This window comes from Pezoporus wallicus, unplaced genomic scaffold (genome assembly GCF_028554395.1).
Source record: "Pezoporus wallicus isolate ANWC-B61680 ecotype Strahan unplaced genomic scaffold, APGP_CSIRO_Pwel_v1 contig_5767, whole genome shotgun sequence".
Taxonomy (NCBI): Eukaryota; Metazoa; Chordata; class Aves; order Psittaciformes; family Psittacidae; genus Pezoporus; species Pezoporus wallicus.
The window spans coordinates 6,535,352-6,607,440 of NW_026640599.1; the positions used below are offsets into that span (position 1 = coordinate 6,535,352).

General features: G+C 41.7%; 1 protein-coding gene across 1 annotated transcript; it reads left to right on the forward strand.

The window, feature by feature from the left end:
• Positions 1 to 4,142: 4,142 nt before the first annotated feature.
• GRPR (gastrin releasing peptide receptor) lies at positions 4,143 to 29,202 on the forward strand. Its single transcript, XM_057419643.1, has 3 exons — positions 4,143 to 5,094; positions 22,295 to 22,649; positions 28,097 to 29,202. Exons 1-3 carry the CDS (start codon positions 4,676 to 4,678, stop codon positions 28,487 to 28,489), a joined length of 1,167 nt encoding a protein of 388 aa, XP_057275626.1. The 5' UTR covers positions 4,143 to 4,675; the 3' UTR covers positions 28,490 to 29,202.
• The last annotated feature ends 42,887 nt before the right edge of the window (positions 29,203 to 72,089 follow it).

Consider the following 72,089-nt stretch of genomic DNA (forward strand, 5'->3'; position numbering starts at 1 on the left):
TTTTACCTTTTACACTGTGAGTTATATTCAGCTCCCTCCACAGCCCCTCTGACCTCCAGTCATGCAGGTATGAGCCCACATCACTGATTAAAAAAAAAAAATAATGTAATCAACCATCTGTAAAGATCTGATGCAAATCAAATCCCTAAAATGGACTGGTTTAGAAAATCATCCTGTTGTGAACAGTTACTGTGAACTTTGGTGACTGAAACAGAGTAGTGAACTGAGACATGGAGTGGGATATAAGAAGGCAGGGGGGAAAGCAGTAAAAATGAAGAATTTGCTTGAAGTGATTATAGGTGGGATGTTTTCCACCACTTTGTTTCCTCTGGGACATGAGCAGTTTGCAGGAGGATATTTGGTAAGCCAGCAGGGCCAGGATATTTCATATACCAGTGGATGTTACACTTTGCAAGCTCATCAAGGAGTAATCCCTGGCTCCTAACCCCAGTAATCCAATTATCAGGAAAGAGCAGCACCCTGAGCAGAGGGACTCCTCTCCTCATACTTGGCTGTGGAAGGGAGTTTATCCATCTTGTCTGAGGACATATACAAGAGGCAAACAAAATTCTCATTGTGTCAAGATAATAAACAGAACACCCTTGTCAAAGAGCCATACTATCTGGGAGATTATTGCCATAAATCCCCCTGTCCCCTTGGTGTTGAGGGTGCCTAGTGTGGAGGATGCTGCATGGGCTGCCTGCCCTGGTACAGCTGGAGTGCTCCTGTCCTCCAAGGCAGTGGCTGTGCCAGCCTCAGACAGCCTCAGAGTCTGCAGGTGGCCACAGCAGTGTGCTCTGGCACCCATCACAAGAGAATCTCCCATGGGACCTCACAGGGGCTCAGAACCCCTCTGTTGCACTAGATTTTCAAAAGAAGTCCATTTAGATATGTAGAATAAATGACCAGTGCCTTTCAAAAGACCTCAGAACACTGAGTGTTTGGTCCCTTTGGAAATCCGCCTGTGGCAGCTGCATCTCTCCAAGTGCCTTTGTAAAATGGGTCCTCATGTATTTTTCTCAGTGCAGACAGCATTTGTTTGAAACTCTGTCACCATTTCTGGGTGGTGAGCTCATGAGCTTAAATTTCATTACCTTTCAAATTGGTTTAGCTGCTTTTGAAAATGTTACCCACTGACCTCTTTTCCAAATCTACTCCATTGTGCACAATTAAAGAGTAAGAAGATTGTCTCTTTGTAGCTGTCATTTGGATGCTGGATAAAGGTTGAGAGCTGTAAAAAGAGCATCTATTGAAAGTATCTGTGGAATCTCTCATCATCCAGTGGAAAACCATTATAATGCAGGACCAGGCTCAGAAGACCTGCACTATTCTATTCACGACTCTGCCAACAGCCTGTTAAGTAACCTTATGCCAGTCACTTGTTTTTTGTGTGTGTGCATGAAGGTTACTCCGCTGGTGAAATACGAGTATCGACGCTCTACCTTCCTTTGGAGAGAGGCCTGGGAGCTTGAAATGAACACTACAGCAGAGGTGGCCATGCTCATAAAAATGCCCAGACATTTTGCTTTCTCAAGGAAGATAAATGCTAGAGTGACATAATGAAAAAGGTACACCATTTATAATAAACAGAACATCTCATATGCAATTTATGACAAGACAAAAACACCTCTGGGAAACAACCTTAACTTTTCTAAGTTTGGTCTGGGGAACATCTGCAGCCTAGGCAATTGCAAATAAAACCTGAAACAGTCCATTATGTCTGACATAAAAAATGGATGTTTTTATAATGTAAACTAAGTTTCAAGCTTCAAGGATCTGTTAGGGGTTTTTATTGTTATTTTTATCTCCTTTTCTGCATTTGTTTTTTCAGTTTCTCATTCTCTGTGGCCAAAAGGCCCAAACACTTGAAGCCTGGATTTGTCAAAACCAAAAATTTGGGAGCTGTAGCTGGGGACTTGAAGTGCTTCCTGGAATGAAATATCAGCCTGGCAAAGGTGAAGGCAAAGTGATTTTTTTCCAGACATCATGAGAGAGCCTTCTGTCACTGATGGAGGCACTTGGGATAAGGTGATACGCCTACACTCACCTCAAAAGAAGAGTGACCAACGCCACTGTCTGCTGAAAGATAAGTGGTTCCAGCATTTCCTTTCCTTGCTCATCCCACATAGCTCACTATGTAACAGTACAAGAGATTTCAGTATAGAAGAGTTTGAACAGCGATATATGATGCTGTAGTGGTTCTATTAGAGGGGTTTTGGCAAACAGACTATTTTGTTGTCCATCTGGAAGAATAAATGCTCAGGATGAGAGCTAGAGCTATTATGTCTTTGAGTAGCAAGCTACAGAAACCCAGAATCACCAAGTCATTTGAATGGGAAGGGGCAATGGGAAGTCTCTGTTCCCAGCTCCCACTCAGAGCAGGTCACTGTCAACCACCAACCAGGCTTCTGGGCACGGGGTCCATCAGGATTACACTTCTGCTCCCACTTCTCCCTCTCTCTTCCAGCCACGTTCTTTCTGCTTTACCCCAAACCTTGGAAAGCGAAGAGGGGGAAGCGTGTTTCCTTTTGTCATGCAGCCCTTCTTAACAGACTCCCAGGCATGGAGAGGTTTCCCACAGGATGCTGTGCCTCAGCTGCTTCTGTAGCTACATGATGCCTCTCCATGCCTCTGGTACCTCCTGCTATACCAAACATGGTGCTGCCTCTGGCTGGCTTCTACCCAACCAGGCAGCCTTGCACAAGGCTGGCCCTGACCTGCAGAAGCACTTTTCCCTGTTTGCCCTGATCAGACTGTACGCAGTAGCTCTGAGTCCTCTGTTTTTAACCGTGGCAATCTCAGGGTTATTTTTAAAACTAGACTTTTATCTGAAATTAATACCGGAAAATTTTGCTTCTCCTCTGTTCCCTTGAGCTCTCAGAACAGCATTCTCTTGGGTGTTTGGCTTGAAAAAAATATCTAAGTAGCCCTACTTAAAGTTAAGGGTACACATAAGTCCTTTGTTGACTTAGAGTGAACAGCAACAAAGCAGCTGAAAACACTGACCTGGGTCACAAGAACGAGGCAGAAAAACAGCTACTGAAGCCTCCTGCTCAAAATCCCACCCTTGGACATGGCTCCCAAGCGCTTGGGGATTTTTCCAAATCATGTCCTGAAATGCCTCCTTTATCTAGAAACCAGTGATCATAGTTTAATGCCTGATTTGAATCATCTCTCCCCCTCACTTCCAAGTAGTTCTAGCAGTTGGTAAAACATTCTTTCATCTACAAGCATGAGCAGTTGCAAGGGGAGGTGTAAATTACAGCTTCATTTAATCCTGCAGGCTTGTTTACAAATTAACTGTATTTCTCTGCAAAGTCCTTGCATATAATAGTAAATAGCCTGTCATAAAGAAGTAAGGAATCAGTAATAGTTATATCTTAATTAAACTCTAAGAAAGAACATTTTCAAACTGTTAAAAGCCAAGCAAATCTCTCTCTCATGCATCTCAATATGCATTACTTATAGATGCCAGTGTGATGAGTACTTCATACGGAGAAATGATCCCATTGAATGGTAAATTTTGTCCCCTTTGTTACTCTTACCCCCAAACTAAAACATATTAAAAAGATGTGCAGGGTTCCAACTTTGCTGGTCAACTGCAGGTGCATAGTGCTAAAACTCATTTGCCTTCCTTAACTATAATGCTGATTTTATCTTAATTGGCTTTACTTACTTAATTTGCACGGGGGGGGGGGGGGGGGGGGGAATGAACTTAGCTCCATGTAATTATTCTCTTTCATTGGAACGATTGAATTCCAGAGTGCAAACCGGAGTGTAAAGTATGTGTGCTGTTATTTAAGAAGGTGCAATTGCTTTTATGATCACATTATTTGCAGTATGAACTAGTTATTTCCTTTCTTTTTTTTGGGGGGGGGGGAGGGGTGGGGGGGAGAGAAGCAGTGAACTTCACCTCAGGAGCTATAAATGAGCAGATTTTTTAATTATTATTTCCTTTTTTACCCTCTAAAGAGTTAACAGTGATTTTGGTGTGTTTTCTATCCCCCCGCTCCCCGGCAGTGATTAGACTCTCCAGTAGGTGGCTGGCATTCTCCGGCGCTCGCCTGGAATTACCGCAGTCGTTTCAGTAAGCCTGCTCTCATCCTGGGAAGCAGGGGAAGAATTGACGTCCAAAAATCCCGCCTATAGGATCCGAGCTGCCAGCGGAACCCTGCTTTTCCTCACTTTAAATCCAGCTGGCAAGCACAGGTGCTGAAAGAGGGAGAGACTGGCAATGCAGCGTGACAGCAGCTACCAAAAGTTCTTGCTTTTTGTAATTCCCTTGTTTTGGACTTGGTTCTGCTCAGCAGACCTGGCGCTGAGAATTTAGCAAGCCTCCACTGTGAAAATGCCTCCCACTTACTGGTCTTTGAATTTGACAAATGGCTTTCCAGAGCTGAGGAACACCTGACAGCGAGACAAGTCAAAAGGCAAGTTTCAGGATTCAAACTATGCTAGAAAATATTCTCCTTTCACCTTATGGAAACAGTACTCCCTGTGCAAGCTGCAGCTGCTTTCTTGGCTTGTTTATTGTCAAGATCTGTCACAAAGCGATATGACTTTTAGACTCTTCTGACTGTTTAAAGCCAGCAAGCAGAAGCAAAATTAAAGCCAAAAATTTATTCGATCATCTCCCAGGAAGAAAGTTGTCTTCAGAGAAGAGCAACGCAGGACAATGGCATCTGAAGGCTGCCTTCTGCTAGACCTAGAAACAGATAACTTCATTCTCTACAACCTTTCTGTCAACCAGAGTGCAAACCTCTCCCTTCTCGGAGATGAGTGGTTCTACCCAGCATTCCTCTATGCCATCCCCACAATCTACGGGATCATTATTTTGATAGGCCTTATTGGCAATATCACTTTGATTAAGATCTTCTGTACTGTAAAATCTATGAGAAATGTCCCTAACTTGTTCATCTCCAGTCTGGCTCTGGGAGACCTGCTGCTGTTAGTGACTTGTGTGCCCGTGGATGCCAGCAGGTACCTTGCTGATGAGTGGCTGTTCGGCAGAACTGGATGCAAACTTATCCCCTTCATACAGCTCACCTCTGTAGGGGTGTCAGTCTTTACTCTCACTGCTCTTTCAGCTGACAGGTAAGCTGGCTGCTGTAGCTTGGAAAGAAGCCTGCCTAATGACAAGTCCATAAAATACATTATTACAAATGCATATTTTCAGGTAACAATCATTTTTAACCTAATGAGGGAAAAGAACAACTTCATTTTATTTCTGATAGTTATGAGCACACAACTTGAAGAGGATGCAGGCTGAACACAGAATACTTTTTCCAGGTTAAACTAAATGTTTGTGCAGTTTAGCTAACAGTCTAGCTTAATTAAAAGAAAAACAAGAGCAAATCAAGCTAAAGACCAGAGAGAGAAAATACCATTAACGAAGCTCTGTTGAAAGCTCTCATGTTCAAATTTACCAAAATGATAATTGAACCATATTTCATGAAGTGTGAAGGTACTGCAGCAGCAGTTTAAAGCACAGTTTGAATCAGTTCTTTCTAGTGGCTTGCTTCCTTAAGGCTAATTACATGAGGCAATTTTCATGAAATATATTCCAAATATTCAAATGAGGATGCCTGAAGCCAGGAATCTCAGTTCACTATAGACAGTTTATTTCCCTTGATTAAACCATTGACCCCTTAGCCAATCAAAACTGATCTGTGCTGTTGGTTAGGAAACTTTGTCTTCCAATACTGTTTGATAAAATAACGTGTAGCTATGTTATTTTAGAATATGTGAAACTAAGTTTGACTTTAACAAATGAACTGCTTCTAATAAGCCAGCTCTATTTTAGATTTCTGTGAGGCTTTAGAAAACTCTCAAAGCATTCAGATTTAAATTCAAAAGACATTTTAATTTTAATTTGAATGCTACTTAGAAGGATGAAGTCTACCTTTCTGGAAAGGTTTTAAATATTTATTAGACTGTTTTGATTAGACTGTTGTTTTATACAGAAACTCCTATGTACATCATAGAATCTAGGATATTTTGTTTCTGATTTGGATGCTTCAGAAAGAGATTAAGGAATACATTTTAATCATGCTAAAGTTATAAAGTCTCATAGAAGTACTAGGATTTAAAAAAAGAAAACTTATTTCAGTTTTGTTTTCCCCAAAAAGGAGCTGGGGGTCATATTTCTTGATCACTAAGAAATGAAACTGGGTTTGCTTTAAGTAGTTCCTTGCATGCCACTCTGCGTCTCTCCTCCTAAGCTACTATAAAACATCAGACTATGTTGTTCAATTTCCAAGTAGTTCATGCACAGATTTCAATATCCAGTATGTGATCTTAATAACAGCAGACTCCATAATGTTTCAGAGACAGGCTAGTCAATATGTTTAGTAATTTCTCCACATCAGGATACTAATGAAAATAGCAATCTCTGTCCAATAGCAGATGATAAACAGACCTATATGTAGGCAAAAGTCTTCAAGCAATTTGCTCTAAAAATGTTGAGAAAATACGAGAACTGCACAAATGCCCTAGTAAAGGACCACCTGCACTTTTATTCCCAGGTTTCATGTGGTGGCTGATTCCCTCCCAGCTGCTCAAAGAAAATGTTGGGAAAATAGGACGTATTTCCCCAGGAAACTCATCTTTACAAAGCTGTAATATAAATTGTTTTAAGGGGTGTCAGGGAAAGAAAAATGCATCATAAAGAAGATTAAATTAGGGAGATTTGTTGCTTTCTGATCACGTGCCACATAAAGTAAACATTGCAAATGCTTTTACTGAGCAGCATATCGATAGAGTTTTTTTGCCTGAAGTGAGCGAAGAGAACAGAAAACAGCAGCTGTGGCAAGCTTCAGGTTTGGTGACTAAATTCGGAACTTCAGCTTTATCTGGATCCTGTTAACCATTGTGCTGCACTGGTGATCAAATATTACCACACTTCTCAAAGCCACTTGTCTATAAGGGAGACAGACATGCATGTGGGAGAAGACTTTATATCCCCATTTTCAAGGTATCATCTTAACCTCTTCTAATGCACCTCTTGTCCATTGCAGAAGGAGACAATAACGAAACTTTTACCTTTATTAGACCTATGAATCTTAAATGCTGTGCACCGAACCACAAATGGGCCTTATCCATTATGTTTGCTGAAGTTTCTGGTTTGGTATATTAACTGCTGTGCTGGGCTAACTTTGTTATAAAATAATGCAGTCTATATTTTGTCAGCTCACAGCCAGTTAGCCTATTTTTTTTTTTTTTTTTTTAATCTGTTGCTGTGAACTCTAGGCCCCGGTATTAATCGTGTCATTAGGGAAATGAACTTAAAATGTACAGGGAAATCTTCCAGGATGCAAGTTGACTGTGACCAGCATGGTGATGCCTGCCTGAGTCTGCGAAGGGATCAGCAGCCCTTCACATGCTGCTGTGGCCTCTGGGTTAGGGAGATGCTGAGCCCAGCACTGGCTGTTGTCTTAGACAGCCATATCCAAGGTCAGATGTGGCGTTGTACAATGGATGAGTGGCAGCTCAGTCCTGCAAGGAAACATCTGCAGAAGACAGTGGCATGGTGGTGAGAACAGGGTAACATGATGACTCAGGAGTCCAGCAGGTAACACTGCTCAGACATGGCACATCTCACTTGGCTTTTGTTGTCTGAGGTGAGGAGACACTTCAGGATAATCAGCAAAGTGTCTCCTAGAGCATGGAAAGAGGTACCTCCAGAGGAGAGAGGATAAACCACCGTATGAGGATACCTATATCCTTCCTTAGAAACAGAGGAAGCCTTGCTGTTTAGCACAGATAAGATGCCCATATTTGAGATGGCTAGTGTTCAGTGATGTGAATCCTACCTGAGATGCTCACGTAAAGCATGCGAATGTCCCTGTTCTCATGATTTGAAGCCATAGACCATGGGACAGAAAAACTCCGAAACTACCTGCTGTGAATAGCAGACATGGCACTGTCTCCAAAAAAAAGGGAGACTTGTCAGTGCACCACAGACCTTTTGCCTATGATTCATCTTCTGCAAAAAATGATAAACCCACTTCAGTTCCAGTATCCTTCCATTGCCAAAAGAGAACGTGAACAACTGTTGGCATTACTGAAGGTACCGTGATAATGCCTAGAGAGACCTTGCATCGCAGGGGTCAGAAATCTGCTGTGTAAAGAAAGCATTGGTGATACAACAGGGTCATTTCCAAAGATGGGACCACAATATTAAAGGCAGTGGGTAGGTGCAATGGACAAATACAGTATGTGAGAGAACAGAGAGGCACGTATGCTATGTGCTACTACAGTTGTACAAATCTGTTGCTTCAGATCACCTTCCGAAAACAAAAGGCCCAGTTTTAATAGATTTTTGAACAGTCCACAGTATGGTTACAGCAGTATACTTCCTAGTGTTATACTTTTATTCCTCCCATTTCCACTTTCCCACATGTTAGGCAGGACTAATAATACTGAATCCATCATCTGCTGGTGAGCGCAAATACTCAGCTAAGTGTCAGCATCCAATACAGAGCACCTAAAGCTGCTCAGTGGTTTGACTCACTAAGACCTAGTGGTTGTCCAGAGGGACTGGCTGCTCGCTTACAAGCCTTTCTCAAGGAGAAGCAGAGGGACAAACTGCTGATCTCAGCTTTCCCTGCAGTGGGAGCCTCCAACCCTGCAAGGTGCTCTGCATGCAAATAGATGCAGATGAGCATGCCTGCACAGCTTTGGCTAGGTAGGGCATAGCCAACAAATTCCCAGGTGCCTAGGTTGGCTTTGTGTTCAATCATCAGATTGCAAAATGTCAAAGTTAAATTGTTTGAAAATATGCAAGAAAGAGAAAAAAAAAAAAAAGAGTTAATATTAGAAATGTATTTTCTGTGGGACTACTCCCCTGGCTGCATGGTACTTGTATCTGTCTAGCTGCATTCACAGCAGTGGGAGCTGTCAGCCAGACCCATTTTCCTGCAAGCTTGGCAAAGTTGCAGAGCAGCCAGGAGAGGGTTAAGGCCTGTGATGTGCTTAAGGCCACCTTCCATGAGTGCTAAGGCAGGAGGACTGAGTTTACAAGAGCAAGGAAACAAGCAGTTGATGGGTGTGTGTTTGTGTGTTTTAAAAGGATTGTAAATGAGGTTGGCAGGGGAAGGACATCTGTCTGCCGTGCTGCTCTGTTCTGTCAAGGCAGTGGATTTCTTCAGCTATTGCTCAGATCATCCCAGCAAGGAAGGAGTTTGTGTTTGCCTGCTGGACTGCCCTCGTCCTCCTTGGTGTAAGGGGAAAGGGGATAAGAGTACCTGTGGGAGTGGTGACACCTCAGCTGCTAGCCTAGGCTTAAAAGCCAAAGCTGGCTCAGCAAGTGACAGGAAACACAGGAAAATCTTTGCACTGTAAGAGGAAAAGCAGACCATTTAATTGCCCTTGTCATGGGAGATGTCTTTATTTAATTACCTGTTTCTCCCTTGACTGACAGGGTTTATATATTTGCATTTGAATTACCCAAGCTGTCAAGCACTGATCATACACCCCACTGTTTTGCTGACACAGTAAAAAAATCAAAATGCCCAAGTGCTCATTCAGTGAAACATTCCTGAAGTAATTCTGTTTTTACAAGCACACAGCAGAGTAAGTGTAAAGTGTAAGTGGAGGTTACAAGCAACATCTTTGCTTTAAGCACCTTGGATTATCTGGATTTTAGTGCTGGAAAACTGCAGCAATACTTGCCAGCCGGAGCTGCCTCCTGTCCTGTGCTGAAGGAGAGACAGCGTAGAGAGATGTATGGGGTGACATTACACATGAGGTTAGGTGGCTTACTTGGTAAGACCAGCTGCAGGCAGCAGGAATTGCAGTTATGTGGGAGACTTGAAATGAGGATTTTAACTTTGGAAATGTTGACCTTAATGCTTGAGTGCTGGGATGAATGCAGGGATCCAGCTATGCTGTGTCCCTTGGAGTGGGTCACAGCCCCAACTTCTGATGTTCCTCTGGACTCATATGACTGTTTATCTAAGAAAGTAAAGCTTTAAACAACCCTCTCTCCCAAAAAACAGTGGTGGAAGGAAAGAAACAAATCCAGAATTTCTAGAAAGATATTTTTAAATATGCAAAAAAACTTTGTTTAGTGGACTCATCTCTTCAGTGATTTGGATGTCTTCAGCCCCTATTATTAATATTACATGCAATACCAGAGGAAGAGTAACATCTACTTGTCAGTTATTTTGTTTTATTTTACAATGACTAGGTTATGTTTCCACAAGAGGATTAAGGGAAGCATACCACTCTGAAATGAAGCTATGGAAGGCCAACTGGATTTCCATTGAGTTGATTTACTGAGTGACACTTTTTTTAATGTCATCAGTAAAGTGTCAGGTCCAAAGTTTATTCTGGGCAGTCTAGTCACAGAATTCATGAAATCCCTTCATGTCACTAAGGCACTATTTTGGAACAATTTACTCGTGCTGTAATTTACTGTGCAGCCTCAGGAAGGTTTTGAGAGGGTGGCTGAGAAAGCCACTCTCTGAACTAAGACAGCTTCTAGGCCAGTCAATGCGAACCAGCAGAATGGTACCCCCACATGTACATTTTGGATCCACTAACATGATCCCAGCCAGAGCACCAGTCCTTCCAAGCCAGGAAAAAAAACTGGAGGGACTTTGGACCCCAGCCCAAAGTCTTCCCTTTCTCTGAGGCACTGGGCAGCCTATCCTCATCTTCTGCTGCTGGCTGGGTGTCCATGCCACTGCTTCTCCTGTACTGATTGCACAGGGTACTTGCAGAGAGAGATACACATACCCCTTTCAGCTGATGTGTAGTCTTAGATCCTGTGCTGCTGGCCACTGTGTCAATATAAGATAAACACTCTAAACACTCATGGTTTTAGCTCTCATTTCCTCAGCCCCTGCATCATCTGTACCAGGAGAAACAGATCAAACAGCACAAACTTTCTGAATATCTTGATTAGCTAGAGCAGATGGCCAAAACATAATACATGGAGCTTCTATAACCAGGAACATTAGAGCTCCTGTTTATAGCAGTGGGACCAATGTGCAAATCTGAGGTTAGAGTCAGTGCTAATGTGCTGGAGACTGTCAATATTTAAGCAATCAAAAGGGAGAAAAGTTGGATTAACTATTGTTTACATTTCAGTAAAACCTGAAAACCCCCATCAGTTGTCATGGTCTCATGGTACAAGGTGCTGCACACACTATTAATAAGGAGAGCAACTGGCTGAAGAGAATTTGTCAGCTATGTGTCAGACTGAACATGGTGGGCTGGCACATCAGCATCTGCATGGTGGTCCCATTGGTTCATGTGTTTACTAATTAGTGCTCAGATGTGGACAACAGCCTGGCTAAGAAAGTAGAATGGAGTTGAGACGAAAAAAGGAGAAGCAAGCACAGCCTGTCCTGCATATGGTGTGAAACATACAGTAGATGCTTTGCTCATGGACAACCCTTGCAATACCTGGTTTCCTTTTATTTTGGAAAGAAACTCCACTGCTAGCCTTGCAAAGTCCTCTCACCTTCTTTCTCATCAGTTCTGTGCCCACATGCCTACCTGACCCCACACCATGTGGGACACCATGGGCCATGAGCAGACTCTTCAATTCCCCCCAACACTGCCTGCTGCATGTGACCTCACAGAGCTAAGGATGCCAAGAAGGTGTCCTAGCAGCAAGCCCATTGCTATTGAAAGAAAGAGAAAGGCAGAGAGTTGGAGTCCCTTGCAGAAAATTCCCTTCCTGATGTCAGTTGGACCAGATTAGCTTAACCAAACTGCAGAAGACTGTAGAGCATCAAAGGGAGAAGTGCTGTCAGAGCTCTGCCCATCCTTTCCTTGCCTGACCTCCAGCTATGGCCAGTCTCTGCAGCTCTGAGGGAAAGCAGGACAGAAAAGAGTACCACAACACACTCAGAGAACCTGCAGACAGCTCTGAAGCATGAGATTCAGATGTCCGATCACCTAGGAAAACCAGAGATGCAGATGCTGGACTAGCACTAACTGCTCTAGCCATCCAATTCAGCAGTGTTTCTTGCCTGTGTACAGCGGCTGCTGAATATCTCACAGGATTTGGTTTAAAACAGATCTTTTCAGTGACGCTGGGCAACTTTGCAAGTATTCACACTAAAGGTGGATAGATCACCCTCTCCCCACCATATGTCTCTGGCACCCTGTAATCATCACTGCTTAGAGCTTATATTTCAGGTTGAAAATTGTCTGACCTCTAACCACTGCATAATTAAGCATAATAATCTAACTAATAACTAAAAGGGTGAGTGGGTTGGGGTTGTTCAGCCTGAAGAAGAGAAGGCTTCAGGGAGACATTATTATGGCTTTTCAATACTTAAAGCGGATTATAAGAATGACCAAGAGGGACTTTTTACCAATGCTTGCAGTGACAGGACAAGGGGCAATGGTTTTAAAGTGAAAGAGGGTAGGCTTTAGCTGGATATAAGGAAGAAATTCTTCATTCTGAGGGTGGTGAGGCACTGGAACAGGTTGTCCAGCAAAGCTGTGGCTGCCCCATCCTTGACAGTGTTCAAGGCCAGGTTGGACGGGGCTTTAAGCAACTTGGTCTAGTGGAAGGTGTCCTTGCCTGTGGCAGGGGGTTGGAACTAGATGATTTTTAAGATCCAGTCCAACTCAAACCATTCTGTTATTCTGTGATAAGAGCAGTCGAGGATAGCACTAGATCGTTTGACCTGAACATGCATCTGAAAGTCCATGTAAAGGTGATGGTCACTTACATCACCTATGTTTACTGAAGCCGCAGAAAGGACTTAAGCATCATATAACTGACTTAGCTTTATACTAACTAGCTCAGGTACTGATTACACTAAAGCCATGACATGGTGAGAATAGCACAGGATGTCTCATTTTGTCAGGTGCAGAGGTGATGCTCCAATGTCTTCTCTTGGTCTCCTCTTTCCTTGAAAGATCACATCATCTACTCATTTGGGTCCTAGATACACTGTTTCACACCTGGCTGAGTAAAAATGGCTTCTGTCAGACTACAGCCATTTATCCCAATGACTTTACAATCTTTTTAGTCTAGTCAGCTACTGTGTCATCTGCAAACTTTCCCAGCAAAGGTTTTATAGGCTGTCCAAGGCAGCTGATATAAACAATAAATAACATCGCAGGTTCCAAAGACCAAGCTAGAAATGGCTTAACACACTGCTACATTTTACCAGTGCGTTTGAGGACCTGGAGGAGAGGCCATGGGGCTCAGGGTACCCACCAGGACCGCCCCCCCCCCCCCCCCCCTTTCCCAGTCCAGGACTGCTAATTTTAACTTCTGTTCCATGGGAGAGGCATGGGAGTGGATAGGGGAGGGAAGACCACATGTGCCCTGGCATACGTGCATACTTATATGCATAGTCACCCGTGCCAATATGCCCATGCGAGCATTGCACACCAGCATGGCCCACATCATTTTACATCAGGTACAATATTGTGATAATATATTAATTATCATCTGTTAGTAGGATTAACCTCTCCATTATTCTATCTACAACTGCCCTGGGGCAACCCAAATACTGGCAGGTTTTGTGGTCACACCTTCCAGCTTTCTGAACTTCCCAACTTTAAAGCCAGTTCTCCACTTCTGGGGAATTTCTCTACTTTTTCAAGATTTGTAAATGAAATTAACACCAGTTGTTGCTCAGCTGGCTCCTTTAATAATCCTAGGTGTAAATTATTCAGGCCTGATGGTGTGAAACTGTTTTGTGTTATTAGATGTTGGCTCACTTCGCTCACATCTTCATCAACACAGCTGATGAGTTTTCTGCTACATCTATAATACTGCATGCATGGTCTAGATACCCCCTTCACATTTGGTCTTGACAAATAAGTAGTCATTGCTTTTCACTTTGTCTCATCATTGTTCATATCTTCACCATTTAAGTGTATGCCTGACATACTGGGTTTTTTTTTTGTTTCTGATGTATTTAAAAACGCATGTTTGTCTGTTACACAGCAACCTTTGATAATTTGTTGTCCCCTCTGCCTTCCCTTATCAGTCACTGACATTTTCAAACTGATACTTGCTGTCATTTACTTTTGCTTTTTTTCCCATCTGTTATATATTGATTTTTTTTTATTACTTCTTTGAGGTTTTAGCATGATTCCTCATTTTCTCTTGTTCAGGGCAGCTTTTTGTCCTGAACAGTTTATTTAGGGAAAGGTGGGAGAGACAAGGGAGGAGGCTGGGTGTCAGCTACTAATGTATATTTAGCACTGCCCTCTTTACGTTTATGTTCCCAGTAAGTTGATCTGACGGCTGCTTTTAACTTAAGGCTGAAGCTCCATATATATATATATATATATATATATATATATATATAATATATATTGTTTTTCCACAAAATTAAGATAAGAACAATACAACTATTATAGATTAGGAAACTGCTAATTTTTAGGTCAATGATGAACTTTCTGGCAGAACAAGGTGCAGTATTGATTTATTGCACATCACAGGCAGGTTGTTTTGGGTTGAGAAATTACCATTTTTAGAAACTCCAATAAATTTCTATAACTGGCTCTGTGAGATATCCAGCAATTATGCCACATGTTTAGGATAACCAGTAATGCTGGTTTTATGCACTAAAAATGGTGTTTTCAGGAGAAATACAGATGATTCTCTAGTGAGATGAGGGATCTGTGTCTGAGACCTTAGCTTTAGATGCCCTGGTAAGAGTTCAGTCCTCCAGCCTGCAGAGGGACTGTTCCATGCCATGGACAGCCCTGAAGACTTAAATGGAGACAGCAAAGCGTTGGATGGAAAGGCTTGCTCCTTGACTTTCCTCATGGACCAGGTGCTATCACTAGCCCTCCCAGCTCCGCTCTGGGTACACCACATTTCAGTCCTAGTACCAGAAAGCTCCTCCACCGGCATGTGATCTTGTGCCCCATTTCATGAGCAGGCACATCCATTTGCAAGGACTGCAACAAACTACAGGGCTGGCCCCAGTAAAATCTTTGACTTGGGTCATAGTTTCATTCAGAGACTTGCCTTTGATCACCTACAGAGAATAAAGGGTGGAAAGCGGGTCTTTCTAATAAGGAAAGCATGGTGAGTGGGACTTCCACGACTTCCTGAAGTAACCCTTACATCCATTGCTGTCCATATGTATAATTATTTTCCAAAATATTTTGTGCTCCGGATGGTCATGATTAGGAATAGCACCTTAACTATGAAAGAGTTACTACGTAAGCTCTCCTTCCCCAGTGCATAGTGCAGTTCAATGGTCTCTAAAATATTGTCTCAATTTTGACCTTAGTCATTCTTGGACTGAAATACCCATTTGTCCAGATTCCAGAATGATTTAGTAGTATGCAGGTATACAGTCTGAAATCTGAACACATGCTTCAAAAATTAGAATTTCCATCAATGCTTCCTTTTTCTTTCCATTTAAATGTTAATTAATTAAAAGAGTGATAAAGTAGGCAGTACCTGCCAATGTATGTAAGACTAGCCCATTAGAGATGTCTTTGTGCCCATATGCAATTTACTAAAGATTTTAATAACAGATGTTCACCCAAGAATCACACATAATAATGATAATCTTAACTAAATATGCAGAAAGCAGATAGACCCAGAATAGATTGTCAGAATGTGTTGATGGGTTAGACAGTCTAGCAATTTTCTGGATTTACTGAATTATCTTCAGAGCTATAAATATTCATGACATTCATGGTGGAAACAATAAGGAAAGTTTGGGACACTGCATTTCTCATAAATGTCTTCAGATATTTAGTCAGACTTTTTCTTTTCTTTCCACGTGGAGCTACACACTCAACAAGGCTCCACATGCTTCATTGATGTAGTTTTTGCACAACATCAACTTTTTCTCTGTTGCTTGAGGCTTTTTTTGCATGGCAGTTGAGCCAGTCCAGGGCAAAACAATAATGTGATACTAGTAGAACATAATTACAAAGTTCTAATGAAAAGATTTTTGTTCAGTCTATTCATCAGCCAAGACCAGATCAATGTGTACGCATCAAGCTTACAAATGGGAACAGATGGCTGGTGACCTTTTGTCCCTCTTTTGGTTACAGGTGGGAACAGAAGAAATATGGCAACGTGCTGACTGAGAGGCAGTTCATTTGTCATTGCAGTAGGAAGTTGTGACAATTTCAGGAACTCATTTTCTAGAGCTGGGAAGAACTGAGTTTTCAATTCACAGAAATTTACATGACTGTTTTTGTAAGACATCAGTTCATTCCAACTAATCCCTGCTTTTTTTATTCTTTTTTTAATTTCAGTTTCAGGTTCACATTAGCCCAAAATTTCAAAATCGAGCTCAGTTTAAACAGATTCAAAAGTTTGTAAGTGGATTTCTCACATCAGAGAGAAAACCAGAAAGCAGCAATGTGGCAAATCTTTCCACCAGCCTCATGCAGTCTAAATAGCGGGGCTGGTAGTGAAGCAAGGGCGGGCAAGCCTTCTGAAATTTTGTTTGAGCAGGTTTTAGAGCACTTGTTTTTTCAAACCATTATACAAATTCAGGAGTGAGGCCCAGCATCTTTTTATGTAAACAGTGTAGGACATAGGAATGGATGATATTATTTGGAGGAAACATCCCTTGAAACTTAAGTTCTCCTGCAAATTCGTTTTGGAGGGGCAGTGTCCCATTTCCTTGCAAGATGGATGGGGAGGATTTTTTTTCCCTTTTTATATTTCTTGCAAGTGTGAGGTTCAGCAGCAGTAACGTAGGTGTGCTTGGAAGGACTATGATAAAAAAAGGACGTACTCTGTGGCAGAGCCTCTTTCAGCCATTTTCTCTTGCTGCACTCCTACTGCTGAAAAAGTAAGGAAGGGAGAGTCATGGAAGCAACTTAATATATCTTTTCAAGTCAGGTTCAATAGATGAGAGGGATACAGTGGCTGGCACATAGTTGCTATACAATATTTGCTGCCATATTCAGACAGGAGGAACATCAATGATAGCCACCTTCCTGTATGAGCAGCTACATTCACTGCCATGAGGGAGGGATGTTTCTTTCCTATTGCCACCAGCAGCAACTGCAGTTACTACAGAGAACACAAATTATTTTGGCTAAAATTAATATCTGCTGACCTACAACTTGTAAAGACACTGCAGAAGGTGGTATTTCCCAGCTTAAGCCTGCCTCTTTTTTTGCAACCCGGATCTACTAGATATACAATGAAGGCTGTCGTATGAGCCATTACATTAGTTTTGATTGCTGGCAAAAGGGAAGGGGGAACAGCAATCATGAAAGAGGAAAGCAAGTGAAGGCTGACTACAGCACAAGCTTTCCCAAAGAGCATAAAGTTATATCCCTAAAAAAAACCCAAATAGGCAGTAATATATATGGAGCAAAATTAATTTAAAATCCAAGGGAAATGTCTGATTTTCCTCACATGCTTTAGTTGTTTCATTTTTTGTGGCTGTTTTAGCAGGCACAAATAAGTGGCTGAAGGTGACAAAAAAAAAATGCTAGGGATGCAATGAAGCATCAACCTTAGGAATAAGGTCCTTTCTTCCCCAGTGTGAGAGCAAATTTTCAACCCTTGCTATCTCTGTGCTTAGGAACATGTAGGAAATATGTCTTTGAAGGCAAAGCCTGTTCAAACTTCATCTGGTGTGTATTTTCTTGGCTCAGCGGAGTAGCACAAAGATTGCTAAAATATTTTGCACTAGCAAAGAAGCTGCATCTAGGAAAATTTGACATCAGTTTGGGGCCTTATTTTGAACTGTGGTTTTGGAAAGTATATCTGTAACTGTCTTTTTCACGCTAAAGCTACTTCTCTGTTTATATTTGAAGCTGCAGCTTTGGGGCTAAGTGTTTGGTATTAACCAGTGTTTGCATAGTAAAGTTTTAGAGTACATTAGGTAGTGTTATCGCTACACTATTATTAACACAAGGATAATGAGAGTTTTGCAGTTTCCCTAGCATATTAACTTCAGTGGGAAAAGTATTTACCACAGGAAAACCTTAGGTGTGTGTCACATTTTAGTGGTTTATGGTCATTTCAGTAGGTTTGGTCATGAGAAAGAATTATTCAATGAACAAGATTGAGATCCTAAGAGACCTGTATAAAATATTTTCCAGGATTCAATAGAGAGCTGTGCACTCTGTGGGCTCCTACCCAACCCCAATGAATTTTGGGGATTATGCTAAGAAGTTACCATGTATTATATATTATTGAATTCTGGCATTCTGGTTTGAAGCAACCCTCTCACCAGGCTCTCTTGGAGACCTGGAGACTGATCTGGAGAAGACAGATAGCATCGGAGTCACTGAAGTTGGTATAGGGGTGGATTACCCTACAGGGCGAATCCTCCCAGTGCCTCATGAACTGCCATTATATTAACTGCACTTAAAATAACCCCATGTGTAATTTCTTTGTGTGGGCTTCTTTGAATGAGACTGTGAGACACAGATATCACTGGCATCCATCCTGGACAGAAGGTCATTGGGAGCTGCTGTGCACAAGTCAGGTTGCTGCTTCACAAGCACGGTGGGAACAGAGAATTTCAAAGACTGAACTATAGCAAAGCTCAGCGTCTCTTCTATATTTCCAATTGGATTGGCAACCCAGTCATTTTCATCTGCATTATTTAACAACTGGAGAGAAATTGGAGTTGACACAAGTTCTTGATTGTATCATTTTTTTATTCAATTAAAACTTCAGAAGGCACATTTTTCTCTCAAAGTTTTGGCCTTTGTTGTAGGACATGAATCATACCTCTGTTTTCAATCTTAAAAAAAATAAAATCTTTAAATATGGGTTGGGAAACAAATTCGACTTAAAAAAGAAGAGTGATATAAAACAATAAACAGAGATTGAATGTGAGAATAGCAGGAGGTGATAAATCCAGAGCCACATGGCTCTGCAGATAAGCTCAGCATGCAGTGTAACGCGTACCATCAGAGCCTGTGCTACTGAATGGGTTAAAAATAACACTGTTGTCAGATCTTAGCATGATGGCTCACTCAGCTGGCCCCCTAGGTCCATCGCTCCACTGAGGTTTATAGACATATTCATCAGTGTTCCCTTCAAAGTGGACTGGATATTAAATATGTGAAAGTTATGTGCCTCAGGTCAACTTACTGAAAAAGAAGTCGCAGAGGACAAAGCTTGAAATAATATTTATAATAATAAATAATTAAAATGGAAAGCTTGAAATAATATTTTACATACAAGCTGGAAATACAGATGCTGAAAAACAGGGCCAGCTGCTGCTCAAATCTAGCAGCTGAAGTTCTTAAGAAATATCAAGTAAATTATAAAATCCAGGGTTGATCCTATCAGGAAAGTGGTGTGGGAAAGTAAAGGAGTGAGAGTTTCTGAGCCCCACTCAGAAAAACCAGACAGGAGATGCAGCTTTTTCACTCTCTGACCGCTGACCACAGGCAAATCTCCCAGTGGTCTCCCAGCCCAAGCCCAGCCTGGGGGGGCAATCACTTTTGCGTGTCCCACATGCCCTCAAACGTAGCAGCCCCTGCAGTTGCTGTCCCTCGAGAGTAGAACTACTGAGCTGGGGAGAAACGCATCGAACCACCAGCAAGGTGGCTGGAAATGGAGACTCCCACCAGATCAATACTGGTCAATTAAGCATTAATAAGATAACGTAATATAACATAGGATGAGCATTAATAGGATAGCAGGATAACATAGATTACCGAAGATTTTTAAATAAGTAAGCCTATCATCAAAGAACCAATCCAAACAATCAGAAAAATAATTTGATTCAATTGTCAGACTTTTAAGAATATATCTACCTGTGTTCCTATATCTGTAAACTTACATTTTCAAAACCCATTTCCTAGCCTTTTTTTCTGTTTTACCTTTTTGTGCTTTCAACCTCAAGCTTCAGGTCTACACTGAGCCCCTTGCAAGCAAAACCTCTCTCAGATCTTTTCTATCTGCTGTAGGAGGCTTTCAAAATAAACAAAACACCTAATAATCAGTGCCAGCATTCCTAGCTATTTCTAATTACGTTCTTTCAAAATTATATTATTTGAAAATGCCATCTCTAATTAAAATATGCTAATAACTTGAAATGGATTCATTTTCTGACTCTGCCTACTCTATTAATGTTGATAAAAATAAAACAGGAGCCCTCTTTCTCTGTGTTCTTCAACTCATTTATGTTACTAGAAATTAATACTGGAAAATATTCTCTCAGGTGGCTATATTATATGAGAAAATCCCTGAAATAATTACCCTAACATACCGTGTTGATAAGCATACAAAAATAATCTGCAGAAATACCTTTGAATTAACTAAATTTATGAATACATTGATATGTGATTAATTTCTTTTTTAATTTATCTTCCTTAGGGCTTACTGAGGATGTTCAGTTAGCTATTGTTTCTGTCAATACTCCATATGTGGTGAATCAGGCTATAAATTAGCTATTTCAGTACACTGTTTTAGTAATTTGCCTGGCTCTTCCATTTTATTACTGCAGTAGTCATAACATCATATTTAAGTGCTGTGATTTTCTTCACCTGAGATTATGATCTTCACCAGAAGATTGTGCTTTGTAGTATGACACCACTGAATCCCCAGTTTGAGAGTGCAAGTTAAAGAGGTGCTAATCAAGTCTTAAAACTACTGTGTCTGGCTGCTGCAGCTGTACAGCTTGAATAAAGGGGAGCTGGAGAGCTTGAGGAGTAAGTCCAGAAAAGCACTGAGCAATGTGTTTGCAGTCCATTAAAGGAACAATCACCTACACAAGAAACCTGTATGAAGAAACACCTGCAAATTATGATATTTCCAGATATATCTTTATAAAAATAAATGTAAATAAATTTAAATCTATGCATGTACTTACTTATACATGTATATACATGGATATGTATCAAATATATGTATATAGCTATGTGTATTCATATAACATACACAGACAAGGATGTGGACGCACACATGTATACATACGTAGGAGGAATGAGTAGGTATGCTGGGCAGGTTATTGATTACAATTAGAAGTTGAATACATGCTTCTCCTGCAAATAAGGTAATTACCCAATTAAAACAGTGCAGGACTGATAGACTTCCCTCTCAAATGCTGAGCTTTATGATAAGGTAGACTATAGTATGTGGGGAATCAATCATGTATACAGAGTATCCCAGAGCATGGGCTTGGGCTGCCAGAGAGATGGACCCTCCCGCATGCTGCCTAGACACAGGCAGTGTGTTATGCTCACTACCTATGCCCTTGTCCCAGTGGCCAGTTTGTCTGAAAGAGCCGGGATCCTGATAAGAGCTTAGAAATGGACTCCAGAACAGACACATAGAAATGTACCTGCTATGCCAAAAGTGGTCTGGGACAGCTTAGGAACCAGACACCCATCAATCCCCAGGAAGCTGACAGTGACCAAGAGGGAACCAAATGGGTGATGCACAGTGTGATCCTGAAAGAAAAAAAACAACACATTGCAATTGTTATAATAATGACCCTAAATACTGATTTATGAAATCTGTAAATATTCCTTCCAAATTATCTTTTTTCCTCTGCTGTGTTCCTTAAATGCATTTGTGAATCGTGATTCACTTGGAGAGTAGGCTCCTGCCAGAGCAGGGCTCCAGCAGATACGAAGCTTTTCTGTTTTACAGTCCTCTCATTTCACACATTGGGTTCAAATAAGTTTGATTCTTTCATTTCCTTGGATTCTAAAGTACGATTTTCTGAAAGCCTGAGATAATGAAAGACAAAATTGAAAATCAAGAAACATCTTCTGTATGTCTAGTATAGAAAGTAACGATGGTTTTTCCTCCAAAAAAGTCAGTTACTAGCTCTGGCTACTTAGCAGGAGTTCATTGAGTTATGGACAACTCTTAATTGCCAACTATACCACCAAACAGCAATTAAAAATGGGAACATGCATTTTTCAGCTTGAGAAAAAGTAAGATTTGGCTCACAGGAGGCCAGTGTACTCCCAGCTCAAAATGAAATGTTTTAAAAATCTCAATCCACTTTCCTTCTACGCCATTCTGTGAAGGGCTGCAAACTGCTGTATACTTCTGAAGTCTGTGATTGCACTTCCTATATTAAAGCTATTTGGACACATACATATTAATGTCAGACAGCACTGTGCTTCGTTCTGTCAATTACAAATTTAATGAACTCAGAATTTATACACATGAAACTGATTGGACCCATGATAGGTGGCTCTGCTTTAAAATGAGACCTCTATTGAAAACATCAACATTTAAAACACCAGAAAAAAAGCTTCACTGCCTTGAGTAAAAAAGGATTTTGTTTCTTTTGTTTTGTTTGTTTTTTCTAAATGGAAGGAAGAAGCAAGAATACAATGCCTGAGTGCTGAGACCAATAAATTTTAATTTATTTGTTTTTTTTCTTTTTAGGTATAAAGCTATAGTAAGGCCAATGGAGATCCAAGCATCCCATGCGCTGATGAGTATTTGTATGAGAGCTGCTATAATCTGGATTGTTTCCATGTTGCTTGCCATCCCTGAAGCAGTGTTTTCAGATCTGCACCCTTTCCATGACAAAGGGACTAATAAAACCTTCATCAGCTGTGCTCCTTACCCACATTCAGACGGTCTGCTGCATCCCAAAATTCACTCAATGGCATCATTTCTCATCTTTTATGTCATTCCTCTATCTGTCATTTCAGTCTATTATTATTTCATTGCTAAGAATTTAATCCGGAGCGCTTACAACATCCCTGTGGAAGGCAACGTGCACGTGAGGAAACAGGTACTTAACTTTCTTCAAAAATGCACATTCCCTCTGAATCGGGGAGTAAAGAGGGAATGCAGGGAAATTTATACTGGGATAGCCTGCATCTGATTAGGTGGGGTAAAAGTATTAAAATGGTTGAAACAAGATATGACACAGGGGTAAAACAGTTAAAGCAGCTTCTCCAGTTTCTAAATTCAGAGACTTTGGCAGGGTGGTTACCATGGCAAACACAGCAGGATACCCGTGCCAAAGCCTGGGAAGGTATTGACTGGGATGCAGGGAATGAGGCAGAGCTGGATACAATGCCTGGAGATTGAAGCTGATGGGTGACACAGCAGAAAATCAAAACTTCTCAACGTTACTTTGTTAGAGAGAGGACTCCAGATAAAGCCTCGTGCCATGAAGCAGAACCTCTTTGCACAGATGGAAAAGCTGGCTCTGCCATTCAATACTCTGGACTGAAAAGTGAATGGAACAGAGCAATGGGGGAGTGAAGGTAGGGGAAGCCCTTTCTCCAAGGGTCCCTCCCTGGCCAGGAGCCCTGGTCAGTCAGGGAGGTGTGTGACTGCTCCACAACAGCAGCAATGCCTGCTGTACTCACCTTGGCCCCAGATCTCATCTACTGGTGCTGTGCCATGTTGAGAAACCAGGACAGGCTAGAGAGGGACTGAGGAAGTGGAGACCATAGGAGCACAGGGTCTCAAGTAGGGAGGATGGAGCAGGATAGTGTGGGGTCCTCACAGATGCTCTGAAGTTACCTGCCTTGTCGATGGTTTGATGTTTGAGGTGTGCAATCTCAGGAAAAGAGAAGAGTCCTGGCTTCTTCCTTTAAACTAGTTGGTCATTATAATTGTCTTTTTTAAAGTGCCTAATTTTTTAGGGTCTCTGGAGGGGAGAATAATCTACCCACCTGTTATATGCCCTCTGCTACAAGCCAGACTGGTTAGTCTTCTGGTCCAATAACTGGTAGCCTCAGGTTTCACCTTAGTCTTGGATTCATATAAACAGGCCACTTGCTCTGGAATAATGCCATCTTTTAACCGTCCCTCTATAGCTTTGAAAGCAGAGTTACTTCTGTTACTGTCATTCACGAGTGGGATTTTTTTTTTATAAAACTTCCCAAGCCATCCCACTGCAGAGCTCCTGATTGGGATTGCTCAGCTGGGACTCATGTATTTCAAATGGGTTTCATGCCCTGGTTGAAAATGTGTGGCTGGAAATGTGCAAGTCCTGAACCAAGTGAAGGGAATTAGCCAGGATTTGGCAAGCCTAACTCCAGGCTTTCAGCTAGAGACTGCTTCCTCTTTACTGCTCCTGTTCTGTGTAACTGGTGAGAAAAAGAAAAATCTCCAGGGGGAAATCCAAATTCTGTATGAGCAACTGGGTATTTCAGGTCAGTGCTTAAATGTGAAGCATCTGAGCCTTAGGCTGTCCAAGTAAGAAGGCAACAGCACAGTAACTTGTTTCTAAAAAACTTATTTACCTTATTTACCTTACTTCTTCCTTTCAACTGAGGTGTGCTTCAGCCTAAACTAAACTGACATAAGCCATTCTTCAGCTGAACAATTATTCATATAATTGCACGCAGCTGACATCTCCACCTTAGGATGACCTATCGCTATCATCTCATGCAACCTTCAGGTGCTCATGTGAAACAGTAGGTCTGGAAAGTTGTGTTTTCTTCCCATTAAATGGTTTCTGATCCCCAAAATCCTTGTCCTTTTCCCCTTCTGAATGCATGTAACACTTTCTCCCGTGCAGACCATTTTTCTGGTGATTTGATGATTGTCTTGATTAGTGACAATAAAGTGAGTAGCAACAGCAGCCCTTTCCCCCTTTGGTTTTGGGGAGAGAGCTCTAAAGAAAAAAAAAGGCCAGGCTGCAGTCTAATACTGTCAGTCCATCATTCCTATCCTGCAGTGCATTCATGAGCTATATGTCTCCGAGATAACTGGTATTGATTTCTTTATTGTGTTGCTTCCTTTCTCTATAGCGCAGATGTGGCCTCAATGGCCCTATATCAAATTAAGGATGCATTTAAAAAGAATATATGGTTCAGCCAAGGAGAACCCTTTCTCAAAGGATTTAATTTTCAGGCCGTTCTCTACAGACATTATCATTTGGTACATGTCAATCCTTCCTAAGCTCAATGTCTGATTTTCAGTCAGTGCCATTAAAGGGGCACAAAATAAAGTCAAAATGGGCTTGTCAGGTCTCTCCTGCCTATTCCCTGCTTGCACATGTCCTGAGGAAAGATCAGCCTGTGTAAAATGCTTAGTTTCTAATTTACCCGTGCAGCTTGGAAGAGGAGTGAGGATGGGGAGTTGTCCAAGACTCTTGGCCAGGCACTACAGCTGCACCAGGGCGGAAGCAAGGGCAGAAAGACGGGGCTTAGGGGCAGTTTCAGTCCATTCAGGTTCTAGTCAAACACAGGAAATGGGGTACAACCAATTCCCTGGGAGTGCCTGGGAAGAGGTACAGAGATTACCAGAGGGAAGAACATTATGAAACCCTAAAATGTCACTGGTGTTACACTTTCCATGCCCGCAAATATGTGGATGCACAACCTCTCCCAGGGACCAGTGTATTTTACCAGATCTTTCTGGACAACTCTGTCTGTGCTCTCCTTTTGGGCAACCTCTGCCACTGCTCTTGTGTTCATTAGGAAGAAAGATGTGGTTTTCAGTGGCATTGTTATTTCAGTGTGCAGCCCTGGTGAACAAAGGACAAGGTACTGGTTACCTCAGTTCCCCTCGGTTGAGCAATACCTTTGGATTGACTCCAAGCCTGTACACATAAGAAAAACAAAAGTGTGGCTTGTCTGTGTGAAGGTTATACTGTATGCTAGCTGGCATTGTAAAAGCACCTTTCCCTGAAAAATCTCAAATTATGCTAAGAGAGGTAGTCATCCATCTATTCACCACCTACATTTGTCTTCTAATGGCCCCAGCTCTTTCAGTTGAGGGGTGCCCATCACCACTGCCTCTGTGTTCCTCCAAGTACAGAATTTCTTCTCTCCATTTCTCTGGCTCCTTCAGCCTCCAAGCACTGTATTTGGTCCCTCAGGGCAGTGAGCTGTTGTCAGCACTTTTGTGTACATACACCACATGGCCCCAAGGAAGAAAGTCCTGCCTCTGGGCTCTGTGAAAGATCCCAGACCCCTCAACCATAATTAATAACAGTAATAGTAATAATAATAAGTTAATACATAAAAATTATGTATGTCAATATTATATGTGGATGACTAATGCAGATCACAGAATCGTAGAATGTTTAGGGTTGGAAAGCACCTGAAAGGTCATTCAGTTCCAACCCGTCTACCATGGGCAGGGACACCTTCCATTAGACCAGGTTGCTCAAAGTCCCATTCAACCTGGCCTTGAACCACTGCCAGGGATGGGACAGCCACAACTTCTCTGAGCAACCTTTTCCAATATCTCACCACATTCATAGTGAAGAACTTCTTCCTAATATCTAATCTAAATCTACTCTCTTGCAGTTTAAAACCATTCCCCCTTGTCCTATCCCTATATGTCATAATAAAAAGTCCCTCTCCAGATTTCTTGTAGGTTCCTTTAGGTACTGGAAGGCTGCTTTAAGGTCTCCCTGGAGTCTTTTCTTCTGCAGGCTGAACAACCCCAACTGTCTCAGTGTGTCTTAATAGGAGAGGTGTTCCAGCCTCCTGATCATCTTAATGGCCTCCTCTGGACTTGCACCAACAGGTCCACATGCTTCTTATGTTGGACACACTACTCCAGGTGAGGTCTCAAAAGAGCAGAGGAGAGGGGGAGAATCACCTCCCTTAACCTTCTGTTCACACTCCTTTTGATACATCACAGGATATGGTTGAATTTCTGGGCTGCAAGCACACATTGCTGAATCATCTTGAGCTTCTCATCAACCAACATCCCCAAGTCTTTCTACTCAGGGGTGCTCTTAATCCATTCCCCACCCAGCCTGCATTTGTGCTTGGGATTCACCAAACCATGTGCAGGACCTTGCACTTGGCCTTGTTGAACTCCATGAGGCTGGCATCAGCTCACCTCTTAAGCATGTCAAGGTCCCTCCTGATGGCATCCCTTCCCTCCAGCATGTTAACTGCATCACATAGCTTGATCTCATTAGCAGACTTGCTGAGGGTGCACTCAATCCCACTGTCCATGTGGCTGAGAAAGAATTTGGACAGTGCCAGTCTCAATATCAACCCCTGAGGAGTGTCACTCACCACTGGTCTTCACTTGGACATTGAGCCATTGTCCACAATTCTCTGAGTACAGCTATCCAGCCAATTGAGTACAGCCATCCAGCCAATTCCTTATCCACCAAGTGGTCAAAATCAGGTCTCTCCAGTTTAGAGGCAAGGATGTCATGTGTGACAGTGCCAAATGGCTTGCACAAGTCCAGGTAGATGATATGAATTGCTCTACCTTTATCCACCAAAGCCATAACCTTGTAGAAAGCCAGCAAATTTGTCAGGCATTATTTGCCTTTAGTTGAGACTTACTGGCTGTCACCAATCACCTCCTTATTGTCCATGTGCCTTAACGTATTTTCCAGTAAGATCTGCTTCATAATCTTACCAGGCACCAAGATGAGACTGACTGTCCTGTAGTTCTCTGTGTCTTCCCTTTACCCTTTTTAAAAATGGGGGTTATGTTTTCGCTTTTCAGTAGCGGGCACTTCAATGTTGACTTCTCAAATATGATGTCTAGTGGCTTAGCCACTTCATTCACCTCTATCAACCCTCAGGGCCTACAGATGGGTCTCATAAGGTCCCATGGAGTTGTTCACCTTCAGGTTCCTTACATGGTCTTGAACCTTATCTTCTCCTGTAGTGGAAAGTTTTTCCATCTCCCAGCCTGTGACTCTGCCTTCTGTGACTTGGGCAGTGTGGCTGGAGCACTTGCCAGGGAAGACCATGTGTTTGTGATGTAAGTGAGATCATAGCTCTGCAGGCATGTGCATGTCTCTAACTCCTCTTGTTTATTCCCCATGCATTTACATAAGGTGTTTAAGTTGGGCCCCCAGTGAAGTTGGCTGGAGTGGCTGGAATTCTTTTGTGCTGTTCTTCCGGTGCTTTCCTGAAATCCCTCTCTAGGCTCTGGGCAGCTATGGCTGACACTGGCATCAAACTGGTAGGAGTGCAAGATGGCAGGAGATATCCACACTTTTGTTGCTGGAGATGGGATTTTACAAAGTCACAAGCCACTGCAACTTTAATCAGGAAAGGAAATGCTACTTCTCATGTAGCAAATTTTCAGAATTATTTGTTTTTAGGGCAAGGGGTTGAGGTGAGACAAGGGGCGTTCTTGACTGTGTGTTCACCTGAAGACCAGGTTGCCCTGCTCTGGCCGTGCTGCCTGCCATGCTCTAACCCCAAAGCTGCAGCACTGGCAAAAATAGTTAGCTACTAGTCTAAACTAGGAGTAGCTGCTAATCTGCATTTCTATTTCTTCTTCCAGATTGAATCCCGTAAACGTCTTGCCAGGACAGTACTGGTCTTTGTGTGCCTCTTTGCTTTCTGCTGGCTCCCTACTCACATTATCTATTTATACCGGTCATACCACTACTCAGAGGTAGACACCTCAGTGCTACATTTCATTGCCAGCATCTGTGCTCGGATCCTGGCATTCACTAACTCTTGTGTTAATCCGTTTGCTCTCTACTTGCTCAGCAAGAGCTTCCGGAAACAGTTCAACAACCAGCTGTTCTGCTGCAGAGCTCGCCTCCTCATCCGGTCCCAGAGCATGGCGAGGAGTACCACACGAATGACCTCCCTCAAGAGCACCAACCATTCCCTGGCTACTTTCAGCCTTATCAATGGCAACCATGTCTGCCACGAAGGCTATGTCTAAAGGGCACAGTCAGGGATGGCCGCATCATGTTCTTAGCATTAGCTGCTTAGTTTTGCCCTGTGGGGATGATGATTAGCAGACACACGCACACATGCACACACACATGCACACGTGCATACAAGGAAGTCTGATGTGTGCAGACTTGAAGAGGAGCTTGAAGCATCCAACATTTCATCCTGTGCTAAGGTTGAAACATCCAACATTTCATCTTGGACTGTGGCACCTCCAGAGCAGCAGATCACTGACCACCAGCCTACAGGAGCTCCCTGGGAAGTGATGCGCTGCTTCAAGATAAACTGCTTTTAATGAGAGGAAAGTGAGCATCTTAAGATCAAATCCAGCTTGATTCTGCAGGTTCTTCATCACTTTCTGCTCAATCCCAAACTCAGGCAGACTTACAGCAACAGTGACAAAGACCATACCAGGTGCACGAATTTGTCAGAAAAACTGCATCCAGAAGTTCATGGTATAATATATTTTGACACCAAAATAAATACATTTAGATAAGGAAAATACTTTTATGAAGGAGTTCAATGTAGGTCATTTACAGACTTTTCAAGTATTTATTAATGTTCTGAGTACAGTATTAATTCATGGTATAAAAGATATCAAGAGTTTACTGGGGCTTGTTGGTGGCCTCATCTGAAATGAGCAGTATATTGCACCACATCAATGTGAAAGCAGTAACGTGAATAAATGTGAGTTGGAATATGTTTACAGTTTTCAAATGTGTGAGCTTTTCCCATGCTGTGCAGGAGACAGCAGGGTATTTTCTAAGCATTACTATTTTGCTCTTCCTGTCTTCAAGGTGTGATGTAGTGCATGTCTCATCACTTAAGGGGTACCACAAAATTTTAGTTGGGTTTGACTAAGGGCAGGCAATTAACAGAAAAATTAAGCACCACTATTTTTCATGCAGTAGTGCTTTGTAAAACACTAGTTTTTCAGTAAAAGCTATCAGCAATGCAAGGTCTGATCTCCAGCCCACAGGTTTTTTCCTTCTAGTTTCCCACATAGTGCCAGAACTGGCTAACGTGTTGGAGAATCAGGTCTTCCGTAATTTTCACTCCAGTGAAAAAGCAGTTCCTGTGACAGGTAACAGCTATTCTGGAAACAGGAGCACAGTGTCCTGAAGATAACAAACTCTCAAAGTTCATGGACTACAGGACAGGCAATGAAGCCACACGTGTGATAAAGCTGCTACAAAATGAGGCCATAAACCAATCTAAACCAATCACTGTAGCAGAATATTGAGTTTTTAATGGCCCTCATCCTCTTTGATGATGATCCTTTTTCTTTCCATGGCAAAAGAAAAATGAAAACAGGTAAAACTTTCTGTTGGATTTGCTCTGTGAATGTAGAAAAAGCCCTGCGTGCATTGTAAAATCACTCAGCTCTGTATCTGTGGCTGCTCAGGGATGCTGGTGGGAGCTGCTGTCTCCAAGGATTGCAAAAGGCCTGTGATGTTGAAAGCAGAGCTCTGAATACTTTCACTGATTTTACCTTTGAGAGCAGTGTCCTCCAGATGAGGCTCAACACACAGGTACATGAGCTCAGGATGTGGCCACACCACCCTGCTGATGTGCTGCTAAAAGAAGTCCTACCCTGTGTCCCCTCTGTCCCTGGGCACCCCCACCTCTGTCACACCCTCCTGCAGTCCTGAGTGCCCCCACGCCCCAATCAGCCTGAAAACTAATGAGATGGGTGAATTCCCTTGCTTAGCTGTGTAGCTATGGCACTGATTTCAATTTACTGGCCTGTCTGAAGTCCTCATTTACTAAAATCTTCATCAGGATGCCGCTTTCCTTGATCTTTAACATGAAACCACGTACCATACCAGAAGCCCAGCCTGTGATCATTTCAGAGAATTTGGCCATGTTTTGAACTGTTTATGACAGTTCAAAATAAGAAACATTTATCTGGCTTAAGAGATTTTAACTAAATATTTTCTTCAGCATTGTAACAATTCAATTGAAGGCAAGCAAGAATTACATACCTCAGCAGGAGCCATGCCATCTGTGTCCTCTTGCTCAGTAATGAACAACAGATTACTGTTGCTCTACAGAAGGCTCCAGTAGCTCCTGTAGTTTTGTTTCTGAGGGAAAGGGGAAAGCACAGCTATAATGTGAGAAAATCATGAATGTGGGGAAAAGTGCATTGCTCTGGCTCCCTCAGGGCTAAGCTGATACAGACCCTGCCTCCCTGAGTAAGATGCTGTTTTGAACATAGGAGAGGAATGAAGATACATCACCATGGAATTAAATAGATGTTATTGATTTTAACCTTTTCTTCCTAACAGAGCTGGCAACTCTTCCAAGGACAGGAAAGATAGCTTTGGCTCACAGTAGCTTAATTTGCTTGGTATAATTTTTCTTTTTGCTTTCAGAGCTGGTATGCAAATATTCTGGGGGAGTTCAATGCAAAATGTAGTCCTTTCATCAGAATCCAAGATACCGACAACTTCTTTTAATTTTTAGCAACTTAGACCAAGCTCTTTCAGATGAGATGTAAATTTTCATGAATATTCTTCATTTTATTCAGATCCCTGCCTCTTCATTTAATATCTTTAAGACAATTAGGTGGTTCTGTGAAAAATAAAAATAAAAAAATCCATTGAAATAAAGTTCATTGCAAAAGCATTTTGGAATGTATTTCACAAACTTACGCTCATTTTTTAATACCATAGAAAGAACAAATCTAAGGTTGGAATTATTTCTACTTCATCCTCATATTAAAGTAATAAAAATTCAATGCAGCAGTTGAGGTTGTGGAAGGAAACTTCAAGAAAGTTTTCTGAAATACCCCATCATGAAATTTAAATATTTATAGATGTAATTTTTTGTTTGCTTGTTTCTTGCTCTTTTTCTCACTACCTTAGTTTCAAAACCATGATGTACTGACTGTTTCAGCCTGGAGCATTGTCTGCAGTGTTTCGTGTGTTTGATAACAAAAACCCCTTCCCTGGCCAACATCTCCAGAGCTGCGAGCTTGGGTGCTGCCCAGTCCTGGGAAGTTTTGCAGATGTCAATGGGAGGAGCCAGTGGCTGTGACCCTGGGGTGGCTCTGCACCCTGGTTCTTGGCTTGACTCTCCCCACTAACACCGGGAGTGTTGCAGTGGCATCTAAGACCATGTTTGGGAAACACTACATTTTGGAGATCTGTAAAGCAGTACCCCCGAGACACCTGGCTCCTGGGAGGATCTCTGGCTCTGTTCTGCACAGATACCCCTAAAACTGGAAGCACATGAAATATCTCTTGAACCAGATAGCCCTTTGAGTTTGCTCTGCTCAGTCATGTCTGACACGTGGCAGCTGCGTTATGTTCAACCAGCTGTAGGGTGTGGGAAAAACGGTCTCTGGGTCAAGATGCTGTACGTTACACACTGAGGGAGTATTGTTATTTACTGCAGTGCAGCTATGCTTTCATCCCAGATCAGATGTACTACAGGTCTGAGGGTTATGAAAAATATGTAGCTACCATGAGATGAATCAGTGTGAAATGCAAAACTAATATTAAATAAGGACATATTGAGTTATGTACATATGTTTTCAGGAGAAAGTAAATAGGACAAAGCATTACCCTTCATCAGGAATTTGAATTTGCTGAGATTCCTGAATTCCCTTTGTTCCCATTGAACATGGTGGAAGATGAAGGCGCTGAATAAATCACAGCCTTCAGCTGTTCTTGCTTTAGCTTAATATTATTCAGTGCTGTTAGGCTTTAGAACAATTTCTCGTAAATTTGGAAAACAGGTGCAAAGAATCAAGAAGTATAGAAACTTTCTGATACTGAAAGGTGAAGAATTCAGGGTTCCTCAGCTCTGCCTATAAGGGGCATTTGTATTGTGTTTCAAATATTGGTTTTTAGGAAATGTTTAAATATGAAAAATCAAAGGTGTGTGATTCTCCTGCATGTGACAATAGTAGTAAGCAAGAAAAAATGCCATATGGTGGAAAGAAGGGATTGTGTTGTTGTACACAAATTTTATTTATGGAAATATTTGTTGAATACAAGTATATTTTTTACTGAACTCCCCCCCCCCAACAAATAATAAACAAGGCAGTTAATTATTCTTTGTTTTAAACAAGCAAACAAAAATTTGAAGAGCCTCTATTTACCTACTAAGATCTATATGAGATTAATGTTATAGTTAAAAAACAGAAAGATTACAGTTCAATACATGGTTTGGCAGAAATAATATACCTTCTTGCTCATTTTTCTGACAAAACACATTCTTTTTTTAACAACGGAAAGCCATCTGTGTGTATTCAGTTGGGGAAAGAACTGTCTTTCAGCCTTCTTTAAAGGCAAGAAGTTCAGTGCTGCTTATCTGAGCAGTGAGCAATCCCCTGAATGTTAACTGCAAGGCTCATTGTTGGTGCTGGGCACCACAATGATAAAGGGGTAGCTTATCATCTTCATCATAGGAAAACACAGCAGGTGATGGGCCTGTACCATTCACAATAAATTACTAGAGATTTCTTATATTGCCCTTTCCAAGAGAAAGAAGGCAGCAATTCAAGGAGACAAGGAAGTATTTTGATGGCATTGTTCAAAACTGACATTTTCCTGCCCCTTTAATGAAATATTTGTGCTACCCTTACTCCATGTCTTTTCTTATTTTTATGACACCATCTTTATCTCAATACTGTCTTTTAAGCTTGAAAAATGTGCATGTGAAGAGATAGCTGATATGAGTCCTTTGTAATTTGATATTTATTTAGGAACAAAAAAGTTGTTTTAGGGCTATAAAATGCGTTTTAGCTTGGGTAGCTACAGATGCCCTTCACAAGAGAGTTCAGCCAGCTTTGCAGCTGGGTCTCCACCATGGATGGTCAGCTGGATGAGCTGCTCTTGCTGCAGCCCTCCCTTGCACAACATTTCTTGCATGTGGGCTACACAGATCATGCACAGACCCCAGTCACACTGCTTCCCCAAAGCCAGCAGCCCTGCATCAGCTGCATGCCTACACACCCGTTCTGGGAAGACCACCTTGTCACTAACCCCTCACTGTTCCCATAAAACCTGTCACAGTTTTACGCCTGCCATCCTGCCTGCAGCTGGGACTGTAAGAAACTGGGTGGGAGGAGAGCTGGGATATGGGGTAGATGAGCACAGCATCCTTCTGGACCCCTGAAAGGAGATGCACTGCACATCTTCAAATCACACTTCAGGCAGTCCAAGTGTTGTTAACTTGCATCCAGGTTACAGAGCTCTTTCTAGGAAGCCTGAAGTTTAATTGAATGGGCCATCTTTAAAGATTCAGAACCTTGCATCAGTTCTGAATTTGAAGTCAGATGTGCTGAGTCCTCACAGTAGGTCATCTGTGTAGGTCATGCCACAAAAGGGATGAAAGAGTTCCCTTTGAAAAGAGCCCCGTCTTGGAAAGTCCATCACTGCTGGCCAGATGGATGAGTATTTATGTGTCTTCGCTTCATAATAATTGATCACTGCAATTGTAAAACCTTTGAAGAACAGACTGAATAGCACCCTGCTTAATACTAAGATTATCATGAAGACTGTATCTAATTTCATATTAAAATCACATCCAAAACTCATTTTAAAAGTGCCTAATTGCTTGTTTATGGAATAGCTACTTCAAATGATTTCTGTGATTAGCTTGACTGCTTTACCATAAGTGGATATGAATTAAAGAGAACTGATCATAAGATTCTTTTGAAATAAAGGATTTAATCTATCTTAGTGAAAATTAATTATACTTAATGGTAAGATGCTTGCCTTATGCTGAACATCTCCTTGTAAGTACTGCTCTGTGTTTTCATGGCAAGTCAGTCCCTTAGGTCCATCCAGTATGTTGCTTTGAAGTGGATGGGCTTTGTGTCAGCACTTCCAGCTCCAGAGTCAGAAAGTTTGTTATTGCTGTTCACACCACCATCTCCCTAGTGCTGTTTTTTTAGTGGGTAATGGATTTGACACCAGTCTCCACACTGTGAGGTGGAGAAGGATGATTATAACACCTGCCCGTTGAACAAGCCTTCTTGGCCAAATTGTTCAGTGAATTTTGCAGACAAAAAAAAAAAAAAGAATATTTAGTTCTGTGTTTTATGACGGATATAAGCCCAAGCCAAAGCAGGTAGCAATTAATGGCCTACTGGCCCTGGAGGTCAGCAACAAAGCTGAGCGTAGTCCCCAGGGGTGATGTAAGGGTGGTGTACCTGTCTCTTACCTGTTGCCCTGAAAAATCAGGCACCCATCCTCAGTGAGCTTCCATACTCTCGACACCATTCATCAAGATGGAGAGGTACACTAGCGCACATCATACCTCCTGGTTTCGACAGCTCCCTTTGCATGAGACGCAGCACCCTTACCACCCAGACCAACTCTAGATGACCAGCATAGGCCATATGCTTAACTTTTAAATGGCTAATGCCAGCCAAGTCCTGTCACACCTCTCCTCAGCCCAAGGCCCTTCACTGGCTGCCCTGCCTCCATGCTGGCCAGCAGAAGGGCACAAACAATGCCTCATATTTTCTGTTGTTACTAACTGCTGCCTGCAGCCCCGCCACCACTGTCCAATGCCACATTAGGCAGGCTGTTAAGATGATTTAACAAGGAGAAAGGGGCTTGTACTCCTCATAAATTACCTTAATGAAGCACATCATAGGAGACCTCTTCAGGTGGTGGTTCAGGCTTCTGCTCATTTGACTGGCTGTATGTAACTCTCACTGGCATGACAGGGGGAACCTTCTGTGAATACCCACCTAATGGCCACAGTCAAGCTTTGGGATGTAATTAGACATCTTGCTCAAGCTCTGTTAGACAACAAGTCGAACATAGCAGTGGCCTTTCTCCCCTGCAGCATATGGTTACTTATGTAGCAGACTGAATAGGATGAAAATTCAGAAATAAAAGTTTCTTACTGCCATTGTCAGGTAAAGTTGGTGTGTTTCTCCCTGTAAGTGTTGCATGGCATTTCAGGGAAGAAGTAAGCTGTGCTGTATGATCTGAGGGACAGCGTCTAGGTTGAAATATTCTCTAATTTTACAATGTGAAACACTTCCGTCACTCAGCTGTTAGGCATCTCTAAGTAGAACTGACCTCACTTCCAAGAAGCTGAACCCTATGAAAGATAGGTGGACACTGAACTCCAGAAGATCATCTACACTTCAGTTGGCTGTTCCTGGAGGAAATATCATTGTGTGCTTCTAACTGTTCTGAATGTGCATTCAGGCCCAGTTGCTAGCAGCCTAGAACAAACCACGAACAAATTCACAAAGCATGGAGATCCATTACCATGACATGCCCTTAAAAAATATCTGAAAGAGATGATACAGTATTTTTTTAATACAAACAATAACAGAGAGATGCAGTTACATATCATACACTGGCAATACCAGCAATGCACTCTGAAGACACAACCCAATTCATATTAGTCTCCAAATGCATGTGTGCAAAAGCTTGGTTATAAACTACAAGATTGTACATATTTCATAAAGCGTGTGTAAATTTAGTATCTCCTATAAATATTCCTTATTGCTTTGTAAAGTAATGTACGTATGCATTCAACCACCTGTATAGAATGCAAATATCTTGAAACACTGTCTACAGAAGCAGTGCAGTATATTTCACTTGAAACATGCTCTGCTTTCTCTTTTCCAGAGGCTGTATGAAAAGCAGTTATGAAAACCACTGAAAAGTCATTTCCTTATCAAATGAAAATTTGCAAAAAAGTTGATGTCTCAGCTCCCTTGAAAAAGCATTTAGAAGGAAATTCAGGAGAAAAAAGTCAAAAAGTGAAAGCATGTGTTCTCATTTAGGTTGGTTTTATTTTGCCTTTGGATATGTTTTCTAATTCTATACACCATGCTTTCAAAAATGCTCATACAGAAATATGGACTCAAACTGAACACTCTATCAGAAAGTAAATAAAGAATTACACAAAACTTGCAGCTACTACAGCATGTTAAACAAAATAAGGCTTTCATTGTTTTTTAGTTAGAAAAAAAATCACACTTTTCATAAGAATTTTTATTCACTTGATTTTGTGGCAATTTTCAGGCATCAGAGATGCTTATCTCCCAGCTACCAAACAGACAATGGCAGAGGCAGTTGTCTAAAAACCACAGAAATTCTCATTTCCTGCTGAGAATTCTCATCCCAGATCCAGAGTGCTCGTGTGGGCGACACTGGACTGATAACAGATGTACAGACCCCAAGGACTTGGCAGAGGTTTTTCTAAATTTTTAGTAATCCCTTTTCTGCCACCACTGACATGCAGCAGCAATGGAGATGCAGATGCAGTGCAAGGGGGATGTGGGTAGAGCAGGGGACAGAGGAGGACACAGCCAGAGAAAGAAATGGAAAGCTGGATTTGGTGTTGCATGTAAAAACAAAAAGCTCAGAGCAATTGTGGTAGAAGAATTGAATGCGCCCAACAACTATTGGCTGTGAAACTCCACTGCATTAGGCTGATTAATTAAAGGAAAAAATACAGAGGCATGTTATGGAAGCTCTCATGCACTGCATTGTCATCAGTGGGCTTTGTGTCTGGCTCATTGGAAAGAAACTAGGAGTGGCCTTTGCTTTAACATCGATACTACTCTGAGCATCTGTTACACAGCAGTTTTGTCCTCCCAAGAATCAATTGCACCTTGTAGCTTAAAGTACACGGTGAATTTGTTGAGTGTCATTGCACTTGAAGTCATCAATTCATTCCATCAAGCCTTTTAACATCTTTTCCATCCTTATTACAAACAACATTGGAAGCTGGACACAGACATGAGGTGTGTAAGAGTGCTGCAGGAGGCAAAATGTCATACTAACAGATGCTGTTTGAGTCTTTCGTGCTTGAATTTCTCCTGCTTGGTGTTGTTTGATGCAGATTTATATTGCTGCTCACAGTTTGTTCCATGTTTGACTAATAATATTAATAATATTATTTAAAGCTTAAACAGGATAGGTAACTAACAAAGGACTGTTTATTGTAGATGTTCTCTTTGCACGTTTGCACTAAACACCATTTAAAATTTGAATTTCTTTTTCCACCCTGTTGGTTACAGTCACAGTGCTATGTATTATTACATAAAACTGCTTCTTATACTACATTGTCATGGAAGTGATCTCTGTATTATAATAAACACCATGAAATAAGCAGAATACTGCATTTGAGTAGGTATTTTCAGACAGTATTGGTATCAAAACTCCGACCTTCTACTGTGAATTTGACAGGAAAAGGTATGGAGTCCAATAATATCCCATCAAGGTTTTTTGCTTGTTTTCAACTTAGCACGTTACACAAAGTCCCTGCTACTCCTTGGACGACCTGTAGTGTGGAGTAAAGTGTTGCAAGACCTCCCATAGCACTGCACATGATGAAGTGCCCAGAGAACACAAATTATACTTGTCCGCAGCCTGGTTTGTTTCTGCTTAGGCAGCAAGGCTAGTACAAATTGTGCTGGCACATCAGTGATCTCCTGAGTTGTGCCCATAAAAGAGTAAAAAAATAATTAAGTATCTTTGCATAGCTTTCCAGACTGGGATTTTTAAAGAAATATGGACTCCTGCTCATATTTTCGAAAAGTCCTGGAGTATGAGGAATTACCTGAATAGCTTTAAAATGTAAATGGGACATTTAATAGTAATGTTAGATCATATCTTCTAATATGTTACTAAATAGGTTATTGATTAACTCTAGGAAAGTTTTGTACCTTTGTATAGTAGCATGCATTAGCAATTCTTGAAGAGCTTTGTCATACAATTGCGTGAAGAATGTCCTTATACTGCCTTACATTACTTTCAGATAGCAGAAATGCTCCACAGCAGAAATTCTGTCTTTGCCTGCTTTTCTGTGCTTCTCTTTATTTCTGCTGCACGGTGTCCGATGTTAACATTAATTACCAGTTCACATGTATTTCCATTTACATGGGAGATCTTGCAGACTCCCTGCTTGGAAAATACATTTCTTCAGTGTTTCCTACCACAGACTCAGGCATTTATTAAGATATTCATTAAGAAAATACTTCATATCTCTAACTAGTAGCTTCACAAATTATTGGGTTGTATTAAGTTTTCTGCCACAGGCTTAAAGAAGACCCTTAACAGGCAATGGAGCTAATGAAGCTTCTTTTCCATTATTATATTTATATTAGGAGGATAAGCTGTTCTCTCATTTCCAGCTGATAAAATGTGGATAAGGGTATTTTTACTAGGACTCACTCAAGGGTCCTTCAGGCCACTTCATCAATTCCATTTAATTAATACAATGTAGAACTGATTCTTATGCTTTCCCCACCCAGCAAAGTACTGTGCAACCTCAACTGCCTGCTAGTCTTTCAGAGGCAGAGAATACTGGCCTCTGATTTAGGTAGATTATTATTTTCTTTATCAGTCTGCATTTATGAGTACTAAGTTTTCCTGAATTTGTTAAAAATCCAGGAAAGACTCCAGGAAAACTGAGAGTGAAGCTTTCATGTAAGAAGGGAACAAAGCTGATAACAAGTCTCTATACGGTCACAGAAACACAAAGATATCTTAGAAAGTACTCTAAAATTCAAATTAAAGCAGATCATCTACAAATAATTACGGCAGCCAGGTGAAGTTTGCGATGGCTGGAAAAAGGGAAATATAACCCCCATTTTCAAGAAGGAGAAAATGTATGACCCGGGGAATTACAGACCAGTCAGTCTCACCTCTGTGCCTGGCAAAATCTTGGAGCAGATTCTCCTGGAAGGCATGCTAAGGCACATGAAAAACAACAAGGTGCTGGGTGACAGCCAGCATGGCTTCACTAAGGGGAAATCCTGCCTGACCAGTTTGGTGGCCTTCGATAATGGGGCTACAGAACTGATGGACAGGGGCAGAGCCATTGACATCATCTACCTGGACTTGTGCAAAGCATTCGACACTGTCCCACACGACATCCTTGTCTCTAAATTGGAGAGACATCAATTTGATAGATGGACACTTGGTGGATAAAGAACTGGCTGGATGGCCGCACACAAAGAGTTGTGGTCAATGGCTCAATGTCTGGCTGGAGACAAGTAATGAGTGGTGTCCCTCAGGGATCGGTGTTGGGTCACAGTTTCACAGTATGCTAGAGATTGGAAGGGACCTCGAAAGATCATCTAGTCCAATCCCCCTGCCAGAGCAGGAGCACCTAGATAATGTTACACAGGAATGTGTCCAGGCTGGTTTTGAATGTCTCCAGGGAAGGAGACTCCACAACCTCCCTGGGCAGCCTGTTCCAGTGTTCCATCACCCTCACTGAGAAGAAGTTTCTTCTCAAGTTTAAGTGGAACCTCTTGTGTTCCAGTTTGTACCCATTACCCCTTGTTCTATCACTGTTTGCCACTGAGCAGAGCCTATCTTCATCCTCCTGACACTCCCCCTTTATATGTTCATATACACTAATAAGGTCACCCCTCAGTCTCCTCTTCTCTTAACTATAGAGAACCAGCTCCCTCAGTCTTTCCTCATAAGGGAGATGCTCCACTCCCTTAATCATCTTCGTTGCCCTGCGCTGGACTCTCTCCAGCAGGTCCCTGTCCTTCTTGAACTGAGGGGCCCAGAACTGGACACAATATTCCAGATGTGGTCTCACCAGGGCAGAGTAGAGGGGAAGGAGGACCTCTCTCGACCTACTAACCCCCCCCTTCTAATACACCCCAGGATGCCATTGGCCTTCTTGGCCACAAGGGCACAGTGTTGGCTCATGGTCATCCTGTCGTCCACTAGGACCCCCAGGTCCCTCTCCCCTACACTGCTCTCCAGCAGGTCGTTCCCCAACCTATACTGGTGTTGTTCCTGCCCAGATGCAGGACTCTACACTTTCCCTTGTTATATTTCATCAAGTTATTCCCTGCCCAACTCTGCAGCCTGTCCAGGTCTCGCTGGATGACAGCACAGCCTTCTGGCGTGTCAGCCACTCCTCCCAGCTTAGTGTCATCAGCAAACTTGCTGATAGTATACTCAATTCCCTCATCTAAATCATTGATGAATATATTAAATAATACCGGTCCCAGTACTGACCCTTGAGGCATTCCACTAGTTACAGGCCTCCGACTAGACTCTGCCCCATAGACTACAACTCTCTGGCTTCTCTCCTTCAGCCAGTTCGCAGTCCACCTCACTACCTGATCATCCAGACCACACTTCCTCAATTTAGCCATGAGGATGCTGTGGGAGACTGTGTCAAATGCTTTGCTGAAGTCAAGGTAGACCACATCCACCGCTCTGCCATCATCCATCCACCGTGTTATTTCCTCATAAAAGGCTAAGAGATTGGTCAAGCATGATTTCCCCGTGGTGAAGCCATGTTGACTGCCCCTCATAACCCTCTTATCCTTGATATGCCTTAAAATGGCACCAAGGATAAGGTGTTCCATCACTTTCCCAGGGATGGAGGTGAGGCTGACCGGTCTATAGTTACCCGGGTCCTCCTTCTTGCCCTTTTTGAAGACTGGAGTGACATTTGCTTTCCTCCAGTCCTCAGGCACCTCTCCCGTTTCCCAAGACTTGGTAAAGATGATGGAGAGTGGTCTAGCAATGACTTCCGCCAGTTCCCTCAGCACCCGTGGGTGTATCCCATCTGGACCCATGGATTTATGGATGTCCAGATCGCTCAACCGGTCTCTAACCCATTCCTCATCGACTAAGGCAAACCGCACCGTTGACCTGACTGCATCAGAGTAGACAGAGACAAAGAAGGCATTCAGTAACTCTGCCATCTCTGTATCTTCTGTCCGGTCTTGTTCAACATCTTTGTCGCTGACATGGACAGTGGGATTGAGTGCGCCCTCAGCAAGTTTGCCGATGACACCAAGCTGTGTGGTTTGGTTGATATGCTGGGGGGAAGGAATACCATTCAGAGGGACCTTGACACACTTGTGAGGTGGGCTGATGCCAACCTTATGAAGTTTAACCATGCCAAGTGCAAGGTCCTACACCTGCATCAGAGCGATCACAGGCACAGCTACAGGTTAGGCAAAGATGAGATCCAGAGCAGTCCTGAGGAGAAGGACTTGGGGGTGTTGGTCGATGAGAAACTTAACATGAGCTGCCTTCAGTGTGCACTTGCAGCCCAGAAAGCCAACCGTATCCTGGGCTCATCAAAAGGAGCGCGACCAGCAGGTGGAAGGAGGTGATCCTGCCCCTCTACTCTGCTCTCGTGAGACCTCACCTGGAGTATTGTGTGCAGTTCTGGTGTCCTCAACATAAAAAGGAAATGGAACTGTTGGAACAAGTCCAGACGAAGGCCACGAAGATGATCATGGGACTGGAGCACCTCCCATTTGAAGATAGGCTGAGAAAGTTGAGGCTGTTCAGCCTGGAGAAGAGAAGGCTGTGTGGAGACCTCATAGCAGCCTTCCAGTATCTGAAGGGGGGCTATTGGGATAGTGGGGAGGGACTCTTCATTAGGGACTGAAGTGACAGGAGAAGGGGTAATGGGTTAAAACTTAAACAGGGAAAGTTTAGATTAGATATAAGGAAGAAGTTCTTTACTGTGAGGGTGGTGAGGCACTGGAGTAGGTTGCCCAGGGAAGTTGTGAATGCTCCATCCCTGGCAGTGTTCAAGGCCAGGCTGGGCAGAGCCTTGGGTGACATGGTTTAGTGTGAGGTGTCCCTGCCCATGGTAGGGGGGTTGGAACTAGATGATCTTAAGGTCCTTTCCAACTCTAACTATTCTATGATTCTATGAAATACATTCTGGCACTGAAAAAGGAAATATGGCATGTGGTGTTTGGGGAAAAAAAAGTTTGTTGACAGAAAAACGTGCTCTCCCTGATGTCTCACCAGCCCAGGATAACTCTCTGCAATTATTTTCTCCTGATACATAGTCTGCCAGATACATAGAGCTTTTCCAGTAACAACGATCAACTTAAGCAGGAAGGACCAAGTAAAACGCTGCTACAGATGAATTGTGCTGTGTCAGCAGTTGAGAAATTTGAGCTGACCCATTTCCAATGTTGGAAATAAAGTTTTCCCTATGTAAAGGAAATGCTTCCTAGATGTGCAGTCTAATCTTATTTAATATACCCCATTAACAAGCCTCTCTGAGCTCAGGCCTGTAGTGGCAGAACAATCTTAAAATGTCTCCTGAACCCTACCGATGTATCTAAGTCTTTTTTCAGCTTCATATAAGAAAACACAAACTCTGTAAAACACATGCACAAACCTGTGCCACTCTGCTGCTCACACAGCAAGCCTTCTTTTACTGCAAATAGCGGAAGCTGAACCAACACTCACTAACATCGTAAAATCCTGTAATGTACCTTGCTAAATAAATGTGTCACCTTCTCTTTGCTTTCTGTAGTGGGACCTTGCTGCTCTATGTATAGTGTATACATACAAGCAGGTATGGATCCTGGGCATCAAAACTGGTGATCCACTGATTGGTAATCAGGAGGGGAGGTCAGAGGGCCAGCTGTAAGCACACTGGGTATACAAGCACAGAGGTAACAGAAAGCCTTCATAAAACAGTCCCTGCACATGTAAAACAGCTCCCTCACCAGCACTGGAAAGCACTGACCAGATTTCTTCTAGATGTCATGTGAAAATAAGGCTTCAAAGAAAACTGTAGGGGAGGATGATTAGAGTCTTCTCAAGCAATGCAAGGTAGGTTTTCTCAAGAAAAGCAGGCTGGGTTCCTGTGCCTGGGAAATGGGCAGGGAAACAACCGAAAAAGATGGTGGAGAAATCCAAGAGGAAGGCTGAAGTTTGCAAAACTAACTGTCCACACAGAATTATTTTCAGTGAAAAAAAAACAGGGTTACCCTAGTCTCTTTTTCAGAGCTAAAACTTCAAGACACTTCTCAAAGCATAGCAGCCCCTGCCATTACCTCCACTGTGGGCATTGCACTGAACTAATGCTGGTCCTTAACCTTGCCTTGGCTGAACGCTGTTCTTTGAAAATACGGAGTCACACTGATTTCAGTCCTGCTAAGTATTTCAATAATTTTCATTACATTATTTGAATGTGCATAATTATTATGCTGACTTTCAGGAGGCTGATCTCTTCTTCTAAGTAACAAGTGATAGGACAAGAGCTAACAGCCTCAAGCTGCATCAGGGGAGGTTTAAATTGCATATTAGGAAAAATTTCTTCACTGAGAGGGTGGTCGGGTATTGGAACAGGCTGCCCAGAGAAGAGGTGGAATCACTGTCCCTGGAAGTGTTCTGAAACCATGTGGAAGAGGCCCCTAGTGACATAGTTTAGTGGTGGATTTATCAGTCCTGGGGTAAAAGTTGGACTTGATGATCTTAACCTAGCTGATTCTGTGATTCTTCCATGAGCACAGGGTCAGCTTCTCATCTGAACATAGCTGGTGGCAGCGTATGGAGGACATTAAAGTGAGTCCAAAACAAGGTTCCAAAAAGAAGCAAAGGCACATGAATAAAAACAAAAATATTGTTCTTCTCACTGCAATTAATTTTATGATTAAAATCAGTGCAGTACAGACAAAATGCAAAAAACCAGAAAAATCCTGGTTCTGTGCTTTCATAGGCACCATTACCATAAGAGCTACATCTCCACAGATCTCAGGGAAGGGTTTGGCTTTATACCAACATGAAACAAAAGAATCATGTTAATTTTCATGCTTGACAACTCCTTTGTAAAGTAGTCTTTTTGATTAAGCATTTATCAGTCTTGTCAGTCAATTTAAACTATAGTCCCAATGACAAACAAAGTTCATCTTCTCCCTGTGTGCAGCAGTGATTACGAGCTGGATGCATGGCAGAGCACAGCACCACCTCTAACTTGCTTTAGGGATGAATGGTCCATCAGCTTCAAGGATACACTGAAAACCCGTTAGACTTTTCTTACAGAGAGGTAGAGGGAGTTAGGTGTTGTTTTGGATTGAATATATCCTTCACCTTCCAAAGTGGAGAAACATGGGTCTGACTTGAATGCTGAAGAGAGGTGTGTGAATGTGGGACTTCTCCTGGGTGTATCTGAATAGTCCTTGTCTACTGATGGTTTCTTTTGTGCTTCTCTGGCAGTGTTTGAGGGGCAGAGGTGCAGAGTGCCACATCAGAGATCTGTTTGCATTTGGCACTCCCAGATCCTTTTATTTTCTATGTTGTGTGCGCACGGTCTTGTCAGGGAACTTTTCCATTAAAGGTGGCAGGTTGAAGAGAAAGTTAAGTCATGTAGTGTGGATTTTGAGATGTAAAAAAAAAGATAAAAGTTCTCAAATTGCAATTCTTAACTGTCTTAGGAGTCATTCCTGTGATGAGCGTTAATGGTAAATTCTCACCTTAAAGGGAATAATTCTAGTTACAGATATTGGTAATAGACCATCTTGAGACACCCCAAGACAGCTCCCATTTGTACAACTGAAGTCCATTCTAATTGTTCATGTTGCTTCAACAAAGGCTGAAGACTTGGATCGTAGGTTCAAACTTCTTTCCGGCAGTGCTTTGGTGAAAACATGCCCCTGATAGTGGTTAAAGAGCAAGAGAACAGCATTCATGCTTGATGGGGCACAAGTCTATCAGTCGTTACAAGCTTGTGACAGCACTGTATCCCTAGTCTTTCCTGGTGTCTCACTCCAGTAATATCTTTTGCACAAAACTGGGATTTTTAGAATACTTCCATATAACTGTGGTAATTGTTTAGTCTCTGTCCTGGGTTCAGCAGCAGCAATCATATTTCTCCTTCTTAGTAGCTGGTACAGTGCTGTGGTTTTGACTTTCACCCTGGGAACAGTGCTGATAACACACTGATGTTTTCAGTTATTGCTAAGTCATGTTTACTCTGACCAAGGACTTTGTGAGTCTCATGCTCTGACAGGGAGGAGGGGAAGCTGGGAGGAAGCAGAGACAGGACACCTGACCCGAGCTAGTCAAAGAGGTATTCCATACCACAGCACGTCATGCCCAGGCTGTAGAACTGGGGGCAGTTACCCGGAAGGGCGTCAGGCTGGGTATCGGTTGGCGGGTGGTGAGCAGTTGTATTCTCTTCCCTTGTTATTTCCCTTATCATTATTATTACTGGTGGTAGCAGCAGTGATTTGTGTTATACCTTAGTTACTGCACTGCTCTTGTCTCAACCTGTGGGAGTTACATTCTTTCAATTCTCCTCCCCATCCCTCTGGGAGCTGGGGGAGGAAGGGGGGGGGGGGCAGAGTGAGCAAACAGCTGCGTGGTACTGAATTACCTGCTGGGCTTAAACCACGACAGTCTCACAATGCTTCCAGTCTGCCTAGATGATGGTGGCATACCCACCTTTTGGCAGCCTGTGGAAGACGTAGATCCTAGCTGTGGCTAGCATATTCCAGCATTTGCCAAAGAAAATTCCAAGACCTGGTTCTGTCAGTACCGACAGAAATGTCTGAGTCTTTCTACAGGGAGCTGCAAATGCAGCATCAGTCAGGTATGGACACCAGCTCTTGTACAAGCTCTTTGCCCAGGGGACCAGGGATAAACATGAGGTACTCTGGACTTCTCCCATCAGGGTCATTAACCTCATACTTGACCATGGAGACAACACTGCAAACTCCAGGTTACTCTCAAGTAACTACTTGCATGGCAGTTTTATGAGGAAAATACTAAACACCAGTTGTGTTGACAGATTCAAGGACATTTTTCAGTAGGTGTATGGTTGTATTTAAGAGTTATAGTACCCTGGATAAAATCTTGACCTACTGTTTATGTCACGGAAATTTCAATTCCCATGATAATCCAATCTTCTTCAAAATGTAAGAGATGCCTTAATATACCTCTTGAAATAGATCACAAAGCCTGAAATTCACATTAGATTAATTAACACTTTGAAGAAATGCTTCTAGGACACTTTGTGAAAGCCCAAGATGAGAAATAAATTTCATCATGACACCTGCTCTACTACCATCTTCCAAAATACCCAAGCCTTTCAGGATACCTCATCACTCATGTGCCATCAGTGAAATGCTTATTAGATGCTCTGCATCTGCCCTTCCTGTCTTTGCAGGATGTTTTCTTCAACCTCACAGAGAAAAACTCCATTACTATTTCTAAATTGTCTTTCAGAAATTGCTAATATTTTCCATTCCTCAGTAGTTACACAGATCTCTCTACATTCCTGGAGGGTTATGTTAGTGTCAAAGATATCAAAAATTTCATTTAAATACAAATTTTAATCTGTACTTTAATAGCTAATAATAATAATTATTATTATCAGAAGAAAATTAGCATATCATCCAGTACAGTATGTAGAAAAGTAGGACATGAGAAACAACACTGAGCAAGAATAAATCATATGAATGCAGGATAAATATATGGGGTATTTATTGCTTATTATCCTGATTATTTGCTATGTTGATGTGTCTGGAGGTGCTGGAAAGGAGTTAGACAAAAATCTGTCACGCTATGGTTTTGTCTGCCATGATGTTCTGATTTGAGCTGGGATACAGTTAACTTTCTTCGTGGCAGCAAATATGGGGCTGTGTTCTGGATTTGTGATGAAAAGTATTGATAACACAGTGATCATAGAATCATAGAATAGTTAGGGTTGGAAAGGACCTTAAGATCATCAAGTTTCAACTCCCCTGCCATGGGCAGGGACACCTCACACTAAACCATGTCACCCAAGGCTCTACCCAGCCTGGCCTTGAACACCGCCAGGGATGGAGCATTCACAACTTCCCTGGGCAACCTATTCCAGTGCCTCACCACCCTCACAGTAAAGAACTTCTTCCTTATATCTAATCTAAACTTTCCCTGTTTAAGTTTTAACCCGTTACCCCTTCTCCTGTCACTTCAGTCCCTAATGAAGAGTCCTTCCCCCCTATCCCAATAGCCCCCCTTCAGATACTGGAAGGCTGCTATGAGGTCTCCACTCAGCCTTCTCTTCTCCAGGATGAACAGCCCCAACTTTCTCAGCCTATCTTCAAATGGGAGGTGCTCCAGTCCCATGATCATCTTCGTGGCCTTTGTCTGGACTTGTTCCAACAGTTCCATGTCCTTTTTACGTTGAGGACACCAGAACTGCACACAATACTCCAGGTGAGGTCTCACGAGAGCAGAGTAGAGGGTCAGGATCACCTCCTTGGACCTGCTGGTCACGCTCCTTTTGATGCAGCCCAGGATACGGTTGTCTTTCTGGGCTGCAAGTGCACACTGCCAGCTCATGTTAAGTTTCTCATCAACCAACACCCAACAGCAGTCCTTCTCTGCAGGGCTGCTATGAATCTCTTCTCTGCCCAACCTGTAGCTGTGCCTGGGATTGCTCTGACTCAGGTGTAGGACCTTGCACTTGGCATGGTTAAACTTCATAAGGTTGGCGTCAGCCCACCTCACAAGCATGTCAAGGTCCCTCTGGATGGCATTCCTTCCCCCCAGCGTATCAACTGAACCACACAGCTTGGTGTCATCGGCAAACTTGCTGAGGGCGCACTCAATCCCACTGTCCATGTCAGCGACAAAGATGTTGAACAAGACTGGACCCAACACTGATCCCTGAGGGACACCACTCGTTACTGGTCTCCAGCTGGACATTGAGCCATTGACCACAACTCTCTGTGTGCGGCCATCCAGCCAGTTCTTTATCCACCGAGTGGTCCATCCATCAAATTGATGTCTCTCCAATTTAGAGACAAGGATGTCGTGTGGGACAGTGTCAAACGCTTTGCATAAGTCCAGGTAGATGATGTCAATGGCTCTGCCCCTGTCCATCAATTCTGTAGCCCCATTATCGAAGGCCACCAAATTGGTCAGGGAGGATTTCCCCTTAGTGAAGCCATGCTGGCTGTCACCCAGCACCTTTTTGTTTTTCGTGTGCCTTGGCATGCCTTCCAGGAGAATCTGCTCCAAGATTTTGCCAGGCACAGAGGTGAGACTGACTGGTCTGTAATTCCCCAGGTCATCCATTTCATCCTTCTTGAAAATGGGGGTTATATTTCCCTTTTTCCAGTCATCGCAAACTTCACCTGACTGCCATGATTTTTCAAATATGATAGCCAGTGGCTTAGCAGCTTCATTCCCCAGCTCCTTCAGGATCTGCGGATGGATTTCTTCAGGTCCCATGGACTTGTGCACGTTCAGATTTTTAAGATGGTCTCGAACCAGTTCCTCTCCTATGGCGGGCCCAAGGTCTTCATTCTCACAGTCTCTGCGTCTGCCTTCCAAGACTTGGGTGGTTTGGTCAGAGGCTTTGCCAGTGAAGACTGAGGCAAAGAAGCCATTCAGAACCTCAGCCCTCTCCAAATCCTGTGTAGCTAGCTTCCTATACCTTCCGGAGGGGGCCTACATTGTCTCTAGGCTGGTTTTTATTTGCTATGTACCTATGGAATCCCTTCCTGTTATCCTTAACATCCCTAGCCAAGTTTAATTCTAACTGGGCCTTTACTTTCCTAACCTGGTCCCTAGTTCCCGGACAACATCCCTGTATTCTTCAAATGTTTCAGGGATGTTTCAGCTATTCCTGAGCAGCGCTTACACAGAGCCAAGGTCTTTTCTGCTCCTCATATCATCACACCAGCAAGTAGACTGGGTGTGCACAAGGAGTTGGGAAGGGACTCCAGCTGACAAATGGGGTATTCCATGCCGTATGATGTCATGCTTAGCACATAAAGCTACAGGAGGAACAAAGAAGGAAGAGGACATTCAGAGTGATGGAGTTTGTTTTCCCAAGTCACTGTTGCATGTCATGGAACCCTGCTTTCCTGGAGATGGCTGAATGCTGCCTGCCATAACTGAGACTGTTCAGCCTAGAGGAGAAAAGGCTCAAGGGGGAAGGGGGAAAATCTCATTCATGTGTATAAATAGCTGAAGGGATGGTACAAAGAGGACCAATCCAGGCTCCTCACAAAGGTGCCCAGTGGCAGGACCAAAGGGAATGTGCACAAACTGAAACAGGTTGCTCCATTTGAACATCAGGAAATCTTTTCACTGTGAGGGTGACCTGCTAATGGGAAGTGGTGAATGAATTCCTTGTTTTGCTTTGCTTGCCTGGGCAGCTTTTGCTTTATCTTAATCCATGAGTTTTCTCTCTTTATGCTTTCAATTCTTTCCCCATCCTGCAGGGGAAAGTGAGCAAGTGGCTGTGTGGGGCTTATTTGCCAGCTGCTTATATAAACCACAATATAAACCTTGCAGTCACTCAAAGTGACCTAGAACAGATGAAAGAGACACCCAATTTCCCACTGTCATGACACGCTGCCAAGCCATAAATATATATTACTTTTTTCCCCCTAGTGGGTGTTCATGTTTGTGGAATCAGAGAGTTTGAAGCAGAGCTTAATACATAAATTCTTTTATCTGTGACAGCTAAACCAGAACAGACAAAATCAAAGAGTGTCTAGTGCACCTCTCAGAGCTGCAATTTCTTCTTTCCCCCTCACCTCCCAGAAACTAGAAGAAGTAATAAAAAAAGTTCTTTCTTTTTTACTTTGCTTTTCATATTTTGGACTGCATCCCATTGGACAGTCTGTCAAATATCCAAGACTACCCCTCTCTCTTTTTGAAAAGTTTCCCAGCTAAGAACTATCCAGTTTGCAAGGTGCAACACCAGCTTCTGTAATGTTTCACCCCCCATTCATGCTCTGCACCAGCTCCCCCTTCAGGTCTCCTGGCCTCGTGGCCCTCTTCGAAGGGAACTGGTTGTGACAGTTGGACCTGGAGGCTTTTGCAGCTAAATAAAACATACCCCTGGGTCTTGGTGACAGGTAGTTCAATACCCTGATTCCTTGAAAGGTTTAGTAATCAGTTTTGCTACCTCACATGATGATGTGCAGTGAATGGTGTTCTCAGAGTTAAGTCGGTCTTTCACAAAAATTTCATTACTCTGGTTCACCAGGTCAAAAGACTTAGGAAATGGGATGCTTAGAAAGCTGTGACAGAAGGAGCACTGAATGGCAGGAGATTAAAAAGGCTTCTTCCTTGCAGCAGTTTCCACTGTAATGACTCAGGAGGAGCTGTTGAGAAGGCACTCAAATTGTTCTGGTGACTCCATTACCAGGGAGAGGTATGAATTCTCCACTGCAGCATCTCACCTGGGAAACATGGACAGAGCCTGCAGGATCAGGTGGTCAAAGAAAGTAGAGTATGTCAGCATGTACCTGCTGCTCCTCTCCACCGTTCTGGGAATTTTTTTCTTTTCTTCTGCAGTCATGATTGCAAGGAAACACTACAATCTGCATGTATTAAGTGTTTGGTAATCCGCATGCAAGTTGTACCACAGTTGTACATATTTAACTGTAAATATAAATGATACTCAGTTGTCTAGTGTACATTATATATATATATATAAAGCTTCTGTTTAACATTCTGGTTGTCTGCTTATTCAAGCTGTTTATAGATGTTTACTATATAAATTTACTATTATTACTATGACGTTGTAATCCTAAATCTTTTCCAGTGGCTGCCATTCCATTTTTATCCCCAAGAGGGAGCAGCTCACTGTTGCATCCTAGTTGCCCCTCTCTGTACCCAGGCACCAGCAATAGCTGGAGAGCAGTGATGGAGACAGGGTGCAAAACTGTGCTGCTTCTTGTACTCCAGTTCCTGGCTCCAATGTGACCTCTTTTCTTCCACCATCTAATGAGGTGGGGGAAGTCCTGCAGACAGGCATCTTTATAAACACACAGTTATTTCTAATCTGTAAATACCACAGACCAAGAAGAAGAGAGGATGAAATACCATCCTCCTTCAGCTGCCCTGAGGAGAGTGAGAAATTAATGCTTTTGTGGCTAGGTGCTCCCATTGAAAGCATTCTCTTCTCTGTGCTGGGAGGGTCTTAGAGGCCTAATGAGACATGTCACTACTTGATGCTGCAACTGGGACTATATACTGCTGTGGCATTGTGCCTGGGAAAAAATGCAATTGCTGAAGCCTCGCCTCAAATGCTGATGAAAAGAAATGAACTGCATATATATATGTCTCAAAGCAGACATTAAAGGTGAGATGTGGTTGACAGTACACCAAGGCCCCTTATTAAATGCAAAGCCCCTGTATAGAATGCAAGAGGCTTGGGAAAAGGGAAGTAATACTGACTACAAATTAGCTGTTTAAGAGGCCATCAACATTCTTTATGAAAAGTTCTTTATTATTATCGTGGTTTAAGCCCAGCCTGTCACTCAGAAACCATGCAGCCCTCGCTCACTCCTTTCCCCCCACTTCCTTCCCCAGCTCCCAGAGGGATGGGGGGGAGAATCAAAAGAATGTAACTCCCGCAGGTTGAGATAAGAACAGTCCAGTAACTAAGGTGTAACACAAACCACTACTGCTACCACTAATAATAATAATGATAACGGAAATAATAAGGGAAGAGAATACAACCGCTCATCACCCGCCAACCGATACTCAGCCTGACCTGAGCAGTGATCTAGCCCTTCTGGGTAACTGCCCCCAGTTCTACAGCCTGGGCATGACGTGCTGTGGCATGGAATACCTCTTTGGCTACTTTGGGTCAGGTGTCCTGTCTCTGCTTCCTCCCAGCTTCCCCTCCTCCCTTGCAGAGCATGAGACTCACAAAGTCCTTGGTCAGAGAAAACATGATTCAGCAACAAATAGAAACATCAGTGTGTTATCAGCACTGTTTCCAGGCCGAAAGTCAAAACCACAGCACTGCACCAGCTACTAAGAAGGAGAAAAGTGACTGCTACTGCTGAACCCAGGACAATTATGCAGCCCTTTACTGTATTTGGGGAAAGGGGAGTGGTGGAGATGGAGAAATTCTCACCTGTGCTATGGAGCTAGTGGAGCAAAAAAAGTCATTGTGTGAAAGGTGAACTGATTTTGCAAGATTTGTTTGACAATACAATGGGAGGATGAGACTTAGAGACTTCTCATTCTGTGACATTTCAAGTAGAAAGTATGGGACGAAAATTAAAAATATATCTCTGGATCAGATGATGAGAAGCCTAAGTACAATATAACATAAGGACCAGTAGCACCCACTGAGTGATAAACGAGATCTTGCCCTCATACAGAGCAAGGCAGATTATTATGCAAAAGTAACACAATGCAATAGTCACAGAAGCAAAAGGTGGAATCTTTAGAAACGTGCAGTGATATCCTCTGTAGATATTCTTCAGAGAACCAGTAAAGGCAAAAAAATATCACAGGGAAAGGCAGAGAGACCATCTACTGCTCACCCTTTCCTTTTTTGTCATTCCATGTCCTGAAATCATTAAGTTAACACAGCCTTTGCTCTTTGTAGCTCTTTGAAAGGATCTGTGCTGGGAATGATGCTATCCCACACATTCATAAATCATCTGGAAAAATAAAGTCATGAAATTTCCTGATGATACTCTATTATTTAAGGCAATAAAATGGAATTCAACTGTGAAGAGTTGCAGATGGCTCACAATACTGAGTGATTGGGCCAAAAAATGGCAGATGAGATGCTAATAAACACAAAGTATTGCACATGGATAAACCCATTCTTCACCATGCATAACAGCAATGGCCTCTAAATTAGCTATCAGCATGCAGGAAAAATTATCTTCAAGTTATTGTTGATAATTCCATTAAAATCTCAATACCACGTTCAGGATCCATCAAAAAAGAATTCTTAAGAAAGAAACAGAGAAATAACAAAATAATAATCCTCTGCCACTTTATGCATGCAAAGCATGCTCATATAGTGAATGTAATGTGCTGTTCTGTTTCTTTCTTCCTTCCTCCGAGAGAAGAAAAGTAGAAAATACAGAGAGAAAGGCAAGAGAAGTCAAAGATATGGAATAACTTCAATATGAGGAAAGGTTAAAGAGTTCAAAATATTTTCATTTTTTTAAGACAAAAGGATTAGAGAGGAATCTATGTACATATATATGTACACAGTCATGAATGACATGTAGGAGTGAATAGGAACTCACAACAAAATAGTAAAGGTGAACTGATTAAACTCTCAGCATGTTTAGAACTTTAAAGGACATGGTGGCTAAGGTTATAAGTGAATAATTTATCCATGGATTAATCATCACACAATCTCGTGGCTGCCTGAGATTTGGATTGGTTCAGAAACTGATTAGATTATTTAATGGGTAGAAAGCCCATCCAAGTCTACTATGCAGTCTTGTTATTATCTCTGGCTCAGGAAGTATCTCTTCACACATGCACTATTTTTATAACACTCCCCTAAACCTCTTTTAACAGCCCAGATGGGGGAGAGGGTACAGGATTAGCTGAGCCTCTTGCTGAAGACACTGTGCCCAAACCCTCCTAGCGTGTCCTGTGGCTTTTCTCCATTGTGCTCCCAGGGTGGCTCTTGTGGGATCCTGGAGGCCTAGACCACATTTTCCAAAGCATCCCAGTGAGCAGAAATGCAAAGCTCAGGCCATCTTGACAAAAACAAGTGTTAGTCACCTCTCAGGGTTTGTATGTCTCTCTGTGAGATGAAGGCAAAATTCGAGCCAAGTACCTTCCTGGGCAACACAAGAAGAAAAGACACACAAGGTATCAGTGGAGAGATAGCAAAGAGCTACATCATTCAGATGAAAAATCTTCTCATTTACAAGAGTGGTGGTGAAGGAACAGACTCATATGGATGATCCTCAAAAACCAGCATTTATATATCAAGTCATTATTTGAAAACTGCTTGGCACATTAATGGGATGGATTCCCCATCTCTCCTAGACCACCCTGTCTGAGCTTCCTGAAAACAGACACTTCATGGGGAGCCAGCCTTTTGCCACCTGGACCCCTAAGCAAAAAGCCCACAACAAGTTGGGGCCCTTACTGTATATGCTCCCCTGAGACCACATTTTGTCCTACAAAAAATCTGAAGAGCTCTCTCATCTCATATGATAGACTCCAGACCAATTTAAAGAGCTCTCTTTTAAACTAATAATTCAATATAACAGCAGACTACTCAGAAGAAAAAAATAGCAAATAAATCAGTATACTCAGGTATGTCTCGAAGACCTATTGCTGGTTTTCACAATGCACAGTAAATGTTTCAATATAAAGTCTTAGTCTTGGTTGAAGCTCTCTACAAGAGTCAACTCTGGAGATGTTCTAAGACCCCTTCACAAAAAAAGTCTGAGTATCACTATACATCAGTGAGACTCGGCCTCTTACTGATTTCTAACTAAAGGGGTAAAATCCACAGATTCTTCTGAGGGTGAAAGACAAACTAAGGATCACTCCCCAAAACTGAAGGCATGTTTTTCCAAAGGTCTGACCAGTATGCACAGACAAAAGCTCTCTTTTACATGGTGATGCATGTCAGACCAGGATATTTTTATAATTCAGACAACATCAGAGAGTATAACTGGGCAGTAGGTGTTAGACCAGTGATGAGAGCAACCACAGAGGTAACATGTTTGGAAGAGGAAAATTACTGAACAGAAGAAAATGTCTGCTGAAATACATTGACAGACAAAATGCATGCCAGCCTGGGAGCTGTGAGCCTGGGAACCAGGTCTGTGAACCAGAAGCATCCTGAAAAATGCAGCTTGTCTATTTGAAGTATACCCAGAGTACCTAAAAACAAGAGATGTCCTGTAATACCATTGATAAGTGCAAAAACAATTGACTATAATGGCAACTTATAACCTGAAAAGGTGGAAAAGCATGTGGAAATATAAAAATTGCTCTAAAAAATAAAACCCAGTCAATACAATCATCATCTATTTTCTGTTACATGTGAAGCACCAAAATTTACAGCATGTACTGGCTGCTTGAAGTGATGATGTCTGTGCTCTCTTACGTCTCTACTATATGAAAAGGACTTGATTTTTATCCAAAATTAAGCCAATATCTCTGAGAACAAGGTGTGCTGCACATACTTTTCCTTTGTTAAACAGGTTAAATACCCTACAGAAACTTCCTAGAAGATCTCGGACTCTCAGTTGAGACCCAGCTGGCTGACTCCAGGCTCTGTGAAGTATCTTTGAAATTAAACTTTCTCTGTTATTGGTCACCCTCTGGGACCACTCTTGGGGTCAGTTTGATTTGTCCTCCCACCTCTGGAATTGGTTGCCTCTTCTGAAATCTAATTCATTTGACACCAGTATTATACATCTATAAAAGTAATCTATTGTAAGCATATCTGTTGGTAAATTGTTGATGAGCTTGATTCCTTATGATAATTTGTAGTAACCTATAATAGTATATACACCTACTTAGTTGTTGCTGTTACTGGTTCTTGGCTATTGATTACAATAATATTGATTGTTGCTGTACAATTGGTTGATACTATATTATTGTTGATAGTAATTTGTAATAGTTTGATATATATATTTATTTCATTAATAATGCATATACTTGCTAGTGGTGATTTTGTGTGGTATTTGTGGTGATCTGTAATAGAGAAATTTAGAGGATAAAGCCTTTGTGTCCTTTGTTAAAGAATTCTACAAGCCCATGGTCATGATCTGCAGGCTGGGTAACCCTTTAGGTCATGACAACCAGTTGCTGGCCCAGTTTGGCCTGCATCAGCTATCAGTGTCTTGGGGAGCAGCAAGGCATACAGGACAAGTTAGCATAGACTGAGAAGGTGTCTGCCCATAACCAGTTTTAGAGGGCGAAAGAGTTCAACAGCATGGATGCACTCACATTGCTCTTCTTTGACAGTCCTCAGCTGGCCTCCAGTTCCACTGAGCCACGGTGCCCAAAACTTCACAAGATATTCCTTCTCAGGCCTTACTGATACACTAAGTGTTTTGCCAGATCCCCATGTGTTTATATGTAATGGTACGATGTTTGCCTTTTCCCTAACAGTACAATATTGTTGTGTTCTGCTTGTGATCCACGACAACCCCCATGGATCCTCCTCTGAAAACAGCAACTTGACTACTTGTTAAATACACCATGCCCATGAAGTTGAGTGCTCATCTCTTAGAGCATTCCCTTGCAGTTAGTCTTGGTTTTCATACTCTTTCTCTACCCTGTCAAGATAAATTTGAACCCCAAGCCTGTTTTCCAAACCATCTTTGTGTCATTTTTAAGTATAGGAATGGGATCACTGGTTCAATCACTGAGTAGAATCAGAGCAGAAAGACCTCTGGAAGAGCCCTTGCTGCCTCTTTATATTTTACCATTGAACCAATTCTGAGTATAAATACAGAATATGTTTTGTATACACCATCTAGTGATTTCACCCAGCTCGTATTTCTTTTGCTGGTTTATAAGAATGTCATAAAATACCAAATCAAAGGAGTTCCCAAAGTGAAGTTCTATAGATTAGTTCAACATCTGGTTATCTGCTTCAGAGGAAAATTAAATCGTATTTATACTATTTGTTCCTTACAAATCCCCATTGACTCTTTAATTCTTTCTTTATCTTTTAGATTTTTTTTTTAAATACTTCATCATTTGATTCAAATGATTTCTTAAGGTCATTGGTGTGTAATTCTCCACATTCTCTTTTTTCATGTTTATTGAACATGAGAGTCACTACTGTTGATCTGAAGAAAAGTGAGAGGTACTTCTAAGAAAACAGTGGAAACAAAATTATTGTTATGGAAATCATATACCAGATGGGTCTAGTATATATAATGAGAATGCTCACCATTTATGATAGCCTCTTCCTCCATTCTCCAGATCCATAACCTGGCATGACAATTCTTAGACACATGCTCAGAAAAGGGATTGAGTATCAGTGCGTTTTTTCAACTCTGCATTTTAGCCAGGATCCTGTCAAGTCTGATCTGTTGCGGGAGGTGGACTTAGCATAGCACTAGTGGAAGAGGTGTGGATAGGCATGCTGAGACAGATCATCAAAGACAGCAGAAGACTGGTAAGTTGGAAGAAGGGAAAGCAGAAGGATGCAGAAGAGCAACTGTGCAAGGGATGAAATGAGTTGTTCCCACCTATCCTTCTGAAAGGTGCCCACAGTTTTGGCTAGGCAGTATCAGACTGGGATGAGACACAATTCTGTTGTGCACTGTCAGCTAGCTTTTCTGTTGCTTTCACAATTCACTGACTGTAGAAAGGAAGAAAGCACTGAGTTAGGAGGGAACAAGACAGGCAATGACCCAGGTGTAGGAAGACCTTAGCAGCAAAGCACTTTATCCTGAATAAGCACATTCCTGTTCCTGTACCTCATACTTATGTGCCTATGCCTCCAGCACAAGATTGTCATATGCTGTGGTGACCTGTTGGCTCCCACAGATGGGGAGGAAATAAAAAGTATCTGTGGCACAGGCTGAAATGGCTCTGATTTTCGGGGAGCCCTTCTCAGCTTTTAAGGTATTGTCTAGGCAAAGATGGACCGTTTGCCAGCCTCCAGTCTCAGCACACCTTTGGGCAAAACCAGGACCTTAGGAGAGAGATGACAGTGCAGAAACCACATCACCCTGTGTGAGTTTATCCGTGTTTGTAATCGTGGGGCTAAGGTCAGCTCTGATAATAGACGCAGCTGCCATGTCATCCAACTCCAGCAAAAATGCCATGTGGGCTTTCCCATATGGCCAAATCACTCTACCTCAGGTGTTCATCCGGCTCTCAAATGCTGGCCCAGGGACCCTGCTTCTCAGCTGCTCTCCTGCATCAACTGATAGATTTAATAGAATGCTAAAACTCTTGGCTTATCAAAGGAATATTTTATTTAAAAGTGGGAACAGTCAAAAGGTCTGGGAATGCCCAGAGCTCTTGCTTTGGAAAAAAAGCAGATAAGCAGAATTAGTGAGAGGGACTAGGCTCTGCAAAATAAATATTTGAATGAAAACAGGGTCCCTTCCCAGAAACTGTTCTATAATAATACATCTAAATAAACAGATAGAAATAAATACTATTCATTAATAATTCAATTACAGAATTTTCTTGGCAACTTTTAAATAGAATGTATCCAAAATATTGTCAGTTCAATGCTCTGTACTTCATCTTCAGAAAGCAGAAAAAGTTATTCCTCTATCTTTGCCTACTTTGGGTGAAAGGATTTTCTTTTTCATATAATTACTAAGCTACTTTTCCAAAATGCCTCAGTTCTTATAAACAGATTGGGGCCACCTTGGGCACTGCTGTCCAGAACAGCATGACTAATGACAGATGAGAGAGAATAACCTCCTGTTTTCTCCATTCATGGAACATTTTTTCATAGCCCAGATTGACATAAATCACAGTTAAAATGTCAGAAAAGCTAATGTAAGGATTTGATTTAAAAAAAAATAGATTATAGAAATTTAGTTAGTGTTGCTCAGCACGATTTCATGGATAACAAAAATCTTGTCAAACAAATACGATTTCTTACTTCAATAAGATGACAAATCTAGTGATTAAAGATAGCTGCAGTGATAGACTTACACTGTGTGGCATTTGATTTAGTAATTCAAAAATGTAGAAACTCAGGTTGGAGAGGAAAATAATTAGCTTGATAACAGACTTCAAGCTTCTGTCAGCAGGGAGGTCATGAATGGTGATGTATATCTTTCTCATGGATTTCCCCAGGTACTAAGCAACTTTATCAGTCATCTGCAAGCAGATATACAGCCAGTTCTGCTAAATCACAGTCATGACAGAGGTTAGCAAGGAGGTCAAAACCCACAAAGGATTGGGAAAACAGAGCATGTTGGTCATTCAGTAAATTACCACATTGAGGAAAGTGCATTTGGGTGTAGCTAAATGCAAGTTATACAGCAAGGCAGGAGGACTGACATTCCTGTTGAATAGAGGCCTGCGCCTGAAAAAACAGGGTGTCTGAAAGGTGTGTTGATCTTTCAGAGGAGAAGCAATCTCTATGGAAAATGCTTAGGCAAAAGCGGTAAACAATAAAGGTTATCCTGAGGAATGGTCTGGGAGAGATCAACACTCAGTGGTTCCTTAGTACTATAGCAAAAGTCTTCCAAGAGCCAGTAGCCAAAGAAAAGGGAACTGCAGCCAGACCTTCCAATTGGGAAATCAAAGAAGAAGAACATCACTGTAAAGTAACTATTGAATTACCTGGAACAGCATGTCTTGTCTTCAGAGCAATACCAACACAAGAGGAGTGCACTTGGGCTGCTTCTGAGGTTGAGCTGTTTAGGTATCTGAGCACCAAACTACCTGTACAGCCTGTAAGACAGTTAAAGAATTAAAACTATTTATTAGCGCTACAGATGTAATGGGTGCATGCTGTATGGAGAGAAAGCAAGGCTCTGAATAAGAGCAGCAACCATTTATGCAATAGATGGATAAGTGTAACGCAGATTTAGCATTTTATAATTGAAAATGATACTGTGCTTTTTAAATATGTGCCTGATTACTAAATAATTCTAAAAGTGCTCATCTTCCTAACAGTTATCATGAGCAATTTGTGAAGTTGGATGAGAAAGGAAGTGCTCTACAAAATAGCAAAGGTTTTGGAAGCCAAGCAGCATTAACTGCCCAACTTTGCAAGCAGTGAGCAATTGTAGAGCTTGCTGAGTTTAATGTATTGGGCTTTCTGAAATTCAGGCTGTAAGTTTCTGTGCAATGAACTGAACATGCCAAGACAGACGTGTGTCTGAACTAATCACAGGGGCACAGGGTACTGTTAGCTGTGATTGATATAAGCAGAAATTGATTAGAAATAAAACTGTAATTTTTTTTGTTAGTCGGAAATATGGACACATAGTGCAGAAAAAAAACAGGAACAGCATTAGATCTTTCAGTAAAGTGACCAGACCACCAGGCAGAGCAGCCCGAGTTCATTGACTTCTTTGATTAATTAATAGCACTAATTAAACTGTCTGAAGATGTACCTCTACAGAATTGTGTTACCAATACATGGGCACTGTGGTCCAAATCACTGCCCCATTCACCTGTGAACTCACGTTAGGGTGGGATGTCTACGAGCTGCACACTCTCAGAGCAGTCACCCTCCAGGTCCCAGCTGTGAATGCCTTCCCCAAAGGCTGTTACCACAAACCCATCATGAACAACATCTGTCACTAGAGACCTAATCACAGAATGGCTACATTATCAAGTGACAGCATGTCCAAAGTGATAGTGTTTATAGGGGCATATAGAAGCCCACAGGTTTGATAGGAGACAGCAGGCTAGTGAAAGAATTCACTGGAGAATATATGAAGTTGTGTTTCATATTAACATCTCAGCTGTATGCTTTGATTCATTTTCCTTCTGCCACCCTTTAACCTGCAAATTGCAACTACTCAATGCCACAAATACTACATGACCTAGATTTTCTGATTCATTTCACCAAAAAGTCTGGTGGTTTTGGTAAGTAGCAAATGCAATGTACAAAGAAATGTTTTCCCTTCATCTTTTAGATTCTGAGTGTTCACTAGTCTTTTGAATGATGTCTGCTATAGCTCTTCTTTTTACATTTTCTTTTTCTTAAGAAATTGCTAACATGAGTGTTTGTTAGAGACTTAGAAAACTTACGTACTCTAGTACATACAAATCTATGTACCAGAAGATATACAACGACTATTTCGTCTTGGTTTTTTAGTGCCTTTCTAAAATTAAGCTTTAAATGCAGGTTTAGCCATATCAGTAATTGGGATAAAAGCTGTAAATACCTATTCTTCAGTGCCTTATTGTTTACAGAAGCCTCATTTTTACTATCTGTGATTTAAAAAAACTTTACTTTCAGTAATACCACCATTTATGCTACCTTTAGTTCAGTCCAAATGGAGTAAATTTTTAATCGTAGAATCATGTATGTTGGAAAAGACCTTTAAGATCATCGAGTTCAAATGTTAACCAGGCACTGCCAAGTCTTCTGCTAAATCATGTCCCTAAGTGCCACATCACACGTCCTTTAAATACCTCCAGGAGTGGCGATTCCATCATTTCCCTGGGCAGCTTTCTCCAATCCTTGACAACCCTTGTGATGAAGACATTTTTCCTAATATCCAATCTAAACTGTCTCTGGTACAACTTGAGGCCATTTCTTCTTGTCCTATTGCTTGTTACTTGGGAGAAGAGACCAGCACCCACCTCATTGCAACCTCCTTTCAGGTAGCTGTAGAGAATGACAAGGTTTCTCCTAAGCCTCCTATTCTACAGGCTTAACAACCCCATTTCTCTCAGCTGCTGCTCATAAGAATATTACCGTCCATCTCTAGCATTTCCTTTCTGCAGCATGCCTAGTCTTTATGTGTAAGATATCTTCAGTAAGGGCAAGTCTTTTTGCATGTAAATATAGAATGTGAGAGGAAAGATGTATGGTAAAAAGCTTCATCTTTAGCATATTTGACAGGCAAAACTCTATGAAAGTAATGTGTCCAGTATTTTTCCTGCAAAAATAATCAATAAATTAACTTTTTAAATAGCCACTTCTGAAAAACTTAGTGTATTTTTTATGTTTTTTTGGGTAGCAAAAGATTTCTGACCACATGAATGCACCTGAAATCTGATATGTGAGAGTGATCTCATTCTTGATTTGCTTCTTCCTTTGCTGACTGTTAGAAGTAAAGACATCCCTTATTACAAAAGTATGAATGCAGGTTAGCCTCCTAAAATTAAAGAAAATTGTTAGAATATTGTGTGCACAGTAAAAAAGTGGGTGCTTATTTAACTATATCTCAGAGTAAACAACATGGATGTTTGCATTTCTTGTGCAAAATCATTTTAAGAACTGATGACAACTATGCGGTCTGGAAGAAACCATTGCAAAGTTATGGTGAAAATGGGAGATATAAATGATGTGCAGGAGAAAAAACATCTTTTGACAGAAGAGAAGCAATTCATCCAATAGGTCTCTAGAGGTGCATTAGAAGCAGACTGGGTTTCAGCGTTATCTCTGGCAGTCTTTAACTTTTTGGAGAAAAGAAGAAAGGAAAAGAGCACAAAAGGCCATAGCTACAGCACCTGTGACTGCCTGAAAATAATATACTGAAAGATAATATATTCACGGCATGCATTGTATCATGTATCCAGAAAAAATGCAGCTTTAAATCCAAATGTACTCAGTCCCAAAGAACAGCTAGTCCTCCAAGTTCAGGTACACTGTATTCTACAAATACAAGCACAGACCATTAAGAATAATGATGATACAAACAGACAAACTGTGAGACTATTATTCCTATCAGTGCTGCAAATTTCTTCTGTGTAATTTTTGTTGAATCAATTCCCTCAAAATCCCACAGGAGCCCTCACAACAAAATAAGAGTACTCCTTTTTTCTCTGGTGTCACACTCATGCAGTCATTTAACTACTTTGAGAGCAAAAAGGAGCTTGAAAAATATCATTAAGTGCTTGGAAATGATTAGAGTACACAGTATAAAATTTTGCAATAACTTGTTGGACTTTCAATTGAAAATGTTTACCTTTCTCTTGCTTTCTGAGGACCATAAAAGCAGATGAGTAAGAGTCCTGAAGAATACTGTGTTCAGCTGGATTCGCTACAACAGTCCAAGCTTCCCCCAGGGATGGTTAAATGGGCCACTCTAGAAAGTAACTTTTATATTTGTTTTTCATTGATTTACTTCAAACCTTACTGCCCGTTATTATGGTATACAGCTTAGTGCAGCTAGAGTCTCTGGGTGGTAGATGCTTCATAAATATTTTGCAGTTTTTAGACCAAGATTGCAGTCTTCCAAGAATATAGCACTGATCACAGAACCACAGAAACAGAGTTTAACCTCCCCACAATAAATACTAATTAACAAAATGTTCTCATTAATAAGACACACTTGCAAGATTTAGTCATTCCGTACTTGCTTCTGTTCTCCTTTTTGGAAACGTGTTGGCAGTCAAATGACTTTCTGTCTTTCAATCTTCTCTAAAAGATACATGGAAAACAAGGCTGATATGCCATAGGACCATCAAAATTGCACCCCTTCTCCTCTGACCACCTGTAGAGCACTGAGTGCTCCTGGCTAACCAGACACAGGGCAGAGCAAATGAGGATCTAACCAAAGATAATTTTTCTTTCTTGGGGAAGACAGCAGCAGGTATACTAGATCTCTTTGAACAGTGAGAAGTTGGATCCATGAATTAAGGGTTTAGCTAGCTATTGCAAGAGCTATTTACACAGTAGCTGTGTAATCCAACATACCTCTGGACACTTCCCGAGAAGCCAGGTGTCTGCAGATATCACTGTGACCAAATTGGAGTCTAAAGTCTGAGGAGGTTCAGATACTGTAGTGTGGCAGGAACGAAGAATCTGCTCTGGTACAGAGGTTATCGTGAGGTAGGTTTTGCTTAAGTGCTTACTTCTAGGGATGTTCAGTATGAATATCCCTTAAGTTGGCATCAAACTATTTTTTACCTCAGAACAAATTCTATCTCTAGATGAGCAAAAGTAAATATCTCTGGAAGATCTTACAGGTACAATCCCATCTCAGCCTCTATGCTACCTTCCCTTTGTCATTCATTTCTTCCCAACACATTCTCTCCCTTCTCTTTCACCTCCTACCACATTTCCAGGATCTCTGTGAGCAGTTTTAAATCTTCCATACTTCTCATTGTCTTCCCCTTTCAGGCAAATGTCCAACATGGCAGAAGTGTTAGCTTTTTATTAAGGATTTGTGATTTAGCAGCTCTCCCTTAAACCACAGATCTGAAAACATGGCTTGTTCATTCTAATCTCTTAAATAAGAAGAAGATGAAAATAATAGAGGTGGTTTCTTCTGGCTATTGAAATGCCTCTTCCTTAGCAAGTTTTCAATTGAAAGAAGAATTGTTTTAAAGATTGGAAAAAGTAAAGACTACCATGACCTGCAGCTGTCAAACACAGGGAGTTTCGTTGGTTTCCGTGGCAGCCTCCTTAAGGTCTTAAAGCATCCTACACATTACAGTGGATGTCAGCATGTACACAAGATTAATTTATTCTGCATTTCCTGTAATATATTTTTTTCCAATGTGATGTTTTGATCATGGGGTAGATTTGAATTACTTGGTCACTTACACAGATCGGAAATTTTGGCTTCTGTTTCTTGATTCTGGTGAAGAATTATTATATATATATATATTTTAGAAGTTAAATCAGCTTAACTAGAAAGAAATACCTACCTTCCACACGAGGCAGAAGAGGTGAGAAGTTGTCAATGACCAGTTTAATTATCTCCAAGCCCCCATATCTTCTGTCTAAGTATTTTCTCCTATAGTATTCTTGCAGCAAATCTAAAGATCAAAGCATTGCTATTTTCCAAACTGTAGAAACCAAGACACAGAGTCTGTAATACAGAAGCTGCAGTTCAAGAATGAAAGTTAACTGGGACTGAAGTAGACATCAAGTTCCTGTGAAAACACATAACTGAAAATGTGGGTCATGAAGAGGACCAGGGGATGAGAAAGGGTACTGAATAAGTGGAATTAGCATACAAGAAGTGAAGGTACTTGTGGCAGGGTTGGATAGTGGAGTGGATTAGAGTCAAGTCCCAGGCTACAAGATATCTAAAAAGGAGCTGAACCATGATGCCATAATGGTTTTCAAAGGTGCAGTTTTCAGTTGTAAAAGGGAGTGCCCAAAACCATGGTGCATAGGATCCCATGGCAGGCTGTTTGAATGAGGCCAAGTAACTGGTCAGAATTGCTAAAAGAATTGAACCTTCTGGAGCTGAGACGGCCAATGAAGAAACAGAGAGACAGAACTGAGCTGTTAGGGAAGAAGCAGTAACAAGAGCAGCAGGCACACGTATTGGAGCAATCAAGTAGTTAATTACATTGGAAAAGGGGAGGAAAAGGCAAATCCTTAAATATATTACTTTTTCTCCTTGGTTTCTTCACCTATTTCCCATTTCTTACAGAAAGGTCTCCTACAAACACCCATGCTGATTAAAGGCTGTGGACTTTTGTAACAAGAAATATTCTATTAGTATTAATTGCTACTTCTCCACACAAGCAAGTAATGCTTTGTAAATGTTAAACACTGTATTAAACAGACATTGTTAAAACACTAGGCAAAGAAATATTCACACAGGAGAGATTGTACAGACGCAGACTGAAGCATTTATAAACTCTGAAGCAAGCTACACAAGCCCAAAAACATTCCTGCCTATCATCTGAGCAGCAATTTCCAAGGACAACATCCTTGCTTCATTTTCTTTTGGGAACAGCTGATAAAAACCTGTTTTTGAGATGTGGACAGATCTGGGGGTTTTCATTTCCATTGTGTCCAGTAATTTCCACTTTCTCCCGTCTTCCATGACAACCGTGACAGAAATGCTACTTTTTTCTCAGCAGAAAACAAGTTTGCCACATCATGGCATGGTGAGGATTGATCCTCACAAAGTCCATATGTGCTCTTCTGAAAAATATCAAAGCCCAAAAATATGCCCTTGATGAACTTAAGTTTCATTGCGTCACTCTACAGGCACCTTTGAACCATCAGGCACTTGACTATAGTTTTGCTGCTGCAGGTCTGTGCTTGGCCCTGACCATGATGGTCCCAGCACCCTGGAGACAGCATTTGTGGGTGTCTCACTCCAATGCGAGGCCAGACCACGTGGTTGTGACAAACAACTCCCACAGGCTCCCATAAAAGCCTTCTCTGGGTCACTAAGACACACTACCAGGATCTTTGCCATCAAAAAGACAATTGTAACTGTTCTTTGCTTTTCTCTGTGGCCACAGCCGAAGTGGAGTGGTACACTATGTTTTATCCCAAGCTTGTTCACTTACTTGGGTAATAGCACAGTGATAGCACCATACCCAGACAATGGAAGAGTAACGCATTATCTCCTCCTTCACCTAATGCCATATGTCTTTGTGCAGACCTTTCAGACAGCAAAATGAAGTGGTTTCTGATGGTGCACAATACAGCTATTTTGCAAATTACTATATGCTTAATGAGCAGCAAAGGATCAGGTGACAATGTATGAAAATCTTCCTTCAGGTGATGACTATACTTTAAAACTCCAACCAGAACAACATACCAAAGCTGCCAAAGGGCTTGTTTAAGAGTTGTGAGTTACAGTGTTGACACTTTTTTATATTTTAAATGGCACAAATAGTGATGCAGGTGCAAAAACCAGTGTCTAATCCTTGCTCACATGGAGATCAAGCATAGTTAAACAGCAGCTTCCTGTTTATCTTTGAAAAGATACCTCTGAGACTACTGAAGAGTAACAATGCTGAAGGATATCTTTTGCTTCTCATGTGTAGACTGAAAACTGCACTCAGTATCAGCTCAGTGGAAATGATTGTCACTACACCTGACCTTAGAGAATGATTCAGCTCCAAATGGCAGGCTCCTGATGGGTCACTGCAGGAAACAAATCTAGCTAATTCATGATTAATCACAATTCTGCTGTTTCTTATTTCCCACTCCCCATTTTATTTTGTTTTAAATAATGAAAAGGTCAGTAGATTTCTGTTTCTTATCTTTCTTTACTCTGTCCATCTCAGCTATGACCCCAGAGTACCTCTTTGTGCTAGCATCTCCCTGCTCATCTTGCCAAATGTCACTTACCAAGATTATCATAGGTATACAAAGAGGGAAACTCTCATCTTGCATTTTATGGGGCGTTTTTCTCTTGTAAGCTACCTTCTCTTTTTAAAGTACTGGGAACTGACACTAGTTGTGAGTTTCATCTCACCGGAAGTAGTTTTTTACACTATAGATATGTGCACTGAAGTTGTCACCCTGGGATACCTCTATGGTCAATTAAGAGAAAGAGGCACTTCTGTAGTGTGATTCATCTCTGTTCGAAGAAGAATGAATCCAGCATGTGAATGTGTTTCTTCCCACTAGCCAGTGAGGGACCCTGGGATTACTCATACAACATTCCAGTCTTGCTGGTGTAACTCCAGCAGCAAGATGTCTCAAAGCCAAAGTGTTAACTAAAATTGTCCAAATAAACTGAACAGTCCAGACTCATGGATACAAACTATCCCACTCCTTTCCCTGTGCAAGTCTTGCCTACCATCTGCATCATACAAGACATGTTCTGGGCCCTCGCCTTTCTCCAAGGTGAGGAGTGAAGCGCCTGGGTATGTCTGATGATTTTAACTGGGCCCAGACTCTTACCTTTGCGGACCATATGGGTCAAGATTGAAAGGGCACATAGCACAGTCCTACACAATGTATTCAGAAATCAGTTTCTGAGCCTTGTGGGTACTTCACAAAGTCACAGCTGAGTTTTTTGGTATCAAAAGGCGGCCCAAACATGCAGGTGTAGTGCCAGGATGCTGACAGACTGACCTTAGAGCAGCTACCTTTATAATGTGCCATTTGTAAGTGTGCAATTGCATTGCCATAGCACTGTTACCAAGCTGTGTCAGTTGAAATGGCTCTTTTATACAGCGTGCACCAAATTAATATATGGAGAACAACACTTGAAATAAAGTCTTGTTCCTTGAATCAAGAGAGAGAGCGTATATTCATTTTGGCCTTATGATAGTTTAATTACTCCAAACTCAGCAGATAGATTAAATTAACTTTGAAATGATACACAGGTTAATTGGGGCAAAAAAAAAGGAAGGACTGTTACACACACAATGTTGATTTCTCAAGTATTTGATGCCTGATGAGCTGAGAGCTGAGAGCTCTTCCGAACAACAGCCTGAATAGCAGCTGAGCTCTTTTGGGAAGCCCTGGCTCCAGCTGTAAGTTGTGCACACACCAGAAAACTCACCCCTATGGGACAACGAAAGGTGTGGCTTGGAACATCTGTCATTTTCTTTTCTTTCCTCCATAAAAACCTGTCAGGCAGCTTCATCTGCAGTGCAAATGGCATGTAAATCAACATGCTCAGCTGGTATTGACTGGTGGAGAAGATGCTTATCATTACGATAGGAAGTTCTGCCAACTGGCAATCATCCATTGTGCCAAAATCTCATACGTAAGTAGAGACTGCTTACCAGACGGGTGGGATGCAAAACAGGACAGTCTTTTTGTGATTGAAGGGGTGCCAGAAAATAATAATAATTTTTAAAAAGTGAACTTTGTTACAGCTATATTTTTATACTCCAAGTGCAGAACTAACAGAACAGCTGGCATGGTGTCTGGTGTGAACTTGTAGCAGACACAGAAGGGGCTGTTTGCATTTGCACATGTTCTGTGTAGATGCTAAAAAATAGAGGTGGTTGATGATGTGTGTTTTCCTAGCAAAGTAATTTTGCCCAAGTGCCAAAAGGCTCCTCAGCAGGCCAGTTAGTTGGGAAAATTCCTCCTAGGCATATGCTTGTATATGGTCTTCTTAGTCGTATAATGAACAGACTGACTGTGAGAACTGCTAAGTACTTTTTCTTGAAAAGCGAGACTGAAGAAAGAAATAACATATCAAGGGTTGCACTGTATTAGAAGAGTTGTAGGGTGGGGTTTGCTGATTGTCTTTGCCTGCCCCCAGACAGATCCATTAATCCTCTACTTCAATAACTATGAAACACACTCTAAATTTACAGCAAAATAAATTATTTTGGGGAGGAATATTGACTTTTGGAGAGAAAGAAGTAGGGTGAAAGAAAAGGAAATACGTGCTCTATAATACTAAGGCTTTTGTATCATGCAAATAAGTAAACAGAAGCTCCGGGGGTCTTTAAAGAAAGTGCTGGGATGAGGTTTAGGGAAAATAAATTTCCTGCAAAGAAAACTTCCTCCATCATACATGGCAATGAAGGTGTCATTACAGTGCTTGTCAAATCAAAAATATATGTATATTTCACATTTAGAATAGCAGAATACCTTAAAACTCACAGAAGCTCTAGCTTTTCCACACATGCACTTCCGAGCAACTTCTCACTAATTTCAGCCTGTGTAAACTTTTCCTGCGCCTGTGTACTCGGTAGTGTGCTTGCCTACCTGCTAGCTGCTCATGACTAAACTCAGCCTGCAGGCTGTGAAAGATAGTAAGGCTTTCATACGTGTTTCAACACCAAGTACTTTCCTCCTTTTCCTTCCCCAGCTCATGGTTTACCTTTCTTTTTCCCCTTAGTGACAAACAGCAGTACCCCTTGCTAGGGAACAGAAGTGGTACTTGGGACACCTGACTGTGTTCCCCCAGCAGGGTGTACATGCAGTTGCTTTCCTCCAGCCCACTGCACCCTTCTCACTCAGGGATTTCTCTTAGCAGGCAGGAAAGCTGCCCTGTTGCAGATGTCATGCACAACCCTGGCTAAAGGATTTCAAGGCTGGTGCATTTTTCTTGTAGCACCATGAGAAGTGAGGGGGAAACCTGCCTGCAGATGCTGTGAATGACCAGGAACACTCACTGCTAGCACGCAAATGAGCAGCGTAGGTCTCCACGTGCTGCGGCTGTGTTTGGGTGGCTTTCCAGGAAAGAGCCAGAAGCTCAGACACTGCTGGAGCCATCAGAGGTTTTGTGAAAAACTGTTGTCCAATTTCACATCTGTAAATAAGAATAACTATGCCATCTCTTCAGAAGCTTGCGAATGCTGTGGCAGTGTTGCATTAAACAGCACACACTTGGACACATCCAGTGGAGTGTTTAAATTTACGTTTGTATCCAACCTCACACTTTAACATAATTTGGGGATTAAGGACATTCTTTTGTTTTGTTTCTTAGTTAATTTAATGAGAGGCATTAGCCCAACAGCGTAGTTTTCAGTCAGGGATGAGGATTCAGGAGTGTGTGTGAAAACACCCCCTTCCTTCCCCTTGCAACACATCATGCAGGAGGTCTGTCCTCACTGTATGTGACTGGTGAAAAGGTCAGAAACCTGTCACACATTTCTTCTGTATTTTAGAAGACATCTTTTTCTTTTCTCTCTCTTTTTTTTTTTTTTAGGACTTCCTTGATTTTTTATCATTAATACCATGGGATTTTATAACCATGTTTTCATTTGGTACAGAGGTAATTGATAGCAATAGACAAAAGCTGATTTTGCTGTCATCATGAGAGAAGAGGGAGGGAGAAAGGAAAGCTATTAACAGAGCCCTTGGGGATATGAAGTATACAGAAATCCATTCTCTTCTCTTTCTCCTCTGCTACACCCACACTCCCTGATTTGCTCTTTTGGATGAGACAAGATTTCAGATAAGCTGTAAGACTGGATGCTTTTTTTAAGAATAAAAGAGTATATTACAATGTAAGCTACATTTTGGCTTCATCACCTAAATGAGGCCAAAACTAATGAGAAAGAACTTTTAGCTCTTTCTGTTTACAAACTGCCTCTGTTCATCCTCTTTGCTGAGATATCTTGATACTTTTGCCAACAAGACATAATCCTTCCCCAAATATCTTACAATCTTGAGTGGTTAAAATTAGGAAAAGGAAGGTACTGAGGCAAAGATGAGAAAAGGACACCAGATCAACAAAACTAGCAAGACAAATAGTAAGAAATCTGCAAACTCTAACAATGAACTACATCCAGCTCCTTAAGATGTGATAACTCCATATCAGCCTCTGGCCAAAGGCTTTTGGGAGGGGCTGAGTGTTTCCCAGCAATACAGGTTCTTAAACTGGCAAAATGAATCATAGAATCATAGAATAGTTTGAGTTGAAAAGACTAGGATCATCTAGTTCCAACCCTCCTGCCATGGGCAGGACACCTACCACTAGGCCAGGTTGCTCAAGGCCTCATCCAGCCTGACGTTGAACACTGCCAGGGATAGGGCACTCAAAACTTCCTTGGGCAACCTTTTCCAGTGCCTCACTACTCTCACAGTAAAGAATTTCTTCTCTATGTGTGACCTTAATCTCTCTTATTTAAGTTTGCAGCCATTACCCCTTATGAATGACTTAAAACCCCTCTTACGCAAAATCTTGAAAACAAATATAGTCTTGTCAGAGCAGAGGATTGCTTGTGCAAAGCAAACCACATCAATTACCAAAGCTTTTAATTAAAATTTCATTCTTTCATTTTCATTAACAACCTGGGTTTTGGTAGTATTTTTCAGTGGAATTTAAGTGGAATGTCTTAAAAATGGCAGACCTGAGATCCCATTCTTGGTAAATAAATAATTAAGAATGTTATTCATCTCAAGTCAAGTCAAACTAAAGATCATTTAAAGGAGGTTATCACTTTAAAATACAGTGTTATAGAGCCTTTGCTTGGTGAAAGTGGCACCATTTTAACTCACAATTTCTGGAAGATCTGAATAGAGCTAATGGATTTGGGTTTGATGAATACTGGATACGAGAAAAAGTATAGGTCAGGTCACTCCAAAGCTTCCTGCCATTTTTTGCCAAGTTACTTGTGTCACTACATCCTCAAAGCATTCACGTGAGGATACGGCCATTTAGGCAGCATCTCAGTAGTTAGAAGTACAAGTTTGGGTTTAGCATGGGTTCAGTTGTTTCTTCTGGGCATGGAAACCTGCCAAGCATGTGGCCCTTCTCCAAAGTCCTTCCTCTGGATGAAGCACCCTGACACAGGAGTAGTACTGCAGCTGTTTACAGTATCTTCTGCAGACATTGTTTTCTTTTTGTACACATGAACTTTTATGAACTTTTTAAACAGTTATTTTAAAGTACTTAAGTGCTTTATCTCAGACACCTCCTTCTGAGCAGCTCTCCCAGTCTGGATACTCTGATGTTTTGAAAATGCCTCTTCTGTTCCAGCCCAAATGTATTATTTTTGCCTTCTTATTTACCTTAATGACTAGTTTTCTTGCCCTGATATTTCCTTTACAAAGTTTTTAAGGCAAAAATCTTAGCTCAGCCTTTTTAGTGAGTGCTAGGTTGAAGAAGAGCAAAGCTCTTTCATTTTCTTCCTGTAAAGATGCACCCATTATCTTTCGATGGCCCTATGTATGTATGTCTTAGTTTGAGCCCATCATTTTTTAACATCATAGAATAAAGCTCCACATAAGGTCTCATCTTGTAGCTCATATTCCTAAATATTATTTTCTAGTATCCTATTTACATAACATGGAGATTTTAGTTATTCTGTTAGCTAAAATACACATACCTTCCTCCTCCCTTGTTTATTCCCAGCCAAACA

What these genes read in the sequence shown, in the direction of transcription:
- GRPR (XM_057419643.1), top strand. Translation starts at nt 4,676, where the DNA reads ATGGCATCTGAAGGCTGCCTTCTGCTAGACCTAGAAACAGATAACTTC. An exon ending in ACTGCTCTTTCAGCTGACAG is followed by an intron (nt 5,095 to 22,294) that starts GTAAGCTGGCTG and finishes TTTTCTTTTTAG; the next exon opens with GTATAAAGCTATAGTAAGGC. An exon ending in ACGTGCACGTGAGGAAACAG is followed by an intron (nt 22,650 to 28,096) that starts GTACTTAACTTT and finishes TTCTTCTTCCAG; the next exon opens with ATTGAATCCCGTAAACGTCT.